The sequence below is a fragment of the Squalius cephalus genome (genome assembly GCF_949319135.1).
Source record: "Squalius cephalus genome assembly, chromosome: 5".
NCBI lineage: Eukaryota > Metazoa > Chordata > Actinopteri > Cypriniformes > Leuciscidae > Squalius > Squalius cephalus.
Genome location: NC_137126.1, coordinates 30,916,881 through 30,988,791, shown reverse-complemented (window position 1 = coordinate 30,988,791; position 71,911 = coordinate 30,916,881). Strand labels below are relative to the sequence as shown.

Genomic DNA, 71,911 nt, shown 5'->3' with positions numbered 1-71,911 from the left:
TAGAAAAGTATCCGTCGGACGATCACTCGAAAATCTGGGCGGAGGCAGTAGGTCATCCGGCAACTTCTCGCCTACTCTTTTATGAATACTGATGTTTCGAACGTACTACTCCTTTCACGTACTGTTTTCTCCTACTATATAGTAGGCTAGGAAGGCTTAATGAACGCAATATAAGCCTACGTACGTCCGAATCTCGCGAGAATTAGTACGTCTCCCAGGTATCTCACCTACTCTTTTATGAATGCTAAGGATTCGTACATACTTTTTCGCTCGCCTACTGCTTTTCCCCTACTATATAGTAGGGAAGAATGCAGTTTCGAACGCAGCCATAGCCTGACTCATTATGTGTGATTACCCATATAGCAATATTGTGTTGGCCCAGAATCCACGTTTTTACAGATGTGGGCCGGATCTGGGCCGACACTATATTGTTGTCTGGGTATGTTCAGCTGTGTGTGATTACCTTGTTTAGCTCTGCCTTTATAAGTCCTGTGTTTCCACTCAATCTTTGCAATGTCTTGTTTGTGTTCCTATAGGTTTCCTTGTGTTATGGTTTTGACACTCTGCCTTGTTTTCCTGGATTTCCCTGTTTGTCTGTGTTTTGGACTCTGTTATCATTAGGATTGTTTTCCCTGTTGTTATTGACCCTTTGACTGTTTTTTCAGATTTCGATTGGATTACCCTCAATAAAGATGCGTTTGGATCTTCACCCGTGTGTCAGAGCAACGCTTTACATGTGTTTATGTGCTTTAGAAAATGCATCCTAACACTGGAGAGAGAACTGAAAGAATCATCTACGGGTTTATACTTACAGTGCAATTACAGTAAACAGTAGTACTTTGTATGAGGGAAATTTCACTTCTTTATAGAACGCTGCTGTAGAACGCTATGGCCTACACCCAAAAACTCATGATTGTCAAATTTAGCTAGGCTATCTATAGCCAATTATAGGCTGAAGGTGCAGAGGATGCTGAATTTCTTTCTTTTTTTCTTTCTTTTTTTACTGTAATTGACAGTAGGTATACTGTATTGTGTTGCATAGCGAGTTCATGCTTCTTGTTCAATTTTATGGCATTTGAACTTTTCTTTTCGAGTGCTTTTCATCAACCGTAAGATCACTTTACAGTACTGCAATTCATTTTTTCCTAAAGCTCATTGTTGTATTTTATGGTTTATGCACTCTTTCATTTGTTGTATACTGTAATAGACATTGAGCTACAAACGTATTCCTAAATCCTAGTAAGAGGTTTTTGTTACAGTGGTTTGAACTGATCTCACTAGTGTTCACTGCAGGAAAGTAGTTTGTGTATTTTTGGGTTTTGTTTGTCATCTGAGGCCAAGCTTGATTCTGACAAAAGAGCTACTGTAAGTTTTGTTTGTTGGCGCCATCTAGTGGAATATTCTTCATCATTATACAAATAATTACAAATAATTGTTCGAAAAAAGGGGTTTTATAGCATGCTATCATGGGAGTCTATTATGATTCCATAAAATTACTTAGTTCCATTTAGTTCCAGGTGCTGCAAAATATCAAAATAACCTTTATTTTTAAAAGTGCACTATTTTCCCCAAGACAAGACTATCATTTTTGGTCGTAATGCTGATGTAACACTAAAATGGCCTTACAAATATTAAATGCTTAATTAAATCACTAATGTGTTTATTTCATTATATGAACAGAGCAATGTAAATAGGCATTTCGGAAAAGTCCCCCCCCCCCCCCCCCCCCCCATAGAAAAGGAGTAACTTTTGCATTTTGATGATGTTCGGCTTATTTAAAAAAAAATCCCCCTTAATACATTTCAAATAAAAATGTACTACAACGTCCAAGCAACAGCTTCATTAAAACCTTTGGTTAATAAAACCTTATTAACAACTGCTGTAAATTGTACAATTACTACAAATGGCTACAATGGCTCTAACAAACTACAAATAGCTCATTTATCCTCTATGCTTCACCAGTTCTAACCTGAATTAATTAAAAACCTTAAATTATTCTCTAGATTTTAATGATTTCACTCTATTGTACTCTGTTGTACAATTTGTACATATCCACTGCTGTACAGCTCAGGTCAATAAGCAATAATACCAGACCAACATTTTGTAATTATACCACTAGCAGCCTGCTAACATCATAAATTTAAAAAACAATATATTCTTTTGGCAGTGCCAATTAGCCTACTTCACAGTTCATGCAGGATAATAATTAGTTTGATTATTATATCCCAATAAGATAGATAAAAAAAAAAAAAAAAAAAAAAAAACTAAACCTACTAAATTAAAGTAGGTTTAGCTATAACAGTATAATTATTAAGAAATTTCAACAAACATAATCAAATGTTATTTGCGCCTCAGAGCAATTAGACTACCAAAAATATTTGTAATACATAACAAACATGCTCAAATATATTATATCTCAATTAATAAGAAAATTCTTCTTATTATCTTATTAAAGTATTTTATTACATAGAAATATTGCACACAAAACAATAAGTGGATATAATGTGTTCATATTGTAAAAAATAATTATTGGTTTAACTTAAAGTAATTTGAAATAATTAAGCAAAATAGAATTTATTTTGAGATTTTAATCAACAGAAACTCAAAATATTATGTTAAGTTGATTTAACAATATATATATATATATATATATATATATATATATATATATATATATATTTTTTTTTTTTTTTTTTTTTTTTTTTTTGTGAAATCATTAAAATAATTTTAGGAGAGTCTTTGCATCCTGGTTCATGCATATTCTTCTTCTTGGACCTTTTCTAGGCTTACACATCATGCATGGTCTCTGCATTTAAAAAAAAAATTAATAGATAATTTTTTAGTAAACAAGGTTAGCAACCCCCAACCCTGATTTGTTAAAACGGTTTCTTATTAAGGTTTTTAACCTAAAAACAACTGTTCTGGGATTATATTTCATGTCTTGCACAATACATAGAAAACAAGGCCTAACTGCACATCATTGCCCTGAGGTGTCACAGAGAAAAAATATTTTTTATAAAACTGTCAGTGTTTCACATTATGTATCACATTAACCATGCACCGTTTCTGGGCATTGCACCGAAAAACAAAAAATAGTCCTGCGTTAATAACCAATATCTGTCCTGGACTGTGCTTAAAATATGTGAGGGCCATCTTCTGTGCTTGTGTCAGCTTCACCCTAACAATAACCAAATCAGCACTGAAACCATTTGAAGTGCATTAACTGCCAGCAGATGAGAATACAAAGAGTGTTTGCATCAAAAGTGAAGATTGCACATAAAATAAAGGCAATAGTTAGATGTCTTATACAAATGCTATATTGACATATGCTCTGAGATTTACAACCAACTGACAAACTCAATTCTCAATTTAGTTTTATAGGAGAGACTGTTATGAGAACTTAATATTATTAATCAATTCTTTATTATTTTCCTATGTTTTATGCTGAATAAAATGATCAATTTATAAAAAAAACCCATAACAATATAATGTAAAGTTTGCATCAATAATGATTAATAATAATGATGATCATACATATATTATTTATCATTACTGTCACTAATGCATTCTTAAATTAATTTAATACATTAATATTTTTTATTTTACTAATACAGTACATGTAAAAAATAAAATAAATAATAGGCTACAAATACATTTTGACAATCACAAGTTTGAGGGTGTAGAACGTGTTCCAGTTGGTAACACTTTATTTTATTGGTCCCTTTTGAAGAGTATTAGTAGACTGGCTGCTTAATATCTGCTAACTCTTTATTGTGATGCTCCCTCAACAGACATTCTAACTATAAATAACTTTGCAACTAAATGTCAGTTTATTCTAACCCTAACCCTATAACAGTCTAGTTAGTAGACATGGTGCAACGTAGTCAACAAAAATGTGTTAAAGGGGCCATCAAAATAAAGTGAAACCCTTCAGTTTACTGTACATAGAATAGTAAAATTTACTGTTTACTGTAATTATACTGTATGTGTAAGTAGTATAAAACCCGTTGATTATTCTTTCAGTTCTCTCTTTTTAGGATTCATCTTCTAAAGCACAATCACCTTTGGCTCTATATTATCCTGAGATTCTCTACTGTGTGTCATCAGTTTTGCTATAATGTTTACTCATGGTTAAATGTGAGTTCACATTGTGATGCTTAAGTTATGTTTGTGCTTTATGAATGAGACCATGGTTATATCTGTGTAAAAGGAGGGTATGTTGTGTAGATTTTTGCAGAAATCAAGAAAATTGGAATGTGTGTGAAAACAGGTGAAATGAATTAAACGTTTTGAGAAATGTGTCTTTGTTTAGAGAACTGAATGAATGGTTTGGGAAACTGTGCCAACTGAATCAGTTATAGTGTGTTAGCAATCGAAAAAAACTGTTAGAAAGCCAGATTACTAAATTACTAACAGGAACTCATAGCGTATTGTTGTATTGCTTAAAGTTCACAATTTATAAAACCTGCTTTGAAGAATACGAAGTCTGCCGTAAAACAGCTTTTGATTACTGACAAAGCAAGAGAAGAAATTGAACCTCAGGCCTGCAGGTTTCATAAAAATGTTTATTTCAAGATGATGTCTCAAACCTTTTTGCCCTTTTACATCATATAAACCACATACATTTTCATGTCAGAATCTGTCCACAAACACACAACTCTGCCATCCATCATAAACTGAACACACAAGCGTTTATCATCAATAGGTGCCTCTCTTTGAGGGCAGTATCTGATCTGTCACCAAAGAATACATTGCCATTATGCCCCAAGGTCCTCTATGTACAGATAGATACGATCCTGTGAAAACCAAAGAGAGATAAAGAGCTGCTGGATAAAAAAATCTTAACTTTTTTCTCAAAGATGTTGACAGGTAATGAAAGAAAGGGAAACGTACAAAGAGATGATGACAAAGTGCTCATATAGTCACAAAAACCACAGATTAAAAATTCTCTGAAACAGAGACATAATAGCTTGCAAATTTAGCACAGCTTATCGCATCTTAAAAGATTGAATGCCTTTTTTTTTTTTTTTTTTTTTTTAAATGATCATACAATATCATACCACCATTTCCCATCCTTGGGGGGGAAAAAGAATATTTCCAGGCAGTCTGAACTTACAGAACTTCTTTACCATGATTTATCTATTTTGGGTTTATGATTTATTTACATTATATAAATGCATGAAAACAATGGCAATTTTAAATGCATCACTGCAGAAGCACTGCAATACTAATGTTGTTTTAGAATAAAAAGGTTTTTATAAAGGTGTTTAAAGCAACCAATATAATGAGAGATCAAATTTGGAGCAAATCCTTGAGCGAAACATCAAGGAAGATTGGACTGAAATGGCCACACAATGTTCTTAAAATGGCATACAATATATGAGACTGTCATTTGGGGTCTAATTCAATAGTCCTCTTGTGTTATTCTCACATTCTTGGCCAATGTCTTCATCACTGTTTGTGACCATCTCCTTTGGGCTGGAATTACTAGGATTGGTTTTACTTGTCTCCTTTTTTTTGTCCAGCTTGGGATTTGTCTTCTCTGAAACAGAAGCATTTAAGACAAATACATTTTTACTTACATGATACCTTAAACACTTTATCCTTAATAATTTGAGTGATTTTGATTCATAGTCGTAAAGAGAGATATTTCAAGCACTTATGTTTTTTTGGGTTGCACTGATTATCATCTGTTTGCACCCGTCAGAATTCAACATATTTTAATAAGCATTTTATCTCAATCTGGACAAGGCAAAGCATGCGTTTTGAATTACCCTCTAGATTAAAATGATGGCCACCAATTGCTTCACTGCTTCCAACAGCATCATTGTCTTCCTCACTGAGTTCCACTATTCGCTGTCTTGCACTTTCAAAAACAGACTTCAAAACAATGGAGTCTTCAAAGATCTAAGATATAGAGACGATATATCTAAGATATTTAACGATCTCGATACAATTCATCCGCTATATTCACTGATAGAAACAGTTTTTTGCCTTGCAAAAATATTCAGACCCATTTATCACACCTGTTAACTGCTAAAGTAATTGTTTTAATGTTTAATGTGAATATTGACAACTAAAAAAGTGTTAAAGAGATAGTTCACCCAAAAATTCTGTCATCATTTACTCCCCCTCAAGTTATTCCAAACCTGTATACATTTCTTTGTTCTGCTGAACACAAAGGAAGATATTTTAAAGAAAGTTTGTAACCAGGCCACTTTGGGGCACCATTGACTTCCATTGACTTCCAAAAAAAAATACTATGGAAGTCAACTGTTCAGTTTCCCACATTCTTTAAAATATCTTCCTTTGTGTTCAACAGAACAAAGAAATGTATACAGGTTTGGAACATAGATAGCTCAAAAGGTCATAGATACAGTAAATAAAACATCTGTGTAAACTTCTGCAACATAAAAAAAATTGAAAATACCAATGTGGTATTTTTAATCAAGTGAGAAAAGTTCAGAGTATAAATACTATTGCAATGCAGAGAAAATGCAAAAGATTTTGAAATGTTTTTAGAAAGTATTTTTAAAGGATGAATGACCCAAGAACATGTTCTTCAGGCACACCTGAGATCCTTCCAGATTAAACGTCTGAGCGTTGTGACACATCTGCATGATATCCTTTTCCAGGTCTGCAATGCACCTGTATTTGTGATTACGCACTCTCTCCTGCATAAACAAAACCAGGATCAATTCAAAGGAATTAGTTTAAGAGAGCAGAAGACAGAAACAAAAGTCATTCATAAATTTCCTCCTTTATCCATTTCAATGCATACACCTACGGAACATTTAAAGTAATGACAATTTTTTTTTTTTTTTTTGATCGAACCTGTAAAAATTCTGCCTCCTGCATATCACTCTAAAACCCAATCAGCAAAAACACACAACCTGTGTGACAAAAGCTAAATCAATGTGTTTCTTGAGCTGAAAGAGGTGTGGAGATGAGAATGGAAAAAAAGTGAAGAATGGTCTGGTGGAAAAGGGAGTGATGGAGGCAGAAGCTGAGATTTGTGTAATTGGTAACGATTCAAGTTCACCCTGATCCTCCTGAAGTCGACTGGCTTGCGGATGAGCTCGTAATACTCTGGCACCTCTTTTCTTGACGGCAGCTGGACAAAACCTTTACTGATCTGTCGGCCCAACCTGTAGAACGGAGGTGTATTCAAGAAAAGGCACAAAAAAAGAGCTGTTACGCATTTTATTGTGCTGTCTGACATGTTGAAGTACACGTGCACTGACCTGACTAAAGGGAAAAAGTATGAACTCAAAACTTTGTTGAAGTCTTTTGTAAATCGTCAAGTTTTAGCGTCACGATTTATTTGTCATGAAATAAAAACAGAACAACCGATTAAGTCTGTGTGTTTAAGTACTGACGTGTCCTTGTAGTTGATGACCATGTCTACGATGGTGTTCATCTGTTTTGTGAGCTTGGGAGGGTTGGGGGGCAGCTTCTCGGCAGGAGGGCGGCCCCGTCGCTTTTTTACTTTCTCCACAACCTCCTGACCAGTCTCAGAGCCCTGGTTGCCTTGTTGATCGCTTTTTCGTTTCTTCAAGTTGCTTTCCTCCTCCATAACCTCAGACACTCCGTTTTGGATAGCCTGAGACTGAGGAAAAGACATGATCCATGGGAACACTGATGAGCACTACTGGGTGTGACAGAAATAGGGATTTGGACATGAACTGGAACTGAAAAGTATCCTCACTATGCACACTCTAAGATAAAAAATAAAATAATACATTTAACTAAGAATTGTCTTGGTTCTCTTCAATAACCTGCTTAATGTTAGCCAGTTAACAAAAAAGAGAAGTGATTTTTTGTTAATTTTTCTTTTAGATAAAGTTAAATTTATAAGTATGAACTAATAACGAATAATTCTCATATAGAGGATTTAATAATCTAAGTGACTGTTAACTTACTGTTCATTGTAAATTCATGTTCTTTCATAATACATTTAATAAAGATGTATAAATTATGTATAAACTAACCAAAATTAATAAATAAAATGGCTGTTCATTCATGGTACCTAATGCATTAATGCAAAGTAAATAGCTACTGAGTTACAGTTTAGGACATGATTTCTAAAATATAGGATATAATGCATGTAAGAGCTATTAGGGACATTATTGTGCGAATTTTTATTAAATGCATGGCGCATGTGAATTTGCAACTCATTACAGTATATTCTTAAGACATATGGAGGGATTAATAATCATGGCAGAAGTTCATTTTGATTCCGTGTTTGGTTAGCTTTGTGCCATCAACATTATGCCATGGATTGCCACAAATAACACAGTTGATTTTCTGGCAATTCATGCACTATGAACATGTAGAAGTTTGCAGGAGTTAGGATATTTGCATTGGTGCATTTTAAACACTCTTAAAAATAGTTTCCAAAGGGGATTTTTTTTTTTTTTTTTTTTTGCAGCGAATAGGCCTACCATAGATTAACTATTTTTGGTTAACCAAAGAAGTTTTCAGAACATGTTAATAATCTAAAGAACCTTTTGTGTAATGGAAAGGTTCAATGTTAAAAGCTTCATCACGGAACCACAGCTGTGAATAAAATAATCTTTATTTTTAAGAGTGAATAATAATCAAACCGAGATAGTTAACATTAAATAACTAAGCAGTTTAATAAACTTTCTGGCCTTTCATCCGACCACTTCCAGGTCCAAATTGACACAGATCATCATTATCTTGGCTGTACGACTCACCAGGCAAGATGCCTTCAATCTTCAGTCCCCTCTAACCTCCATTTAAATTTGATAAAGCATCACTTAGTTAGCAATATATTACGAGTTCTGTACAACACACGGGTTTTGGGGGAGGCAAGAGATGCTGGTACACTGAACTTCACTCCCATTGTGAATGAAATGATTGACGTTTACGACAATGCCCATCTCCGCCTGACATCACTTCACCATACACAGCGTCCACTGAACACACGAGACGAGGCTCCACGCCGCCGCTTATAAACATGCACACGCCTCACGTGTGAGAATAAGCAAAAGCATAATTCACGGTGTGTGTGTGTGTGTGCGTACGCGCGCGCGCGCTGCCGAGTCTGTGTTTTACACAAAGGCAATTAAAGTGCAGTGATATTCCTGCCGTAGCAAGTGCTGGCGCAGAGAGCATATGAGAGGGATGAAAATATGAATTCTGAGTATGACGCTATGCGGGCAGCGCCATCCATTGATGTCTACATCAAACACACACACGCACACAGAACGCTCTCAAATACTTAAAATGTAAAGAAATCAGACAAAACCATACGCAAATGTACTGAAGTGAGAGAACAACCCCTCACAGTACGCGAGCATTTCATGCAAACATCCTCAACACGGGCGTAAGAGAAATGTGAAAGCGCGAGAGCGCAGAGAAACACACGGAAAGCATTTATTCACACGTACCCCAGGGGACCATGTGGAAGGAAGGAGGCCTAATAATCAACAGCATAATAATGGAATGCAGAATGCACACACACACACGCTTGCATGCACAGGCGCACAACTGAACCGCTGCACACAAAACATGCAGGGTGTTTGCAAAAAGCACATTCAGAAAAGTCTATATTTGGTGCAACATGCAAAAAAAAAAAAACCTTGTTACACTACACAAGCCTGTTCCCATAACCTCTAGAAAGAAAAAAAGAGGTGTCAGGACGCACACAACCGATTTGTCTGGGCAATGTTTTCCTTCAGCAGACACAGATCACACCTACACACACACACACATTCCCTCTCTCACTTTCTGTCTGTGTGCCCATGTGCTGAAGCCTGGTGTGATTGTGTGCTCTATGCAGGAGAGAGAGCAAGTGAGAAGGAGAGAGAGAGGGTGAGAGAGTGAGTGAGAGAGAGAAAGCAAGAGGGCGATTTACCTGACTGTGGTCTCCAGGCTGGCTCCAGTCTGGAGGAGAGAGAATTAGCAAACCAGCATTGCAGCGCGCAGCCAGTCTCTTCATCAGCTGATCACTCAAAACGCACAGCCCAAAAGGGGGGCGAAAAGCGCCCAGCTTTTCATACACAAATCAATTGCCGTTAGGATGTTGAGAGAGAGGGAGAGAGAGAGAGAGAGCAGAAAGAAAGAGAGAGAGAGAGAGAGAGAGAGAGAGAGAAAGGAGAACTGCGAGAAGCCTTTCTGTTAGTTTGTCCCCGTGGAAAGGCCTGCAGCTCGTTTTCCTCTCTCTCTCCCCCCCCCCCTCTCTCTCTCCTTTTCTCTCTCACTCACTGCATGTTTTAATATCGACTGTCGCAATCTGGTTTCTTTTCCTTTTTTCCTTTTCCCCTCTCCCTTTCTTTTATGCTCTTGTTCAGTCTTTTTTAAACGCCCCTCTGTTAAAAGAACCGGGCTCCATTTTTATGCTGTATGCAGATGGTTTTTTGCAAGCTTTTCTGACATCTTGTGAGGATTCCAGGGTAGTTAATATTGTGTTGCACACACTCTCAAACACACACACACACACACACACACACACACACACACACACACACACACACACACACACACACACACACACACACACACACACACACACTGGCTAATGGCATGTTTGTATCTGCATCTGGTAGTTTTTAAAACATAAAAGAGCATAGAGATTCTGGTGAAATCATTTGGGGCTATAAATATTACCAGATAGTCTAAAACATAACAGTTTCTGTCTACTTCCCATTGAGAATTGAGACATTTAACTTATAAATTAGCTTCACATTCAGCTCAAAGTCATGCCTTATACTTAATTATTTGTACGTTATATTATTGTAGGGGGTCAGCAGTGTCATATATAGAATTCTATTCTTGGTCAAATATGATCGGTTGATGTCAGACCTGAGAGATGTAATGCTGTGCCTGAATTGGGACGGGTGTGAAAATGTGCTGAAAGGAGATGTTATGCATTATTATTCACTCAAGTCTGTTTATCAATAACTAAATAAATAAGAAGCAGTAGATCATTGAAATAGACAAAACAGACCTTGAGATAAAGCTGATAAATTTGTGTCAGGGTCACAAAAATTGACCACGTGTTTTGCATATTTCTACTAGAAATGAATCTTAACAGTATAGTATAACAAGCAAATCAACTTTTTACAAGTATAGGTTATAATAGTAAGTAATATCCACTCTACATAATGCCATGTGCTATTTTGTAAACTGATTTTAAATTTAATATGAAACCTTTCCTATGAGGTGACATTGCCATCTGCCATCGGAGATCCCTGTATGGAGTCATATTCCTGCTTTTACTATTCTCCATCATTTTCATGAATGAAATGTGCCTCTCAAGTGTCCATTTAAAATAGTTTAATGCAGTTTTAAGATGCAACATTGTTCATGTATATTTGCCATGGCAACAGCTTCATTATAGAAGCCATTGTTTAATTAATCAAATAAGTTTATCAAATGTAATCAAATATCTGACAAGCTTCTGAGAAGTATTTAAATGTTGTTTGACCATGGAAGAGCAGATCATTAGTGTGCTGTGGTATGATTACATGCTGTCATAATTTTACATTTCATATGCATGTTTTGCTATCAGGTCGACAAGGGCATTTCGGTAAAACATCTCAGGCGGTTACTATGGCAACACCACGTTTTACTGGCTGCAGACCGCACTGAGCTGTAATGCTATAGCATTTCATCACAAAACACAGACACACACTTTGTCGTACAGACACACTGAGCTGAACATTCTCAAACACAATGAGCCACTGAGGCTCATTGTGAGCTACATAAAAATGAGCTAAAATCCACTAAAATGAACTAAAATAAGAGATGCAATGAAGTTAATGTAATTACATGCATGCATCTACAGTATATAAGCGACGTATCCTGTGTCTGTACTCCGACACAAAAACATGCATGTAAGACGTCATGTTACACAAAAGACAAAAAAGTCATCTTCTAACCTAACCTCAATTAATGCAGCCTTCTAAATTCATTTCTCACCACAAGATATTGACAGCCATCTATTTTCCCTTTCAGTACAGCTGAACTGATTCTACATAACAAGCATTGAATATCAGCTGTTGTCATTTGTAATGCTCTCCTTATTCTTAAAGAAAAGTGGCCTTCATTTTGTGAAGAATCTCTTTTATCATGGTAACAACTGCAAACATGATTGTCTAACCTCAAAAATGGGAGCAGACTGTCATTATGCAGCAGAATGCATTAATATCACATAGGATTTCATTGGAAAGATTAGTTCACACAAGAATGAATAAAAAAATCTGTCATCAGTTACTCACCTCATGTGGTTTCAAACCTGTAAGACTTTTTTTTTTCTGTGGAACACAAAATAATTCGTTTTGAAAAATGTACTGGAGAATGCAGTTACAATGAATGGGGAATTAACCCTTCAAGCTACTATCTATCTATCTATCTATCTATCTATCTATCTATCTATCTATATAGGTAAAGTTTGGTTCGCGAGTAACCTCTCCAAAGATGTGGTATGCGGGGTTAAAAAGAGTAGATCAGTCTAATGGCATAGGTTCACATTCACATCCAGACCAGTTTCTATAAAAAGCATTCTAAGCAACTGTATCAGTGTCTGGTGTGGGAGCTGCTCCCCTGTGAGCAGACACTAGCAGAGGCTGGTAAAATTAGCTCATCACCGGCTGTGCTAAGAAGGCCAGGTGTGTTTTCAAAAGTCACATGTCCTGTTCTTCGATCTACATTTTTTATTTTCATTTTCATTATAGTCAAGTCACCTTCATTTATAGGCTAGCGCTTTTTACAATTCAGATGCTTCAAAAGCATGCTACAGTGATAATAGGAAATGAATGCAACAATTGTTTTGGCTGTGGACTACAGCAGCAGAAGAAAGTCATTGTCCAGCTTAAGTAAGTTTTTAAACGATTCATTTCCGTTGTAATCATTAGCTATTAACTTAGGGGCCGCTTACGCAACAGCGTTTTCAATTGAAAACAGAACGTTTTGGACGTTTATTTACACGACAACGGCGTTTTGGTGACCTGAAAACTTTGTTTTAAACACGGCAGGCATAACCGTAGCAAAAGTTATGCGTTTTAAAACGAAAACGCACTAGTGTAAACGTAGTTATTTCACAGTCTGCTCGGTAAGTTGGAACTCAATATGCTCTCGAGCCAAAATATGGTTTCAGTGAGTAGCTTACATATGGCTCGACGGTAGGAAAAATAAACCAATTTTTACAACGTTTTTTTTTTTCTGCATTAATCAAAGTGTGTCGATTGGATTAAAAATCAACATATCACATATTTTAAATTGATGCCTGTTTGTCATGTATAATAGCTACACCGACCAATCGTCATCTGACACAAGTTCAAATTTCATTGGACAATGTGAAGTGGAATGGTGATTGGTGACATAAAATGACTTTATTATATTACTATTTTTGATAATTATGCAGCAATAGTAGGCCTATATATATATATATAATAGTATGTACAGTACCGGTCAAAAAATCTGGAGACATTACTATTTAAAAAAAAAAAGTTTTTAAAGAAGTATATGCTCATCAAGTCTGCATTTATTTGATCAAAAATAGCCTACAGAAAAAAAATATTACAATGTAAAATAATGGTTTTCTTTTTTAATATACTTTAATTTATTTCTGTGATGCAAAGCTGAATTTTCATCAGCCATTACTCCAGTTTTCAGTGTCACATGATCCTTCAAAAATCATTCTAATATGCTGATTTATTATCAATGTTGTAAACAGTTATGCTGCTTAATATTTTTTTTTTTTTTGGAACCTGTGATACTTTTTTCAGGATTCATTGTTGAATAAAAAATGTAAAAGAACATAATTTAATTCAAATGGAAATTATTCTTTAAGTCTTTACAATCACTTCTTATCAATTTAGCACATCCTTGCTGAATATAATTAGCCTATTCATTTCTTTCAAAAAAGAAAAGAAAAAGAAAATTACCCCAAACTTTTGAACGGTATATATATTGATACAAAATATTTATATTTTAAATAAATGCTGTTTTTTTTAATTTTTTTAAAAGTTTTTATTCATCAAAGAATCCTGAAAAAATCTATCAAAGATAAAAAGAAAGAAAATCATAATTTTAAATAGTAATATATCACAATATTACAGTTTTTTTTTTCTGTATTTTAATCAAGTAAATGTATGCTTGAGCAAAAGAGACTTCTTTCAAAAGCATTAAAAATAGTAATGTGTCCAAACTTTGACCGGTACCAATACTTACTTTGACCGGTACATATATATATATATATATATATATATATATATATATATATATATATATATATATATATATACACACACCTTTTTTCTCTTTACATTTGAGCCCCTGAGTCCCTGTAGAGCCGCTGCTATAACACGCTACTATGACCCCTTGTTATAACACTCCCCTCTCTCCCCTAATGTTTAATTACCAGCATAGACTGTAACAAATAGGTGTTATGGTATTATTTGGTACATGGTAATATTATGGTACCTGCTGTCGTTCACCGCATATGCAGGTGTTGAACTTGATGAAGACCTTCTTCATCAATGCCAAACAATAGATTGCCGGTTTGTTTTTTTAATAATTGTAGGTAAATCCACTTCATCCAGCGCTCTTATTGTTCTCTGTTATTGTTAAAGTGTCCTGTTAACCGTCTCACGGAGTGAGAAACAATTAACTGAGTCCGTGATTGAGCTGTCCGAATGATTTAGACTGAAGCGCGAAACGATTCAGGTCCTTAACCAGTTTGTCCGATTCATTTGAAAAAAAAAAAAAAAAAAAAAATTCATTCACGAATGATCACTGTTGTTTTTTTGTTTTGTTTTTTTGACCCATAGGTTATTCCAACTGTATTATGAATAATAATAGCAATAATAATATTTTTGGCAAATTTGTTCCTCAGAGATGCAACATTTTTCACCTGCAGTTCAGCTTTTCGTCATTAGATGGCATAACTGTTCAGATCTAAAATACTACAAGATAGGTAAGTAATGCAATTTTTTAAATAAACACAAGGTGGTGATGTAAGCACATATTTATTTACGTATATATGAACATGATATTTACATTTAATTCATTTTTATAAAGAGTTGCTAAAATCTAGATTTTAGATTTTGAAATGCATAGAACAAGTGGAATATATATTACAAGAAATTAAATCAAGCTTTTAAAAGTAAAATCAATTGTATACAGTATCATAAAATGCATACAATTTATATATTACCTAAAATGAAGACATAAAACTGTTCTGACATGCAGTTTCCTAAGTATAACAGTTGAATTTAAAATATAGATTTGTATTAGTAAACTGCATAACATTTTTATATTTGAGAAAGATAACTGCCAACAGTTAGTGCACTTCATATTTAGAGCTACTGCTCTCTTTAATATTACATTTGTTTGAAGAGATAATGTGTAATATTCATCTCAGTCATATGACTGAACAGGTTGTTCAGAGGGGATGTTTGAATAGATGAAGTGCGCATGGGAAAATGTCATATTAATCAGAAAAGCTTATGCGCGAAGCGGGTGGAGTCTTGCTTCGAGGGGATCCCTGTGGATGAGCATGAAAACAGTTGTGCTGCTAATTTGAGTAATTGGTAAAATAAAATGAAATGCTATGAGAGAATACAGGCATAGATATGAAAGAGTCATACCCTAGGTTGGCCCTTTGAGTAGTTGACATGGGCATAGAGGAGCATAGCAATGTCTTTATGTCCGGCCTCCAGAGCTATAGACAGAGCAGTGCTCTCATCCTACCAGCACACAGACACAAAACATACCAAACAAAAACACAGACACAAATGTCATAGACACATTTAAACAAGAACACACATTTAAATCACAAATGGGAAGAATAATACACCATTAAATCTTTTCTGTCAGATAGCCATGTGGTTACTCACATTGTCAGTCAGTGTGGCATCACAGCCTGGCTGGGCCAGTAAGAGTTTGACAATGTCAGCATGGCCGTGTTCACCAGCACACATCAGAGCGGTTGACCCCTCATCATCCTGGATGTTGACCTCTGCCCCCGCAGCCAGAAGAGCCCGGACCATATCTATACGCCCATGACTGACTGCTAGCATGAGAGCGGTCTGACCAGCCTGTGAAGGAAATAGGCCAGTAAACACAAAAGAATACTCTTAGGGAGAAACAGTTTTCTTAGTTTAAATACTCATATGAACTGAGACAGATACCTGGCTGGCCTTGGCATTAACATCGCCTCTGCTGAAGAGTTCTCGCACCACCATCATGTCTTCCACGGCAGCCAGGGAGGCAAGCATTATGGGAGTGTAGCCAGCCTTATTCTGATGATCAATATTACACACTCCTGCATGAGAAGGAATCAAGACCAAATTAATTATCCATCTAGTTTGTCCACAAAACATTAAAGGATCCATAATTTTAACCTTTTTTAACAATCAAGTGTCTCTTTACAGTTTATTTAAACTGTGCTCAAGAAACAGATGCATTTAACACTCTTTCTGTGTCTAGTCTCTGAAATCTTGGATAAACATTTATATTAAACAAACCACAACTATTCAGAGGGTCAGTACAATGTTTAAATGTTTTTTAAAGTCTCTTATTCTCACCAAGACAACATTTATTTGTTCAAACATACAGTATGAACAGTAATATTCTGAAATATTATTACAATTTAAAATAACTGGGTAACACCTTATTTTAAAGTGTCATTGTTACATGTTACATGTAATTACTATAGTAATAACTATTACAAATTGCATGCAAATAACCCTAAACAAAATACATGTAGTTAGTTACATGCACAATATGTAACAATATGTAAGTTTTTAGATTCAAATATCCAAAAATCACTAGAACAGTGTTACATATTTTGTTAACTTGTGTACTTACATTATCCCAAACGTTTCCAACATTTTAAATCCAGAGAAATCAGCTATTTTAACCAGGACACAGACCATGTGTCACCTGTCAATGATGTCATATCCGCACTACCCTTGATTTCCGTAGAAACCATGGAAACACCAAAGACGCTTTATGTTATGCCTTTTATTAGACAGGTGAGCAACTGTTTGGATACATTTATGAACAGAAAACTAATCATTGTTATATAGCTGAACACGGTTAGTCTTATTGTATCAATAGGTTGTTTTCTTGATTTACCACGACTCACAAGTACCATGTTTTTACCTCAGAGACACTATTTTGTCAAGTGGCTAACATAGCATAATCAGAAAGAGCTTTCTACATTCTCTAAAATTAATTGCATGTCATTTAGCAACAGAGGTCATCCAGTTTTTATTAATATGACATTCTAATATCGAACTAGATAACTACAGTGCAACAGGTGAAGAGTCAAGACGACAATTCCCAAGATTCCACGCTCAGTCACGGCGTCATCAAGCTACGCCTTTGTTTTGAATAAGCAACCTCAAGAGGTGAAAATTACATATTGTGCCTTTAATATTACTTGGTACTTAAATGTATAATTACAGTGTAACAAAGACACCTTAAAACAAAGTGTAACCAATAACTGTGTTCTATTTTAATATATGTTAAAAACTAATTTATTCCTGTAATGGAAAGCTGTCTTTACTGTCACTGATTAATTTAATTAATAAAAAAAAAATAAATACTGACCACAAACTTTTTATCGATAGAGTAATGTTTGGTTGTGAAATATTCAATGCAGATCCTGCAAGCATATTAGTAATACAGCTAAATTAAGGTATAGAGAAGTAACAAACAGAAGTTTAATCTGGTGTGCTACTTCACATTGGATTAATCAAGGATTATGTGTTAACCCACCTTATATTTAATGTAACAGCAGCACAGCCATTTGTAAATTGAATGTGTCAGACTTCCGGTGTCATCTACTTCCAGTTATTTGTAGCTGTTCAAAACAGCTTGTTATGCTGCTTGATATTGCAAACTGGTAATTCTTACCATATAATTTGAATGTATTGTCATGGTTATAAACATAGTTTTAGTGCACTTTGTTATTCTTCTAGTTTTTTAACTATAGCGGCTAATGAATCAGAAGTCTCGAACATTCACAGAAAATAGCTTACTTCTGCACTGAAAAATAAGGTGGATAGGTTTCAGGGTACCTGCAGCAAGTAGAATCTTTACTACGCTGAAATTAGAGTGAGACACACTGTAGTGAAGGGCTGTGTTGCCATTTTGGTCAGCCATGTTGGCCACATAGCACAGCACATCTGGCGAGACATGGCGGCAAGCGAAGAGGAAGTCCTCCACCATCTGTGGACATGCCCTCTTCTGACTGGACACACAGAACCACTCCTGCTGCACTGTGCTTAGACAGGAGCGCTTTTGCAAAGACAAACAGATAAAATGCAGAAAAAACAAATCAAAAAGTTGGGTAGAGTATTCGTGTAAACTACATGGACACTTTCTAGACATACTATGCCAAGAACAAAATGACACCAAATAAATGAATGCAGGCGTCACAAGCAGGCTTTTAACACAAACAAAATACAGCAACGCTATAATTTTAAACTTCCCAAATCCCACAGAGTACCGAACAATCTGATCTATATGCCAGTGGGTAATTATGGGAGGAGGAGAAGACTGAGTAAACATAGAAAACATCAACAACTGAGTTTTTTTCCGACTGTGAAATGCAGCGCCACAATACATCATAAACTAAGTTTGGTTTGCCCTTCTTTTGCTTTCCTGTTGTTGAGTTTTATATTTTTGAACCTTGAGAATTCATTCCCACATGTTGTTGTTGTGTGTGACAAATCGACTGGAAAAAATAGAAGCCACTAACAATGTAGGTGAAATGAATAATTACAAAGCAAAAGCCATAGAAACAAGCCTATTAAACAATAGTGATTCAAAGTATTGGAATCCATCTCTGATAATAAAGGACATAAAAAGCACATTCATACAATATGCTGTAAATGTTACAGACACTTCTTAGAAAGCCTCTACTAAATGCAGAGTGTAGAAAAATACACGGAAACGGTAAAAGAACTGACATTAAAAGACAGATCTCAGTTATTGTTCTGTAACTCACCAGTTCTCTGTTGGATATGATCTTGCTACCATTAAGGTGAACCTCCAGAGTTTGGCAGGCAGAAAGCATCTTCTCACTAAATATATACCTATACAGTAGAAAACAAATGTACCATGATAACTTTGGCTGAACAGTTTCATCTTGCACTGAAAAAACAAAACTTGTTATTATGAGCATGAACCTTTCGTTTCTTTTAGGAATCTTCACTTTATCTTTGGTGCTGCCCTCTTTCTCTCTCTTTTCTCTTTTTTTCTTCTCTTCATTTTCAGAATCAGGATTCAAGAGGTCCACAATACCTCTCTGTGTACTGTATATTGACAGACGGAGAGAGAGATGTACAATTAAATGTACAATGCATATAGCAAAGTATATTATTCATAAAGACATGCAATACACAACCAATCTGGTAAAAGAGCTCTAGCTCAACAAAACAATGCGACACTGAGCTGAATTTATTAGTAATTTAAGAAATAATGAAAACTTTTATTTACCCTAGCGATGCAGTCGTAGGGTTCGTACTATCTGTGGTGCTTTTCCTTTTCATGATAGACCTAAGACAGCGGTCATCACTGGGTGAGCCTGAAGGAAATGGATAAAGGATAAAAACTAATTTGCATAGAGTTGATGTTCATGCCCCTTCTTTGGAACTAATATATATTAAGAAAAGAAGCTCTGTGGAAGGGAATCATCATATTTGCGGGTCCTTGACATGAAGAAGCCTGAAAACCCCAGAAAACATTCCCTGGCCCTGGTTTGTAATGACATCACCTAAGCACACATACACTTCTTTATAGACCAAAAACACCTGCTAAAGGCTCTTTTTTGCTTTAATAAGGACTTCTGATAGACAAGCACTCCTGCCTTTCAGAAACCATGCACAGCGCAGGCTTCCAGTGTGGATGTTATTCATGTCTGTGTCTGCCACATACCAAAGGACATTAGAGCATTCCACAAACCAACAGCAGCCCAAATATTCTAAGTGTAGGGCTTATTCAGCCAAAAGACAAACCAGAGAGAGAGAGAGAGAGAGAGAGAGCTATTTTCACCTCCTGTTCAAATTCCACAGCAGAAAGATTGCTCTGAAAAAAGTCTCCTCTTTTCTGCTTATTTTTGTATCTTACATGCAATTCTTTGTCGGGTGGAGTCATTTCGACCAGGATGAAATACTTTTGCTAGCTAACTTGAGTTACCTTTGACACATGTAAATACAAACCATGAAGAGCAGCGGACATCTGCAATTCCATTTGATTCTTCTGTTTAACCATTGCAGGCTCATTTGATGACTGGCTTTGTGCAGTGACTGGAAATTAGAAAGAAAATGAAAGAAAGCAATTAGCTAAAACCGCATAAAGCATCTAAATCTAAATTTGACCAAAAAATGCTTTTAAAAGGTAGATACACAAATATACACATCCTTACCTTTAACTTGTTCATCTAAGTGACCGTGGGACTGGAGAGTGACCCCATGTTTTGACCCAGGGTGGCTGTCGGTTAACAGGTCCTGTTGTTCTTTAAGTAATTTCTGCATGCGATCTATATAATGATCAAGTCCAGGCTCAGTCTGCACAAACATCTGGCCCTCCGTGTCGCGTATCCTCCCGTCCCCCACTTCCACACCGATGCTACGTGTCTTGACCGGATCTGGTAGACGGGATGGACCACATGCAATGTTTCGTGTATGGAGACCAATGAGGATATTCTCATTGATATTTGCCATTCCGATTCCAACATCTCGTGTTATCACATTAGGGACAGCAGGGGTGTTTGTGTCTCTACCTAAGCATGTTGTGGTTCCAACAGAGTGCATCTGAACAGCAGCCATTCGGTCGCAAACCTTCCCATCCCCAACCGCCAGAGATCGAGTGATCGTGTGTGGTGTGTTGGTATGTCTTTCCCTGGTGAGTGTGTGCTTTGTGTTGCTGCTGGCTTCAGAGATACAGGCCTGCAAAGTGCTGGTGCTGCGCGAGACGGTGCAAAAGGCTGTGCTGGTACGCTGTGACAAAGTCTGTGGGATTGCCATTACACTAAAGTCAACACTTCGCACTGGGTCAGTGACAGTTCCTTGGGAAATTAGCGATTTGACAGCTATGACATCCATGTCGACCGTGCAGTCACCACAGCCCACCGTTTTGTGGGAAATGTTCTTCTTCTTCTGAATTGTCTCCAAAGTAATTGTGGCAGTGTCACACATGTACATTGTTGTCCCAACACCTTGATTTCGTGTTGCTGCACGTTTGCTTCCAACACATTGATCTTTTCGCGCCACTCTTTGTCGTACTTCCCACTCTTCCATAGGTGTATCTGGGCCAGATGAAACAACCTTCACCTCCGGTTTGCAGGAGACTCCAACAGCAATGGAAATCTTCTCTAGTCCTCCCCCAACAGCAGAATGCACAAGGTTGGTGTGGTTTCCAACCCCAAGAGTGCGAGTTCGCAACCCGGTCTGGGTTGCGACGCAGTTCACCTGTGGTTGTGCGGAGGAACTCTTGTCAGCATGGTTTCTCGCTTCTGCTTCCCGCAGTTCACTTCTTAGCTTGCCCATTTCTGCCTTGAGCATTGCTTCTTTAAGCTCAGCCTCCAGTATCTGAACCCTGTCACTTAAATGTTGGATGGTTTGCTGTTGCAACTCTGTATCTGCTTCCTCGTTGGATACAACCCCCAGCATAGTCTCAGTGACACTGACAGCCACTGACTGAGTCTCAGGTTTTGCACCAACAGCAACATCCTTACAAAAGTTTAATTTGTGTTGATGAATAACATCAACTTCATCAATGGACCCGTCATCTCCAACTGCAACAGATTTTTGATCTCTCGTCTTGAAGGCAGAGGATTCAAGACGTGCATCTTGGATCTTCCTTTCAAGCAGTTGCATTTCAACACCAAGCTGTTGAAAATCCGTCAGACCAGAAATGGCACCGTGCTCCCAACCCTCTATTGCTGGTTTGCTGCTAAAATCTTTGTCAATGATAGAGCCTGATTTTTGATCTTCATCTTGCCTCTTGACCAAGGCGGTCAGTTGTCTCTTTTCCTCCTGCAAAACAGAAATCTTCACCTGTAGGACAGGAATGGCCTTTACTTGTTCCTCCAGGTCCTTTAACCTTCGCAAAGCAGCTGCCATCTGATCCCTGACCATCTGCAGGTGGAGTGGGCTCACACCGCTCACTGGAGATGCTCGGCCAGAGCTTGAGGGGCTGATTTTAAGGGTGTTCCCCAATAACAAGGAACTTTGTCGGGGCTGGTCTAGGACTGCCATCTTAGCACCTTGATTTAGGGCACTCCAGCTTGTATACGGAGATAGGGTACCACTAGAGCCAAGACCACCAAAACTGGCCAGTCTACGACGTGGCTGTGGTTCTGGAGGTCCTTGCTGCGACGAGCCTTTCTCGTGTTCCAAACGTTTGCATGTTTCCATCAAAGTTTTTTCCACTAGAGGATTTGGTTTGGTTGGGGTAGGACGTTGTGTGGCTGGGGCAGACGACCCATCTACATACCTCTGAGAGGTGACTAGGTCTTGAGAGACCTCAGGTCTTGGACAGGAGGATTTAGGTTTGGAATGGGGAAGTGGGGGTCTTCTTCTGTTGACAGAAGAAGAGGAAGAGGATGAAGACGGAGACGTTTTCTTGGCTTCATCACTGCTCACTGAGGACAAAGACTCTGAAGAATTCCAGTGTGTGGGGTTTAAGATGCGTTGCGACTCAGAGGCAGCGTTTGCCGCTCCGGGTCGCTTGTTAAAATGCAGCCGTCGAATGGTGTCACTTCGCTCAATATCATCCACGTATTTAACAAAGTCTAAGTCGAGCTGGTACCCGTATGGTGTATCGATGCTGAATGGGCTACTCTGAAAAGTGTCAGCAGTGATATCACTCCAGTCTGTTTAAACAAAGAAAACCAAATTATTTTGGTAGAGTAGATTGGAGAGTTCATATTCAAAGTTCATATTTATAAAGTGAATGTCTACTTTTTTGTGAGTAAAACCGTTCAATAATAAGATAAAAATATACTTCCAAGCCAAGAACATGAAAATTTATGACTGTGGACTGTTTATAACTAACATGCCTGAAAACACTATTTAAAATCACAGAATGAAACTGAGACGGAAAGGAAAAAGACGAAAAATATTTCGAAATTCAGAATAAAATAGTACATACATATACTTCATATTCACAGTATTGCAGGCACATTTCAAGTGGTGACATTCTCAGCTTTCAAAATGTATCTGATTTCCATAAAAATATGCATTCCTTACTAAAAAAAAACTCAGCAGCAAATGTCTTTCAAAACAAAATAAGGCTTAACTTTCTTACCTGCAGATTAGAATTTTCACCAAAAAGAAAATGTTGTAGACACAGGAAAAAAAGTTCTAGTAAAGTTTGTTCGCTTTCTCCTCTCTGCCCTTGTCTTACTCATTCTGATCTCCGCTTCCAGGCCTTCAGTCTCTTATTTTGTTTCTCTCCTCCCACTGCTTTTTTATTCCCTTTCTCTTTCATCAACTCAAGCATTCAAAAACTTTTCTATTGAAAAGTAAAAAAAAAAAACCCATGCCTTTACACTGAAAAAACTTCCAAATATAAATAAAGATATCCCCCTGCATTCAGAAACTGGGAGCATGTCAAAACCATTTTATTATTATTTATATGTAATTTAAGAAAACTGCAGAGTTGCTGATTCTTACCTTGTTGATTCAGGTGGAAGTGTGTTTTCTGAGTCATGGCAGCTTTTTATAGACGATAACACCACTAAAATGTCTTTCTCAGCAGTGGAAACACTAGAAAAAGCAAAAACAGACAAGAGCACATTAAACATATCACCTAAGACATGTTTAGCTGAGAAACTGTATTATACTACATCAAGGACACCGCTAATAATCTAAATTGTTATAATAATAACAATAAACTGGTACATTTAGGGTTGTGTTCAAATTGCTAATTTTATTCCATGTATCAATTTAAAATTCATGCCACTTGGATTTAATATATATATATATATATATATATATATATATATATATATATATATATATATATATATATATATTTGTATATATATATATATTGCGTCTGGTTATTTGTGGTTAACAGATAAAAGTAAGGGAAACCTTTCAATCATGAATCTCACATGATTTATCTTTTCATATACTGCCCCCTACTGAAGATAAAGGTAAGCAGTCTCATGTAGATCTGCAATACACCACCTGAAAAAAGTGAGGCTGAAAAGCAAAGGAAAAAAACAAACATAAAGGGATTTGGATCTTTTGAATGAACTGGTTTGAATTAATCAAAAACTTTATATTATTTAAAATATATCATGTTGTGTTACATGGAAAAAAGAAAGTCAAAAGGGTATGGAATGACATGAGGGTGCTGATATATATATTTTTTCCTTTTATAAGACAAACTGTCCCTTTAATGCATAGTTTTTACAGTTTCTGCAGCTGCAAGCAGGAGTTATAGCTTAGTGACACACAACAACAAGCAAAACCATATGTCTGCCACATAATGTCAAAATTCCATCTGATTAAGGAAAGGAAGAGGGGGAGAAACCCTGCAAACCAGGAGAAGCTTACACTGTCACTGCAGACAGATATCTGAAACATGAGACCTGCATTGTGTCAGCTGAATTGCTTGGCAGTGAGAGGACATGGACACATCGACACAACACGCACGAACGGACACACACTGATCCATGAACACACACGTATATCTGATATGAACAAAGGCTTTAGGCCATAAAGTAAAACTGAGAATAACAACCAAGAAAATGATTGATGAATTGATAAATAATTTAGAAATATTTTTTTTTTGTTACAAATGTTTTTTTTTTTTTTTTTTACTGCAGAATAACAAATATGACCTGAAATAACTACTAACTGATTAATAATTTGTGCATCTAATATACATATAATTAGCACAAAATGCCCTTTAATATAGTACAAAATATACTTAGACTATGGAAACAAAAAACAAAAATAAGTTTGATTACTAAATATGATAAATTGTCCATGTTGTTGACTGTTACACACTAACAGAACAACTAACATTTTCTATTTATTCCATATGTTGGATCCTTACTTACAAACAAGGGATGTTTTGTTGGAATTCAATGAAAGAGGATAAACCAATCTTGTTAGGTTTACTGGAAATAGCATTCTCAAGATTTACTTCGTTTTAAGAGGGAAATATATGTGTGCATTAATGGATATAATCTGCTCCTGGTACAGCCCAGTATATCTTCGGCTTACTGGATTACACACTGCCTGGAGACTAGCTGTACCACATCCTCAACAAATAGCACAGGCCATTTAACATTCTTGTAAACATAACTTGAAAAAAGTGTGCAATAACTAATAAAGTGTATTTTGGTAGCACTAATAAATACTCCACCTTAACTTGTTTTTAAAACATTTCTATGAAACATTATTGTTATTTACATAGGCTACATGTCATGTCTGCAGCAAAATATTCTTAGACCGTCCAAAGTGACAACAAATGCAGAGAATGACTTCAATAAGACATCCTATCCACACTGTGCAGGTGAGTCTGTTGTTTACATACCAGAGCGAAGCGCAACTTCAGAGATGAACTGCGTTTCTTCTGCGTTTACATCTGAACATTTTTGTTTATCTTGAAACAGTGCTCCCGTAATGAATGCTTAGCGTAAACAGCCAGTCCTGGAGTAACTTTACCATGCTGTTCTGCATGCGCATGGAGGAGTTGCTGCTTACGCCATGACGCACTACGGCAGGTGTGCAGTATATAAGCTAACGTTACTACTTTTACTGTTTTTTTTTTTCTGCCATATAAAGAAAAACTAAAAGTAGTATGCTACTGAATCAATAAAATATTGAGAACAATTATACTAAACATAGGCTAAAATAACTACATGCATGGTTACGAGCCATTTATTTGATTTAAAGTAGTAGTTTTTAATCAACAAAATTATTTAAATTCAGCCCAATACAGTTGCAGATCCTTTACAAAAATTAAGGAGAAATCAGAAAATGTTCAGTAGGCTATCAGTTTAGGCTGTTAATGACATGTCTTCAAGATTAGAGCGACATCTGTTGGTCATGACAGATCCTATATAAAAAATTACGGAGTTAGAAATCAGAAAAGGAAAAAGTTTAATGTGGTTAAAGCAATCTTATTATGACCAAGGTGAGAAAGCGGGAAAGCTCTTGGCATGGAGAATAAAGAAAACACAGACTGAAAGAGCAATTAATAGCATAGACCTCCTCGGGTAAGGTAACAGTAGACCCATCTGAAATTAACGATAGTTTTAGACAATTTTATGAAAATTTGTATAAATCTGATTGTTGCCATACCTCGGAAGAACAAGACCTATTCTTGGACCAACTTGTTCCAGACACTCACAGAAGACACACAACAAGAGTTGGACAGAAATTTAAGTATTGAAGAGATATCACAGGCCATACAAAGCATCAGTGGTAAAGCTCCTGGGTTAGACGGATTTACGATTGAATTCTACAAAACTTTCAAAGAAAAAATAATAGTTCCACTTTTTAACATGTATGAAGAAGCATTTAAAAATGAGGTTCTCCCACCCACTCTAAGACAGGCTATGATCACTTTGATATTAAAACCAGGTAAACCTCCTGTAGAATGCTCATCATTCAGACCAATAAGTTTGATGGGGGTTGACACTAAAATACTTTGTAAAGTTTTAGCAAAAAGATTAGACCCCTTTATCTCACATCTATAGTTCATAACGATCAAAATGGCTTTGTACCAAAACGTCAAGGGTTTCATAATATAAGAAGAGTTTTGAATATAATTCATGAGAAATTTGATGCTAAAGATACGGCTTTATTATCACTTGATGCCCGTCAGGCCTTTGACAGAATAGAGTGGTCATATCTGTTTAACGTTCTTCCGAGGTATGGATTTGGATTTAACTTTCTCAAATGGGTTAAACTTTTGTATACAAATCCTAAAGCCAGTGTCTTGACAAACAACATAGTCTCTAAACCTTTCACATTGGAACGTTCCACTCGCCAGGGATGCCCGTTATCTCCAATGTTATTTATTTTGGCTATGGAACCCTTGGCAATGACGATAAGAATGCGAACTGATATATTTGGCATCCAGTTAGGAGATCAAGAGCATAGATTGGCCCTATATGCTGATGATCTGATAGTTTTTTTGACAAGGTTGTCCATCAGTGTCCCAAACTTAATGCAACAAATGGAGCTATTTGGTCGATTTTCTGGCTATGAAATAAATGATTCAAAATCCTCTATTCTATTTTTGAATAGGGACGAGAGGCTAAATCCAGTCATACAGACCCCGTTTATCAATGCAAAAGAGGGATTTGTGTATCTTGGTGTTAAAATTACCCCAGACATTAAAACCATTGTACCAATGAATTATGATCCTTTGGTTAGTGAAGTAAAGGAGTCTAAATAAATGGATAGTAATGCCCGTGTCAATGATTGGCAGAATAAACATGATCAAAATGAGCATATTACCAAAATTTTTATATCTGTTTCAGGCACTTCCTTTGCCTCTCTCAAAACAATTTTTTGATGAATTAAACACTGTCCTTAATAGATTCATTTGGAATAATAAAAAACCTAGACTAAGGCTTCGCCTGCATACCTGCCATATGAGAGAGGGGGGTTACAACTCCCTAATTTTAAATTATATTACTGGTCTGCACAGCTGCGCTCAGCCATATTCTACTTTGCAACTGAGACACCCCCAGCATGGATAAAAATTGAACAATTAGAAACAAAACTTAAATTGAATCTGTATTTATATTCCGCATGCCCCAAAAAATTGGGAAAAATGAAAAAAAAAAACCTTTTTAAAAAACACAATTGATATTTGGTATAGGGCCCATCAGTATATTGGAGGTATTCCTCCCATCTCTCCTTTTTCGCCTATTTGGGGCAACACGGGTTTTAAGGCAGGAAGAGCTGATGGGGGTTTCAAAATCTGGGCAGATAAAGGTGTACAGAAGCTGGCAGACCTTTATAAGGATGGCAACCTTCTTACATTTGAGCAGTTATGCCAAACATATAACATTCCAAAGAAACATTTCTATAAACATTTACAAATTAAACATTTCATTATGTCGAAATATAAACAGATTGAATCTGAACCAACACTGTCAAACCTAGAGAATATTATATTGCAAAATCTTGAAAGGAGAGGTCATATTTCTTTATTTTATGCAGCTTTACTAACACATGATGAGGAATCCACCGCTGATAAGCTGGATGCATGGAGATCTGACATCCAAGAGGAGATAAAGGTGGCAGACTGGGAAGCTGCATGTTTAAAAGCGCAAAAGCAGTCAATTAATACCAGGATGAAACTCCTCCAATATAAATGGTTGATGAGAACCTACATAACTCCGGTCAAACTGAACCGTTGGTCACCTAATATCCCAGATAGCTGTATAATGTTTAGATGGAAAGGGTACTCTTTTTCACTGTGTATGGGACTGTCCAAAATTACATCAGTATTGGAAGTCAGTCATGCAGACTTTGTCAAAGATTGCTGGAGTAAACATACCTGCTGAGGCAAAAATATGTGTGTTGGGTATATATCCAGAGAACTGTGTTTTTAGCTCCAGACAAATAAAACTGATTGACTTTGGACTCCTGCAGGCCAGGCGGTTAATATCTCTGTACTGGAAGAAAATGGATGTACCCTCAAATCATATGTGGGCAAAGGAGATGGCATCATGTATTGTACTGGAACGACTCACTTATATTGTTAGAGGAAAGGGAGGAAATTTTGAAGAAATATGGTCACCATTAACTGAGTTTCTGAGACATTATGAAGGAAATTAAGAAAGTAAAGCTGACTGCCGAGTGGTTTTTTTTTTTTTTTTTTTTTTTTGTTCTTTATTATCATTGTCTTTGTTACTCTATTATGTGTGATGTTTTTTTTTTTTTTTTTTTTTTTTTTTAAATTATTTATTTCTATTTACTTTGGGGATTAGGTTGTGAAATATTAAGCTTATGTTAAATGTATCACTTGCTTGTTTTGTTAAAAATTCAATAAATATAATGTTTAGAAATCAGAAAAGGTTCATTATCAGTTAACGCTGATAACATATGTCTTCAAGATTACAGCGACCTCTGCTGGTAGTTTTTTTTTTTTTAAGTATAGACCTGAATGTGCGCATAAGGGAGATGCCTACTTTTTACTCAAGTGAATATTTTTGAAAGTGGGGAGTTTAGAAAGTGAGAAAGTCATGTCTGTATATACTTGTAACTTATGTTCTGCAAAAGTCTACAGAAAAGCTACTGGGCATGGGTATATACCGCACACACACACAAGCACTTTCATGTTTTATGGGGACTTTCCATAGACAAAATGATTTTTATACTGTACAAACTGTATATTCTATCCCCTAACCCTAAACCTGCCTATCACAGAAAACTTTCTGCATCTCATTCATTATATAATGTCCCTCCCTGTATGATTATATATATATATATATAAGTAATTCTAAGTTTTATATATTTTAATTTAATTAATATAATGTATTATTAATGTAATACTACTGTTATTAACTAATGTTGTGAAATATTACCCACATACAGTAATGTACATATTAGAGTGATATAATTAGCTTTTTTTTTTTTAAATACATAGTCACATCATACACCATGTTTTCACAAGACACAGAACAATCCTGTCTTCATGTATTATTTTATTAGGCAGTTGTATTTACAAATCATCTTTTTAATTGTAAATTATCAGTAATTTTCTGTAAATGTACATTGGCAAGCCTCTGTCAGGTGCATCTCTTCACAGATAATCAACATAAATGCAGTTAAGAGAAGTACATCAACAGATTTTCTAAACTTGTTTTCAAAGGCTGAAATTGTTCCCTAATGATAAGGAAGAGTAATCATTTGAATGAGACTACTGCGCGGGGAAATACATTTTGAAAGAAAGAAAAAAGGTAAAGGGGACAGCGCAAAACCAAACAATTTCTCTGGATTTGTCTTAAGCTGGCTTACAAAGCATAGATTGTCAAGTTTTAGCTTTAAAGTCTCATTAATAAAGAATTTGAAATGACAGTTGAAGTGCAGTTTTGAACAAAAAAGACAATCTTTTTTTTTTTTTTTTATATATATATATATAGGAAACTAGACATTAACATGTAACAAATGCTCAAGAATTCCATCAGTCAAATCAGAGATTTACAGGCCTATTTTTCCTTTTTCTTTTTGAGAATATGATGTTGCTGCATTTGTTAGGACCAATCAAGTTATCCTCATCAATCAAGTTATACTTTGTGGTAAGAATGTGCATTAAGACAAGACAAGACAAGACTTGCTTAAATCACATGACTTGTAGCTGTGCCAAACAAATAAAAGTATGAATTTATTGTTTAAAAACTATTAATTATATAATCAATTTGAACAGCTGGAGCTCCAGACAGGCATTTAAAAACCATATTGTTTTCACTGCATTCTGTGGAACATAAAACATTGATCTGAAGGAGGATTTCTCCAGTCAGTAAGCTCCTACATAAAATATATTTTTTATTCATGTTGACGTTGACCTTTCTTTGTGGACTTACGATGGCACTTGAAGCCACATGCATGTGGAGCTTTCCGATTTTCAGATCTTTCAGATTATGAATTCACACTGGCTTTCAAACACAGGAATAAGACAAAACTATGTGGCTCACTCAGCTACAGTTTGTCAATTATTTTTAAAGGATATCTGCATATATGAGTTAATACATAAACTCATTCATTGTGGTGATTAACTACATTGGACACCTCAGCGGCACTTATCTTTGCAGCCTACATTTAAAACAAAACAAAAAAACTAAAGAAAGCTAAAGAAGGGGGGTACAGAAACATTTGATTTAAGGAGTACTTATTGTTGAAGCAACCATTGTTTTGTAAAACAACTAAAATAATAGTAAAAAAAAGAGTTTTTGATAAAGCAGTGTATGGAATAAAACATCTTACAGCGATATAATCAAACATTTCTTTAAAAAAAAAAAAAAAAAAAAATCCAGTCCAATATCACAATTTCAGTACAATCTACAACCCCATTTAAAGCACTGATAAACAAATCTGAACGCATGTTTAAATTCTGTATATACTTAAATTTATGTAAAATGTGAGCGAATAGAAAAAAAAGTCTAAGGTGTGACAAACAAACAAACAAAAATCTATGAAACAGAGGCAAGAACATTGCACTCCCTCAGGATAAATGGGTCTTACATTGGTCTCTTCCTTAGGAAAGGCTGACTTATCAAGTTGTCCCTTTGTGTTAAAGTGCCCACCATGTTAAATTGGCCCGTCCCAGCAGTGGCCCGCTATTTAAGTAGGCTCCTCTTAATCGAGTGCCCTTCCCAGTAGGCTGTGTCAATGGGATAACCAGTCATGACACTGGTCCACAAAAACTTGCAGGTAAAACTGTGCAAAAGCGCTTTGTCTCACTTGTCGGCCCACATGCCCACAAGGGCTCTTTCTCTATAGATCTCTTGGTCCACCAAGAATTGCAACAGCATTGTGTACAGTACAGCTAGCTCAGTGTATAACTCTATGCCTCACTCACTGCAAGGAAATACTTGCTATAAAACCCGAAAAAGAATTGTAAAACCATCTCTAAAAGAGTATAGATACTATAAAGTGGCTTAGCAATCTTTCTGACACCTTGACTGTGGCACAAAAAACAACCTCCATCCTTTTCCCTTTTGCACCTTTTCTCAGTCCCCCTAAACAGGCTGATGCTGGCGACTGTACGGCCACGGACCATTCAGCTTGTTCATGCAAGTGGGATGCATGGAGTCTTGAGTCTGTCTGCATGCTTATTGCTCTAAAGACACTGAGAGAGAAAAAGAGAGACAAAAGAATAGAGATAGGAGGACTGCTGTGGATGAAGACAGACATCTGAGGATGAAGAGGTAGAGAGTATTCTAGAAGAAAGAGAAATCAAGCCAGAGAGTGAGAGGGAAGACGAGAGAGAGAGAGAGAGAGAGAGAGAGAGAGAGAGAGAGAGAGAGAGAGAGAGAGAGAGAGAGAGAGAGAGAAGACGAGAGAGAGAGAGAGAGAAGACGAGAGAGAGAGAGAGAGAGAGAGAGAGAGAGAGAGAGAGAGAGAGGGAAGACGAGAGAGAGAGAGAGAGAGAGAGAGGGAAGACGAGAGAGAGAGAGAGAGAGAGGGAGAGAGAGAAAGGCATCAGAGGAACCACAAGTTATCGTGCTAGCAGCTTGATGAGGTTGGCGCACATCTCAAAGAACTCTATGGTGTGACTTCCCGGCCGGGGGAGGATCTCTCCCCCAGTGGAATCCACTGAGGAGGTAAGAGAAGAAGCCAGAGAGCTTTCCACCCCTTTCCCTCCGGATATCGGAGGTGTGGAGGGTGCGGACGCATCGCCCTTTGTTGCGTCCTCACATTCGTTTTTCTCGTTCTTTAGGGTAGTCCGGTAGTTACCGACTGAGCCAGAGCGGTGAGGCGTGGCAGTCCCTGATTTTACTTCCATCATATCATCTGAAAGTAATAGAAGACATCAGATGGTGAAGTATGCAGAAAACACACCAGAACACGCCACAACAGGGATGAGAATTGTAGGGAATTTTTCCTTTTAATGGTTCTGGTTCCTTTTAGTATAGTTAATAAAACCATATTTAAAAAAACAAAAACAATTCTTAACATTTACAATTAGGGGTTGAATGACTTCAGACTTTTTTAATCTAAATTTATGCGATGAAAGTCAGGTCGATGTCGACTAGTCGCTGATGACGTCATGAATGAACAAATAAGCCTGAACCTCAAGCTGAGACTCGAACGCTGGTTGCCTTGTGCACAGCTAGTATAGCACATCAAATGAGCGCTACTCTCAAGACTATTGTTCCTACATAACAGCTTATTTTTTATCAGTTCTTTTGTCTTTGGGTTATATTTCTCACTTCTGCTCATTCTAAATCAGATACAGAAAAAGTAGCACAGTAAAGATTATTACATGTATATGAATGCATTAGTGAGAGAGCGATTGCATGTGAATTAATTCTTCCTGGCAGCGTCTCTAATAATAGTGAAGTTGTGGTTTTTAGTTACTAAGATTATATGCTAGAACTTTTCAGTTTCTAAGCTATTTTATTGATAAATCACAGAACAGTGTTGACAAAAAATTTCAGATTACACAAATACAAACTGAATGTTTCTGTGTGCATGATCTGCACGTGATGTGTGAGTTACTGTTTGTGTGTGTGTGCGCGAGTAACAATGCAGCATTAGTTTAGAACGGTGATTAACTCACATGTACAATAAGCTGTGCATACATAAAACGTGCATTCACCTGATCAATTTTGAGCATCCAGATGGTATAATCAAACATGTATTGTGGAGGACTCTCGCAGTATGCATTTGTCATGTTGACTGTTGGAAACGGAGCGTAAAAGTGGACTTCAAATATTTATTATCCTGTAGCGCACTCTATAGGCCATGACGACGTCAAGCTTAAAAGAGTCATGGCAGAGCATTAAAGTCAACTAGTCTGTGCAACCCCTATTTACAATAAGAAACTACATAAACTTTGTTTACCTAAGCAGTATGTTGCCAGATCATGAGATTTTAGCAGAATAGACATCAATCAGAAGTAAATTAAATATTTTATTTAAATTTTAATTTAATTTTAAGTTTCTTGCTGATGTAATTAACTACAATAACACAATGGCAATCCAATAATTGCTCCAACATATTAAAGCCACACTAAGTAGAAATTGTGTTTTTGTCAAACAGCGACCCCTAGAGTCGCTGTAGAATACATGCACTGTCGTAAATATATTATAGTATAACGTTTTTACATGATTGCAGCTAAATCACAAGTAAATAGTCTATAGTCTAGGCCTACTGTATAATTGAATTTGTGTTGTTTTTATTGGAATGTAAACATTACAAAATGCCAGATAACATCAATAAAGTTAAATGTACGTCGCATTATTTCATAACATTGGCCGTTATGATGTCATTAGACATGAATATGATTATTGCAATTTATCATAATAGTTTGCAAATTGTGCTCGTTTACACTATTAACAACCTCTACGTTAGGCTTATTTATGTCCTGATTATGTGAGATATTGAAAACTGTTCTCATGATAATCGCAGGAATCAACGTCAACAACGTCGTCTGATATCCCTCAGGACTACGTGATAAATACACCTCACAACACCTGAGTTCAGCTGCCAAACTAGTTCGTGAGGCATAGCTATCTGATTTATCAAAACGATTCCATTTACACCTGGTCACATAAATGTATTTTTGCGAAACGGATTTAAATCCGATCTTCAATTCTCGCGCTATATGCAGAGTTAATGGAGTGCACGTCACCGAAAGCAACAGATATGAGCTGCATTTTATAGATCATCAGCTAAAATGTCAAAATCAAAGACCGCAATAAGAGAGAGCAGTAACAGCCCTGGTAAGATCATTTCGTTTCTTTACTTTTAATGATGAAGATTGTGTGTTAAGCGTCTGTGACTTACTTTCACTTTGATTTGCGATAGTTTGCACGTTGGCTTATGAATAGATGCTCATCTGCGGTGATGCGTGTTCCAGTAGCGTCATCATATCTGGATATAACATATATGCTATAACACGCTCTCACACGTTTTTTTTTTTTTTTAGCATTTTTGGGAGGAGTACAATTTACACGTGGTTTCAACAACCAGATGCATTTACACTTGTCCAGTTTTGTCTGGAATGCGTCTCAGATCTCCTCCTGAAGTGGTTTGAGGGATCGGATTCAAATCCGTCTCGAATGCGCTTCGGAGGGCATTTACACCTGGTCTTTTCACGATCGGATAGCTATCCGATCTGAGAAAACGCATGAAGTGGCCAGGTGTAAACAACCCCCATGACAAAAACATACGCACCAAAGCCGAAAACAAACGCTGGTTGGCCTCTCGCGTCCAAATTTGACGAAGTGGTGGGGGAAGTGACGTATGCCGCAAAGCAGTCGAATTTTGTAGTTCTTTTTGTGCTCTGGTTACTACCCGAACCCCGAAGTTACATAGTGCCAGTAAAAGCGATACAGATCCCGTCAGGCTATGGCAGACGTGTCATTCAACCTATTGTAAGTCGATGTACCATCACAAGTATCTTGGAAATATATTATGAAGGTTGAAAAGTTACATAGTGTCGCTTTAAGTAAAAATATTACATTTAAGATACCACTGACTACAAAACTCATAATGTTGTCTACTTTATGTACTTTAAAATTGTCCATTTTCATTTTTTTTATTGGTTATTGGTAAATTAAAGTAGTTATAAACAAATAATTAAATAAAACTAAACACTTAATAAAATTACACATAAGAGTGACAATTTTACCATCTATGCTCCTGAAGTCTAGTAAATATGTCCTGCTGTCCACCTGGTAGAGCTGGAGGCTCATCTTTGTATGTATGCCAGTGACTGGGTTCTTCCTCCGCACTCGCAAGTAATAAGGATTCACTACCTATCAAACCAAAGAGGAAAAAAAAGAGGAGAGTTAACAAATCTGACTGTAAAAGACATTCATATTTACCAGCATTTAACTTTAAAAAGGACTGTGCCGACAGGCTCATTGCACTGTAACATTTGCACTGTTTTGAGGAGGTCTGAATGGCATACTCCTGAACAGCAGTAAACACTGTTAAACTTGATAAGAGAGGCCGCTAAGAGATAACACAAAGAATGAACACTTATAAACAAAGACGAAGGCCATTTCCATCCAAAACTGACGACTCACTCAGTCAAACATGCTTGAACTTCAGCCAGTTGAATTAAGACACACAAACCATATAACGCCTTCAGCCACAGGTTAACATCAAAGAAGGTCTTTCTACGACGGCGGCAGATACATTATAGATATTCCTTTTATAGGGTTTCCTCTTACTATAAACATAACTGACATAAAAAACAAAACAATCCTCTGTGATTTTGTTTCAACCATAGATGTCAACAGAGACCAGAATTCCATAGTGTACCTTTAATTTACACAATCATTCAAAGTTTGAGGTTATTTTAAAAAATAATAATAATTTATTCAGCAAGGACCCACTAAATCGATCAAATGTGACAGTAAAGACATTTACAATGTTACAAAAGATTTCTATTTTAAATAAAATGCTGTTCTTTCAATCCTGGAAAAAATCCTGGAAAAAAATCCTGGAATCCTGGAAAAAAATTATCAAATGCCATCACAGGAATAAATAAAACTTAAAAAAAATTTTTTACCAAAAACTGTTATTTTAAATTGTAAATTTAACATAACTACAGCCAAGAGACTACTTTCAAAAAAATATATTTTTTTAATCGTACCAACCCAACTTTGGAACAGTAGAGTACCATTAAAAAACAATTCTGTCCTTAATTCTTTAGAGGCTCTGTTTACATTTTAGCTCCAGGCTCTTCTAATAATGACTGTAAGATATGAAGATACCATACTGTATAGTTTGTTTTTAACATTCTATTTGCTTACTCTGTAAGTTTGTGTGTGCGTGTGTGTGCGCGCGTGTGAGAAAGAGAGAAAGCGGTCAAGTCTCTTCTATTTATAGAATTTACCAGAAGCCCCAAAACTCTTTCCCACAAGGAAGAGATGGAATTTACCCTAAGATCATGAACCTCAGGAGGATAAGCAGAAAAAATGCATAGCAAGACATGCATTCGCTCCATTTATCTATTTTTACCACTCCTCCACCACCCTTTATTACTGCAATTTGTATATTCCTGGCCTAAACGGACTAACAGGGTTTTTTTGTCTGGATGCAATTTATTCACATAATCTGTTCCAAAACATGGCAACGCCATATGACTCGCCTTAAAGGAATAGTTATGCTGGACACCACTGACTTTTATTGTATGACTTTTATTTCAGTTGAAAAGTTCTTCAAAATATCTTCTTTTGAGTTCCGTAGAAGTCAGTCAGTCATACAGGTTTAGGATGACATGATGGTAAATTATGACAACTTTCATTTTTGGGTGAACCATTTCTTCAAATGCTGCAGTGATCTGAGAATTTTAAAGTCCAAATCAAACCACATGCACAGATGCTTACCTTCCACTCATAATCCAGCTGCTTCATAGCACGACAGACCTCACTCATGATATCATTCGGTCTGCTCTGGCTACGGATTCCCAGGTGCCACTTTGCCCGCCGAACACCAAGATGCTTTGACTTTTGGGGGTTAAGCTCATCCAGCGTGTGTCGAGGACGCGGTTGAGACTCGGCCACTAGGAATGGCACTCTTTCAGGATGAATCTTAGCAGAGTGATGAGCGGGCAGATCGTCTAGAAAGCTGTCTGGGGGGCTGGAGGCCAAATAGAAGTCTTTGGCCTCACTCATAATGCGGCGGTTGTCTATGATCAAGTGATAGGCCACAGCAAGAGGATCCTGGTGATTGCGACTGCAAAACAGGTGACGATAAAGGCAGGGCATATTAGAAAAACTAACACATATATGAAACAACAACAGAACCCATGTATTTGTACAAGGTTTTGACATGGGGTTTGTTGAAATGCCTTTGCACAGAATCCATCTTTCCTCAGTGATAGTATCTGGTGATGTTGCGGTTGGTGTTCGTTTGGCACTTTCAGGGCCAGGAATTGCATTTATTTTAAGAAATGATTTAGCTGGGGGGGAATGTTCAGGGAGAGAGTATTGTGGTAGCTCCACCCATAGTAGTATCTGTACCCATAAAATATGAGGTTGAAAAGGCAACGAAGAATTCCCTGATTTGTTTCCAGGTTGTGCAGTAATTTGATCAATGGCTAAACAACTATCTGAACATCAAGTTGTAGAGATTCCACTAAATGATACCCTCTTTTCCTTGTCAGTTCAGGCAAACCAGAATCTAACGATGTGTTTGTGTCTGGAAGAATCTAGTGTAAAGCAATGATCGAATCTGTTAAAACACCTGAGGTTAATGTTCACTCCTGAGAATATTAGTTGTGCTGACCTTTCTAATGTTGATGGTTGTTCTCCAACCCCTCTTTTACAGATCTCTCAAGAGGAGTTAATTACAGCACAAGAGACAGACGACACTCTTAAGCCTTTATTTTCTGCAGCAAGGTCTAAGGAGGGATCCGACAATCATTCTGAATCGCATTTCCTTGAAGATGGTCGACTTTGCCAAAAGTAGGAAATTCTTTGATGGAACCTAAAACCCAGATTGTAGTTCCCTTACACTTAGAGAACCTATATTGCAATTGGCTCATCAAGGACTTGCTGGTCATACCGGGGTCTGAAAAATGGATTATGCGAAAGTTTTCAGTTTTTAGAACAAGATTGACTGTGTTGGTCCTTTGCCACGGTCTAGGACTAGTGATCATTATCGTCTTACAATAATGTGCCAGACTACCCGTTATCCTGCAGCTTACCCATTAAGGTCCATCAATACGAATATCTTGAAAGCCCTCACTAACTTGTCTATTTTTGGTATCCCAAAGCAATTCAATCTGATAAGGGTTCGAAGACAAGTATGTCGAGAGTTCTCAAAAGCCCTGCATCAACTTCAAGTTTCCCACAATATTTCTAGTGCTTACCATCCACAGAGTCAGGGGGTAGGCCTGTCACGATAACAAATTTTGCTGGACGATAAATTGTCCAAGAAATTATCGCGATAAACGATAATATTGTCGTTCTGAGACCATTTTCATTTAATATAATTATAATGGCATAATAATGCAGGTACACCTTTTCAACGATCTATAAACTTTTATTTCTAAAGAATATTAAACATTGAAAACGGAAAACATTTTAAATATCCAAAAAAATGAACAAAACAACCAAAAACAATAAAAGCAATGGACTCTTAGTGTCTGTTAACAAAATAAATGTCTGTTAATAAATAAAATGGATGTAAACAAAATTGCACTTCAAAAAATATGAAACATTAGGCTTTAGACATTAGGCATTAATAGTGATACATTCCATAACAGGCAAAACTGCCGGTTAGGACCTTTGTAAACAAATAAAAAAAAGCCTCAACAAGCCATATCACACCATTCTGCACTGTCCTCCTGTTACTTTGTCAAGTGATTGTGTACTGTCGGGAAGACGGAGACGCACTTTATTGCGTGTATGCTACGCACTGAAAATACTTGGTTAGGATTAGGGGTGAGGAGTGCGTGCGTATTACACGCCATAAAGAGCGTATCATATGCACGCAAAAACTATTTTTGGCGTATAAATGGCACGAGAAATAACATTCGTGGTATAGATACGCATTTTCATGTGATCGGGCTCGCTGTCGCAACTCACAACTAGCGTCTTCTCTCTCTCCCGGCAGTAGCCGCAAACAGTCCCGCCGGTGCTTTCCCATACGTGACTGACAAGCGCCGCGCGCCGCCTCCCCACACAAAGACCATGCAACTGACAAGAGACGAAGAGAGTTCACTCCTCCTATACGCTAAAGAACCGAGAGTGGTCATCCAGTCTCTTTGGTAGAGAGAGAGAGAGACGAGGAAAACAAACAAGCATGCAAATGGAATTATCGCGGCCGGAAAAATTATCGAGCTCATTTTTTTTATCGTGCGATTAATTGACTTATCGACTATCGCGACAGGCCTATCAGGGGGCTCTTGAAAGGTTTCATCAAACCTTGAAATCTCTTAAGATCATATTGTGTGAAACTTGATGCTGATTGGGAAGAGTGCCGTGGATGTTATTGGCTATACGAAGTAACCAAAGACAGCATTGGTTTTAATCCAAATGAACTGGTGATTGGGCATACAGTATGATGACCTACTGCTATTTTAGCTGATGAATGGCAGACCTCTAAGCCTCCCGAAAATGTTGTAGACTACGTGAGTGGGTTTCGCTGTAGACTTTATGAGGCACAAGCTGTTGCTCAAAAGAAGTTGTGTAAATCTCAAACTAAAATGCAACAACTTTTTGACAAAGTTTGCTTTTCAAGCTAAGTTTAAAGGACCTTACAGTATAGCTAAGCGCCTTTCAGTTAATAATTATCTGCTGAATATTCTCAGGGGAAAGTAGATGGACGCCTTAACAACTCTGAATATCTTACTGATTTGCCCTGTCATCTTTTTTATTTGGCAGAGAAAGAGAGGAATGACATTTTTTTGATGGATTCTTTGCAGAATCTTTTTGAGGAGAGGTGTTATGGCCCCATTTTCCACATTCTGCCTCCTGGGGACAGTATGGTGTTGAAATGTGATTGGCAGGACCTGTGGAAGACTTCATTGTTAATTGATTGATTTGTGAGTGGAGAGTATAAAAAATTTTGGTGTCCTTCTCAACAGTACTTCCTCTTAAAGAATTGTTCTCCGGAGAAGTCATTTGCGCCAACTTGCTGTTTTTTCTTTTGTTTAATGCTTATCGATGTTTGTCACTCCAATGGATTACTATTTTTCCTGTTATTGTTTAAACCTCTTGACATGGTGTTATTTTTGTAATAAATCATTTCTGCATAAATAAAGAATCTAATTCAAACAGTTTGTTTGTGAATGTGATCCTCTTTATGTGACGGTCAAGAACGAGTTGCCCATTACAGATTAAAATAAATAAATTAGCACAAACCTGTACAAGCAGTTGAGCACCTCCTCCTCAGTGCACTCAAACTTCTCACACACCTCCTTCAGCGCCTCCTCATCAATCATATTACTACTGTAAGCAGCGTCCTCCGGGAACAGATACTTGGGGAGATCTTGCTTAAACCACTCATCATCCCTGAGAATGGAGAGCAATGAAGAGATAAAGAGAGATAATGTTGATTTGAACTTTTACAAATCTTACTCTCCACATCCTAATAGTTATGGAATTACTAAATTAAATAGACAGTGCTTGGCGTAGTTTCTGACCGGATCTCTTTGATGGTGGCTCTCTTCATGGGGTCCACTTGGAGCATGTGTTTCAAAAGGCTAATAACGGAGGGGTTCAGGTACTGAGGCGTGAAGAAGATTCCATCACAGATCTTCTTGAACAGTGTTGGCACGTGGTCGTCGTCAAACGGCAGCGTTCCGCACAACAGGGCATACAAAATCACTCCGCTGCTCCAGATGTCCACCTCAGGGCCTGCGTATAACCTGGATCAGAACAGCAAGATTCGTCAAGAGATATCTGAATGAACTTCACAAAGCCATTTGAAACCGCACAGAGCATCATCTTAGAGGACGAGAGCAGGTTTTTGAGAAGATCATTTAAAAAAAAAAAAAAAATTATAATAACTAAAAATAAATGAAAAATTACAGCCACAGAGGTAAAATGTACCTTCCAGAGATGACTTCCGGAGCAGCATAATTAGGAGAGCCGCAACTCGTCCTCAAGAATTCTCCATCCGACATCATGTTTGACAAGCCTGCATGAGGAAAAGTCGAAGTCTGTATAGCTTGTGATATAAACATTAAAGGGGGGGTGAATTGCTGTTTCATGCATACTGAGTTTTTTACACTGTTAAAGAGTTGGATTCCCATGCTAAACATGGACAAAGTTTCAAAAGTTAAGTTGTACGTTTGAAGGAGTATTTTTGTTCCAAAAATACTCCTTCCGGTTTGTCACAAGTTTCGGAAAGTTTTTTTCGAGTATGGCTCTGTCTTACGTAAGATAGAGCGGAATTTCCTTATATGGGTCCTAAGGGCACTTCTCCGCGGCCGCGCGCGCACTCGCAGACCAGAGAGAGAAGAGAGCGAAAGCAGTACGTTACCTCAAAGCGCTATGCTCGGCTTTTAGGGAAGTCAATGTCACCAAAGAAGTGGGTTTTTGGTTGGCAGGGCAAGACAACCCTGCACAGATTCCCAAAGAACCCAGCGTTAAGGGAATAGTGGATGGAGTTTGTTTTTTCGAAGCATCAACGGAGGTTGTGCACGACTCTTTGTTCCCTGCATTTCGACGATGATTGTTTTATAAACAAAGCCCAGATCGACTTATTTGCAGATCGTCTAATGCTTAAGGATCGAGCAGTCACGGTGAGTAAACTACTTCAAATGTCTCTCTGTGTTGTTGTTAGATCAGTTAGCACAGCTATAGCACACCGCCCACACGGCCCGCCCCCAGCCGCTCGTTTTTTTCCGGAAAGACTCGGTACAGCCAATCTTTCACCTCTAAATATAATAAAACTAAAGACGTTTTGGAGATATGAAGGATGCAATACTACTCTATAGGTACTCAAGATTAACAGGAGATTGAGTGAAAATGAGCATTTCACCCCCCCTTTAAAACAACCACCATGTTTCACAAATATGAAGAGTTCACATACCAAAGTCTGCAATCTTGGCGTTCATGTGCGCATCCAGCAGGACATTCTCAGGCTTGAGGTCTCTGTGCACCACCATATGTCTGTGGCAGTAATCCACCCCTGAGATGATTTGCTGGAACAGCCGCCTGCTTTCCTTCTCATCCAACTGACCAGAGAGACAGGACCATGTATTATTTTAACATCTCCCATGTGGCCTAAACTGAACATTCTGCATTTAATGTTCCCCTGTTGCAACTTACTGTGCCGATTTTATGGACCCTGATATATACAACTGTTCAAATGTTTGGGGTTGGAAAGATTTTTTTAATTTCTTATTAGTCTTATGTTCACCCAGGCTGCATTTATTTGATCAAAAATACAGTAAAAACTATATTATTGTGAAATATTATTACAATTTTTTTTTTTTTTTTTTTTTTGGATTCTTTGATAATTAGAAAAGTGGTTGCCGTGGAAATGAACAACAATGCCATAATGTGCTGAGTGACTTGTGTGGACAAACTAATATTTGAGGAAATCTGTTTATAAAAGATTATTAGGTTTAAACTTTTTGGTCTTATTGATTCAGTTGATTTGAATAAATGTCTATGGCTAACATAGCTTAAGTGAACACTTAAAGGGTTAGTTTACCCAAAAATGTTAATTCTGTCATTGATTACTCACCCTCATGTCATTTCAAACCCATAACACTTTCGTTCATCGTAGGAACACAAATTAAATCTGAGAGCTTTCTGTCTAGACTTCTACGCAAATACCACTTTGATGCTTCAAAAAGTTCATAAAAAGATCGTAAAACTAATCCATATGAATTGAGTGGTTTAGTCCAGATTTTTCTGAAGAGACACAAGTGCTTTATATGATGAACAGATTGAATTTAGGCTTTTATTCACATAAACTTTGATCAACGAACATAAACCGGAGCTTTGCTCAACCGCACCTGCTTGACGTGCGAGAACAAACCTCTTGCTGAAGTTCAAACATGCTGCATAATACGTGAGAATGAACCTCATTGGTTTTTGCTGAAGCTCAGACTGATGTGTGAGTTGATGAATGTTTATATGTGAATAAAAGCCTAAATTCACACTGTTCATCATATAAACCATTGATAATATTATTACAAATATAAATGTCCATTTTGACTCAGGTGTAATTATGTCAGACATCACAGATCATTTTCCAATTGTACTTTTCATAGACCTGGATACTAAGACCAGGCAACAACAAAAGAAGACATTACCTCTTAAAAAAAGCATAAAAGTATTAACAGGAAAATATTTAGATAAATTGCTTGGTAATCTTAGGCATAAAACATGGGATTCTGTATTTAGCTGGAATACTCCGGAAGAAGCCTATAGTGCTTTTATCAATGAATTAACCAACAGTATTAATATCACAATACCGGAAAAAATTGTTAAAGGAGATACAAGCAATCAAAATACTTGGCTTACAAAGGGAATCCTAAAATCAATTAAAAGAAAAAATAAGCTTTACAAATGCTATATTAAAAATCCAACTAATGAAAATAAAGAAAAATATTCTACATTTAGAAATAGACTCACAAAGTTAATACGAATAAGGAAGCGGAATTACTACACTGATCTAATTAAGGCTTCTCGTGGTGATCAACAGCGATGCTGGAGAGTACTAAATACTGTGCTCAGCCGGGATCAAAAAGCAACTGTCCTTCCAGAAATCAATGTCAAACATAATGATAATCACTATCTCAATGATGACGATCTCGCCAAAAGTTTTAACAACTACTTCATTTCTATAGGCAAAACTCTTTCGAAATCCATAAGTCCTCCAGGGGGAGCTTCATATCAACAATATTTAAAAGGGAATTATCTGAATTCTTTTTTTTAACACCTACCGACAAAATGGAAGTTTTGAAAATTATTATGAATATGAAAAGCTCTTATACTGCTGGTGTGGATGATATACAGTATGTAGCAAAATTGTTAAATCTATTGCAATTGAAATTCTAGATCCACTTGTCTCTCTTTATCTCATGGTGTAGTACCAAAAATGACAAAAATTGCAAAAGTTATACCAATTTATAAATCTGGTGATAAAAATAACTTACAAAATTATCGACCTATATCCATTTTACCTACTTTTCCCAAGGTACTTGAGAGGGTTGTGTACAATAGACTTAGCGGTTACCTGGATAAAATGAATATACTCATCCCATCTCAATTTTAGGAAAAAGAGCTCTACTTGTTTGGCCATTCTGGATCTCATTGAAAAAAATCAATGACGTTATAGATAGTGGTGAGATTGGTATTGGTGTATTTTTAGATTTATCAAAAGCCTTCGACACCATTGATTTGGAAATTCTAATTGGGAAGTTGCAACACTATGGTGTCAGAGGGAAGGCACTCAGCTGGTTCAAAAGCTACCTAACTGATAGGGAACAATTTGTCCAAATAAACAATAGTTATTCAGAATGCACAGATATTGTTTGTGGAGTCCCCCAGGGCTCCATATTAGGTCCACTTCTTTTTATTTTGTATGTAAATGACATCATAAGCTCATCAAATATTTTTCATCAGGTTATCTTTGCAGATGACACTAATCTTTTTTTGTCCCATAAAAATCTTGATATTTTACAAAAGCTTGTTAATGAGGAATTAGTTAAAGTAGATAGTTGGTTTAAATACAACAAATTATCTGTAAATGTAGGCTATCTAAAACCAAATTTATTATATTTCGTTCAAATAGAAGCCGGACAAACATTGAAAGGATACAAATCAAAATACATAATAAAGTAATTGAAAGAGTAGAGAACATCAAATTCTTAGGAATTTATTTAGATGAGTCCTTAACAACATCTAGAGTTTTTAACAAAGGAATTGTCAAAATATGTTGGTCTGTTCTATAAATTAAGATATGATCTTCCTTTTGATGCTCTTCTAACACTGTACCGGTCACTTTTTGAATCACATCTAAATTATTGTAATATTATATGGTGAAACACGTATCCAAGCCATCTTGAAAAATTGCAGATTCTACAGAAGAAAGTTATACGTGTTATATCATGGGCAAATTATGATGCTCCCTCTGGTCCGCTTTTTTATAGGTATAAGCTTCTGAAGCTTGCTGAGTGCAACAGTTTTCAAAATGCTTGTATTGTGTAAATGTAGTTTATAAATTGCATCCAAAACTTTGCCATCTCATTCCAGTCACCTTGTCTACTCATGACCATAACACTAGAAAGAGAACTCTATTACGAGGGGAAAAGCGCAAGCTGAAGTGTACTAGCTTTAGTATAGCATGTAAGGGTCCTGGGATCTGGAATGAGATTGACAATTCTATAAAGGAACTACCTTCTCTTGATATATTTAAAAAGCATTTTAAACACAAATTGTTACAACATTATGCATAATAGACCCCATAAGGCTGAAGGTTTCATATGTTATTGACTTATCTGACTTTCTTTTTTGTGATGTTTGAATACCCTTATTATTGGATTTTGTTTGAGGGATGGATGAGATGTGTGATGTATGCTGGCTGGTGGGAGGATATTTTGTGGTGAATGGTGTTGTTGTTGGTGCGGATGGGTATTGGGTGGGTGGATTATTATTTGTTGTTATTAGTGCTGATTATGTGTCTTGAAGGGCCCATTTATAAGCCGGTATGGCTTCTGGTGAGTCCTTTTTTTACAGAATGGTATCTTCTTTAAATCTGTAAATATGAACTTGTTGTGTTCTGTGAATAAACAAACAAAGTGATTGTGTCTCTTCAGAAAATTTGGACTAAACTGCTCAATTCATATGGATTAGTTTTACAATCTCTTTATGAAGTGTCAGTTGCGTAGCTGTCTTTGGAGGGACAGAAAGCTCTCAGATTTCATCAGAAAGATCACATTTGTGTTCTGAAGATGAACGGAAGTCTTATGGGTTTGGAACGACATGATGGCGAGTAATTAATGACAGAATTTTCCTTTTTGTGGTGATCTAAGTATGTATTTGACCTGTTTTAGCTGCATTCATATATTACCTAATTCAAATAGTGGGATAAAGACTGCCTCCGGGGTCAAGGGGGGGTTACACTAGTCGGTTGCAAAATTTCCATTTCACCATTGATGGAGTTAGTCATTGCCCACATCCCTAGATTGTACTTCCTCTTTCAGCAGAACTATGATGCTTTAGCAATTATAGTGGCATTTAATCTCTCACTTCCTGCTGGACTCTCTGCTTTGCAAAACTGAAATGCTTGAATTATAAGATGATATCATTTCAAAAAAGTAAATGTTTTTTTTTTCACTGTATTGCATTTTTTACTACACTTAGGTGGCATCACTGATGGAGGTTCTCCAGTGACAGCACAAAAGACTCAACTACTATACAACAATTAAATGAATAGTTGATTGTTTTTATCATCAATATAAGCAATTCATTTTCTTAATCATAACCTACAAATTAAAAAGCTGTACCTTTCCATTTTTACAGATGTAGTCGAAGAGTTCTCCTCCTGAAACATATTCCATTACCATGAAGATGTCTGTTGGTGTGCTGATGACTTGGTAACTGCCAAACAAAAAACAACAACAACAACAACAAAAAAAAAAGCAGAAATTTGTAAAGAATACATGTGTTTGCTTCTGCAGTCACAGCAAAATGCATCTGAATGATGAAAACATCTGAAATGTAAATGTAAAGCTTTTAAGATCTACAACACTCTAAACAACAAAACATATTCCCTTTCTTGTACTGGTTAAGTAATGAATTCAGGCATATTTTAACAGTTAGGTTTTTAGTTTTAATGCTAGTTAGTAATGCTAGATTGTACACTTATACTATTTTTTTATGTGTGTATATTTACTGAATAATAAAATAAAATAAAATAAATAATAAACTATTCACTATTCATTTTTATGGAAAATGTCAATGAATCCCTATAAATGGTTTTGGAGCAAGTCTGGATAGCTTCGACATTTCCTTGTATTATCTGGCCAGAATAAAGGTATGTGTCTTTATTATTGACACTGACCTCAAAATAAAACATCAACAGACAAACAGCTCACATGTAAATACACAGACACAGACCAAAATCAAGGAGACAGACAGAAAATAATTGTTCAGAACTTGAAAGACAAAGATTTACTGATTCTCTATAATGGGAGGAAATGAAAATCCTCCCTTCTCTTTTCCATCTACTTTAATTATGTGACTACATTGTCTCATTCCATGCCACAAAAGAAAAAGGAAGAAAAATAGAAGCATGGTCACCAGAGAAGCAAAACCAGTCCACAGATGCTGGGTCTCATTCACACGCACATCAAGTTTGTTCCTCTTTTACTTATGACTCTGGGATAGATATACATAAAAAATAAAATAAACTCAAAATGATTATCTGTAGGTCAAATAGATGCGCATTCTAGCCCCTAAATAAAGTACTGCATTATCTGTGAATTAGAATTCAGAGGCAATGAATCTGCCAGGGCAAAAGAAATGCGTTTGGTGATTTTTCATTGCATGGGAAACGAGAGAAAGGGAATGAAGTTCCCAAACCTGTCCTGGAGTACCTTTGTCTCCCTAATCAAACACACCTGATTTAACCCATTTGATAATGAGCTGATGAGATGAATCAGGTGTTTGATTAGGGAGACAAAGAAAACGTGCAGTGTTGGGGGTACTCTAGGTCTAGGACAGGTTTGGGAACCACTGCTCTAAATCAAGGGAAGAGATGCACAGACACTAACTTTATCTGCCGATACGATTGAGAAAAAAAACTGCTCTAAATCAAGGGAAGAGATGCACAGACACTAACTTTATCTGCCGATACGATTGAGAAAAAAATTGCTTCTCTGGTGACCATGAATCAGGTGTTTGATTAGGGAGACAAAGAAAACGTGCAGTGTTGGGGGTACTCTAGGTCTAGGACAGGTTTGGGAACCACTGCTCTAAATCAAGTGAAGAGATGCACAGACACTAACTTTATCTGCCGATACGATTGAGAAAAAAAAAAACTCTGCCAAATAATGCTGTTAACTTTACAGGGAACCCTCTCATTTGGTACATTGCTATAATATTAGAGGTTAGAATTAGCCCAAACTATTATATTAAACTGGTATTTATTTTCATATATAATAATTACACTCAAATAAAAACAGTTGCACATAAGGTAGTTTTTATAAACACTTAAATTTACAATTCATTACGAAATTCAAACAATAAACACCATTTTGGAGCTTGTAAATGTGACGTGACAGATCTCTGACAGATCTCAGTTCAAGCGGCACGTGAACCGATCATCTGTTACTCTTTACTACTAGTTAACAGTAAAAAAACACGAATGATCAATAGGTAATTTGAAAGATACAGTTCAACTTACCGAAATTTAATAAAATCGAACGATCAGTGTTTTTCAACCGCGGAAAGAGGTCCATAAAACAGCTGGAGAACAACGTGTCACGTAACATTACATTTACTTCAGGAAAGCCATTTAATTACCATAGCATGTTAGTTGGACTTAAAAAATTGCTATAAAAAGGAGTATTTTGCTAAATATTATAACTATAGGCTATTATATATTTATTATATTTGTATCTATATAATTAAAGTATTATAACTTTGTTATTATAAAAATGCATTATTTAATTTGAGATGTTATTTTTAACCTTTAATAATAATACCAGCTGACAGGGCTCTGTATGTTTACAGCATTAGGTGAGATATTTTGTTTTGGAGAAAAATTAACATAACATTAACGCATCTACTGTACCTAATATTTATCCAAAGGAATCGATATTGAATCAAGATCAGAATCAAATCACAAGAATTGAATTGAAATTGTGAAATTTGTGTCAAGCAATAATAAAAACAGTAGCATACCAGTCATTGTACCATGTAAACATTGTTGTCACTTAATAAACTTAATAAAATTCAGTTTAGTTACCAAATGTTTGACAATCACAATACACTTATTGTGATGCAAGTTTTTTTTTTTTTTTTCACATCCCCCCCCAATCCCAATCCACCCATTTTATATTATGTTACGTTACATTTTCACTGTTTACAAAGGCAGGGCCTGCCATCTTGTCTTTTTGGCTTGTTGTTTCTGATTGCACTTTAACCCCAAGGAGGAAATCCAGGTCAAATCCCAGAAGGGAAATCAAAACAAAATAAAGTTAAAACTTGTTTTGAACAATGTTTTTTTAGGCCATATCGCCCAGCCCTACTTTTTGATGTTTATGCATGTTGCTATATCCTATATTAAGTGGAAAAAAAAGACTTGCTCCACACAGCCATCTGAACTGAGGCAATACAGCAATCTGTCACGTCACATTTAAGAGCGTCAAAACCCCATTTATTTTTTGAATTTTGTGATAAAATGGACAGAATTTGAAAGCTAAGACTGTTTCTTATCAGAAGTAACAGAGCACAACGCTTTTTGCGGATGAATTATAACCGCAACAAATTATGTTTGGTGTAGGGAAATACCATGGACCTGACAACCCTGGCTTAAACCAAGGGTGATTCATAGAGACAAATAGATCCTGCTTTAACGTTGATATTTTCTAACTGTTTATGCGTTATTAACAGCCTTAGACAGGCTAGAATTCAATGCAAGACATTTCTTCACACACAGTATGAGTTGCAGTCTGAAACGTTTTTTCCGCCCCCTTTTGATTGACAGGATATACGCAGCTTTGATCATCGACTGTTTTTAAAAAAAATCGACCAATGCCCGATAGTGAAAATAATTGCTTTCATTGGCCGATACATCGGTGCATCTCTGATCAAGGGTACACGTTCTTAACAAATAGGTCATGGATGTTACTCACAGTTTGATTATATGCGGGTGGCGGAAGAGTTTGAGGTTCTGGATCTCACGTCGAATCTTCCCCACCACATCCAGACTGCGAATCTTCTGCCGGTTTAGAATCTTTACCGCCACCTGGTGCTTGGTCAACTCATGCTGGCCAACTGCACAGACAGATAGAAGGTCAATGAAAAATATACAATAAAATTCACAATGTATTTATGAAAAAGACACACGAATTCAATGTAGAAGCAACTGTCCTATCAATCTTTAAAGAAGATCTTCTAGATTAGAATAACCCATTTACTCTAACTCAAAATCAATGCCGGTGGGTTGCATGTCTCTTCTGAGAAGGAAAAATATTTTTTTGTAAATAATAAAATGCAACCAACCATGTAATCATGCATAGTTACCAGAGGTGGACGGAGTAGACAGCTTCATTACTTGAGTAAAAGTACAGATACCCCTTGCTAAATTTTACTCAAGTACAAGTAAAAGTACTACAGTCAGATGTCTACTTAAGTAAAAGTACTAAAGTACTTATTTTTAAAAGTACTTGAGTATCAAGAGTACAAGAGTACATTTTCTAAATATTGCATTACTACTGCCACTGTGCTTACATTGGTAAACACAGCAAACACTTGAAGCGAAAACTATCATTAACTTGTTCAGAAAATTGAAATAGTCTGGCGAGGTGGGGCCACGGGTTCGGGATGCGATATTTTTTTCTCAGGATGGTAGGGGAAGACTCATGAATATTCATTAGGGAAGTCATCCCTGATTGGTCTGACCTACCCCTGCCCCTAAACCTACCCGTCACTGGGGGTCTTATGACCTCCCTAACCCCGCTCCTAAACCTACCCGTCACTGGGGTTAAGACCAATCAGGGATGACTTCACTAAAGAATATTCATGAGTCTTCCCCTACCATCCTGGGGAAAAAAAAACTCCCGGGATGGACCTGCTGCGTCTTCATCCATGGTTTCGTCTCTTATCTAAATCTGACCATGGAGTTGACTTTGGCGGGAAGCTGAAGGTGATTGCTGATAGGCTGTCCCAATCAGTGGCGCCTGCACAATCCAATCACATTTGAGAGGGAAACAACAAATTGAGGGTTTCCGAGATGTTTCTTTTTTCCTTTTTTTTTTTTTTTTTTAGAAGAAGTAGTAATGGGTACTCACAGTTATGGATAGAAATGTAGTGGAGTAAAGAGTACAATATTTGCCTCTCAAATGTACTTGAGTAAAGTCATGAGTACTCCCCAAAAATGATACTCGAGTAAAGTACAGATCCCTCAAAATTGTACTTAAGTACTGTACTCAAGTAAATGTACTCCGTTACTGTCCGGCTCTGATAGTTACAATATCAAAAAAGAGAGCAAAATGCATTTCCTGTATATTTTTTGCTGTTGCTGTCCAAATTGTACAAACTCATTTGTCAATTGGTAATATGGCTAATACTATCCCAATACTAATTCACCCAGTGTTTGTGCCATGCTGGTAAATCACTAGTTTGCTGTTGTAAGCATTTACATAGTAGGTCCATTTTAGGTCAGCCTAATCAGTTTTCAGATTGTTAAGCCAATGCTGTTTATGCTAATAAAAAAAAAATAAAAAAAATGTTTTTTTATATATTATACAACTTTGGTACTGCCCTGGGTTGAGGATAAATGACACTAAATACTGTCAAACTGCTGAAAAGCAGAATGTGTGATGTAAAGGAGTCAACAACTTTGAAGCGTGCATTAACATTACAGTGCCAGTAATGCGTAAAGTGCACCGCATATTTATTAAATGTTTCCATGAACTGTTTTTATATGGACAAATTCCTTGCAAACCAGCTTCTTATAAGGCTGGATTTTGCTGCTTTTGTAAGTTCTGAAAGCTGTACATTGAAGTTTGAACTGTTCCCAGAAGCTGTATATGGTTTCAGTCAACTTGCAACATTTAAAACAGCCTGCCTGCTTTAACTAGACTTCTCTAGTTATGCATTAACACAACACCCAGTCATGCAGAGGGAACTGTGTGTGAGTGTCCTAGACCCCGTAGACCTAACAGAGCACTATTAGCCTAAATTGTCTTTATGAAGGCTATTTTGTAATAGGGTTAGTAGTTTCCATGTTTTGTCAGCAATGTACATGTATCAACTTCTCTGTTTCCCAAAGACCCTTATTTATGAAATATTCGCTCTAAACAACATACTTCCTTTCTTGAAAGGTTGGCATCATGTATTGCCCCATAATACAGGAAGATTCATTGACGATTCAATAATTACATTGCTCTGAGGGGCACAACAAGCTGGAAGCCATGATTTACTATTTTCTCACTGTTGTTCAGCAGGCATTTCATTATTGCATCATACTTTGTGGGGGGAAAAAACATGATTGAGAAAGAATGGTTTTTTTTTTTATAAATGCCATCAAGCTGGGTGCTTCTGGGCAAGGTTAGTCATAAGTAGGGTTACAAATATTTAAATTAATCTGTTGATTCTGTCTTCAATTAAACAGATTAAAAACAATTTTTTTTAGAAAGTTTCTTCATCCTGCCTGCTGTTGTCCTTCAAACAGTGTGCAAACTAAAGAATTTATGTAGGCTGTTATACATGTGCAAATAATGGTTTAAAATATACACATTACATTCTAAAACTTGAGCACCATAATAGAGTAAAACAAAATAAAAGATGCATATTACCCATAGACATGCGTTATTCACTACTATAAAGTCACGTGACTGGCGGATGAGTTCCCTGCGCAGGTGTGATTAAACCATAATAAATTTCGTTATCTATTATTATCGATTAGTTGTTGCAGCCCTATATATAAGATAAACCTAGCCTGACTAATACTAATGTCATTAACCTGGCATGACTATACAGTAGGCTACATTCTGGATTAATTAAGTTACAAAAACACGATCATTTTAATTCATCTTTCTCACAGCAAGCAAAAGGAGTTTTGGCAAATAATTAATTTCTCTCGTCATGTTGACAGACTTTCTGAAAGCTGCATCTGCGGTTGACGTTTGGCCTGCACGAGCGCATCCATCAGTCCCCACCAACTGCAACTTCAGAACACCAATAATCACTCCATAAACCGTGAAGCTAACCATGTTAGCTGCGACCAATCCATATACAAACCACACAAACACAAACGCATGCGTGCGACTATTCAGAAAACAACGGAAGCATCGATCGGCTGACACTATCAACAGCGACAAACGCAGAGAGCTCCGTTGTTTAATGTTTGTTTCATGACTAACGTTACACTGTTATTAGCCAACAAGTGCTGCTGCTGCTTTAGCCGCATTTAAAGACTCGATCATCTCGTTTAGCTTTACCGTCTTTACTACAGCAATAACCCAAAACATCTGGGGCAGTTTTACCTTTGACTTTTCCAAACGTTCCCACTCCTAGCGTGTCTCCAAGAATATAATGTCCAATTTTCACCCTGCCTTCATGTTTCTGTTTGTCCGTCGCCATCTTCGCTCTGTCTGAGGCCCTACCTGAGAGAGGCGGCAGCGGGACGGGGACGGGAGGGAGCGGCGTCTCTACTGACAACTACCGGTACAGCAGAGCGCGCCAAAATACCCAGCTCCAAACACTTGGATTAATGTTGAAGTCATTATTACAAAATGTTAACTAATTATAATTATTAAAATTAACGATTTAAATATTATTATTATTATTGATATTATTATAGCTGGAATAAGTGATTAACTGGCAATTGTTTTACTGAGGTATTGGATTCCAAAGATGTAACTTAGGTTCTTTTGAGATAATCACAAACAATAAATAAATAAACCCATCATAAAATGTCCTGGGAAGAAAAAAGAAATTTGGGTAAAAAAAACAACAACAAAAAACACAACTTTACTCAAACGTTTTATTTGGTTCCCAAAATAACCCAAATCAGACATTAATTCAGACATTCATTCTTTGGAGGAGTTAAAGACGATTAAATCTTGTGTCGTTGCCACGTCTGGGAAAAGATAATGATGAAGGTAATCACAAAGATGACACCAATAATGATGGCAGCAACATTTAGGCGTCGAGCTCTCCTGCCATAAGACCGTGCCGATGCGTAGTCTCCAAGCAATCTGCTGTCCCTGGCCTGACACACATAAAACGTATATTACCTTAAGGTATTTGAAAAGCAGCAGGAAAATTATATAATGAAATAGGCCTGTATGTTTTACTTACCTTTATTGAGTTGTAAACTGCTCCAAACCCAAGGCAGCATGGGTTACAGTAGTGAAGATTGAATGTGGAAAAAACTATATCATCATTGAGTTTTTGCTCAGGCATGGACAGTATCACTGGCTGAGCAGTGTAGACTTTATTGTCCTGCATCGGGATCCCGCCAGCTGCTGGGTAGTTCTGCATCGCCATGTCAATTCAAGAACAAGAAGTTGCTCACAGTGAGGTCTGTAAGTGTTCAGCTCTCTTTTATAAAGAGCTCCAACCAGTGGTGGATACAGAACGTCATTAGGGTGCCTGGTGAATATACGGAGAGGGGCCTCGGGTTTTTAAGCTTATATACACGCCTGATACATATGTCAACTATAGCAGATCGGTACTTCGGTAGTGAATTTAAATAGGCCTATACCTTGTACTCATGTCAGTCAGCCCTCCCGCCTAGGCAAAATATCGTTCCAGCAACGTAACTTTGTGATTCCTGTATTCGTCGTGGCGACGTTATAGTGTCGCTGGAACGTGGCAGGTATACTTCCTAACGACCAAAATACACGACCACATTTTATTTTTAATATACTTCTCACCTTTAGTGCTGGGAATTAAGATGTGCTTGATCCATAACCTTGAAATTCACATAGAACTGATAAACTCCTTATAAATTCTAATAGGGAATTGTGTATTGTTTTCTGTTAATACATGTAATGGAAACCAATACAAACGCCTATTAAATTATAAATAGAAAATGGCCCATAACCACACTGCATTTATTTATTAATCAGCATTTATTCAGTGTTACTTTGTACAAACTAAGCCAATACATTTTGAACATTAACGGTTTTTTAACCATGTAAAGTGTTAACAAGTTATGAGTACAGAAATGTAACATCAATTAATTAATCAAACACATAATCAATGAATAATGTAACCAACTATTAAAATGTTTTATTCTTTTTATTGAAAAAAAGTGTTATTGATACTCTTTGAATTGTTTCCTCTAGTGTCCTATGAGGCAGTCCTGGCACCTGCTACAAATGTCTGGTGGTGATGATGTGCTTCATTCAATGTTTCTGGAACGTTAGCCAAGATTCTAAAAAATGGAACTTTACCACGACGTCCTCACAACCTTGTCATAAATATAAACGTTATATATTTATTTTTACGAACACCCAACCTCCTTAATAATAATAATAACAACAACAACAACAACAACAACAACAATAATAATATTTATATACAACGTGTATATATATTTAACGTTATATATAGCATTATGCTATATACAACGTTAAATATATATACACGTTGTATATAAATATTATTATTGTTGTTGTTGTTGTTGTTGTTGTTGTTGTTGTTGTTGTTATTATTAAGGAGGTTGGGTGTTCGTAAAAATAACAATAAAAATAATCTTAAATTATAGAAGTGCCACTTCACGTGGAGGAGTGGCATTTTATTTTTACACATCTGAGCGGGTTGAAGAACTAGAAAATAAGTTTTAAATTAATGAGATTTTTATTTATGTAATGTGTTAATTCTAGATGTTTATTTATGTAAATGCTGCGTGACTGACGTGTTTTATGAGCGTGCGGGTTGAACATTCGAGTAGGTTTCAAACCCTGGAGCAGCGCAGAGTTGCCATGGAGACGGCACAGCAACTTAGCTGATAAGCAGCAAAGCTCCCTCTCTGGTGTTGTTTTCACTGCTTTCAGGTGAGTTTAGTCTCTAAAATCACACACATAATATGCACAACTGTTCCTGACACTTTTCTTACGTGTTATTGACACACATCTGTTGAATATTTAGGCTACTTTATAGAAATGGTTTAGTGTCAGTTAGCATCTCAACCGTTTTCAGAAGAGGTAGGCTAACCTAAGCTCTTGTTTATAAAAGTTTGGGCTTATAATCACATCTTTGTGTAGATGAGAGGTTATGATAGTTTTGTAAAGGTTTTGCTGGCAGTTGAATGGGTTAGTTAACAGACTGATTTTTAACATAAATGTATGTGCTTCTCACGTACGATCACACCGGTGTGATTAGTCTAGGCTGGTCCCTGGACCATGATCACACCGGTGTGATTAGAACGGTCAGTGCATCACGTGATCAACTGCTAAATTCAAATGTGCTTTCCCGTTGGCTGGCACTGAGCCAGAGACAGGCTCATTCAGAGCTGTCATATATCCTCCTGGGACCCAGAAAAAAAAAGTTTTTTGAATTTAGTTTTTTTCCATGTCATCACACTGTTTAGATCACAATAAACAAATGGTAAAAAAACATTGTTGCAAAATAATATTTTATTCATAAGTTATGCTATGTCCTCTGTAGTGGACGCCAGGACTAAGTTGTTTAAAAAATAAAATGACATGAAATTATATGTATAGGCAAAAACAATGGGATTTTTTTTTCAATCACCAATAAAGTTGGGGGTTTCAGGACTTTTTCAACCAAAATTTGTATGAAGATTATTCTCAACTATGTTATGAAAGAAATAACGGAATGAATTGATACACCATTTTACATTATGCAATATGTGGGTAAAATGTCCATAAATTAATATTCCCATTCAATGCAATGTATATATAAACTGTATCTAATTTGCACCTTAATGTGTTCTTGGAGCAACATTTAATGAAAAAAGAAGTGTAATAATTGGAGTAATAATTGGCAACATTTTAATAATAATATCTAATATTTCATAGGAATATTGATGTATAATTTATTTCCATATTCACTTGTTGTGTCTCACAAAATGCCTGATAAACATGATTTAAGTCCTGGTGTCCTCTACAGTGGACACGTTTGAAATCAATGCCCTGTTCTGGAACTGAAAATATTTTTTTTATTTGAAACCCCTTAACATTTTCCTGAGATGTTGTTTTATGAAATACAATTTGAAAAGTAGTCCAATTTAAATTATAATTACAATATATTATCATATTTCCATAAGAATGCTACATTTGATCACTAAATTAATGTCAGACATTTTTAAAGACCAAGGAGAAGTTGTTTTCATGGTGAAACCTCCAAACATTTGGTGTCTCTGAAAAGTCCTGAATGTGCTCTTTACAGGACACCCAGGTTGTGTCATGTGACATGTATGACGTCAGAGAAATTCACTAAAATATAATGTCCACTACAGTGGACAAAAGTCTATTCTTGGGTCCCAGGAGGATATCACAACTTTTCAGTGTTTTCAACCACATAATGTTTATTTTAGGCTTCAGACATATAAATTTACATAAGTACTAAAAAAACAATACATTTAGAGTTTGTAAAATACACACTGATGTCTATGGAAGAGGCAATAATATTCCTTTCCATTATAATTACGTTTTATTCATATCAGATACACATTGTGTAAGTAACTTTAAAGTTAACTCTATTCTTCTCCCAGTTCACCAGCCACTTACTTTTATGTATTTCGGGAGAAGTGTGTGAATTCACGTGTTGTAAATCCGACAGATCCGATTCTCTGAACTGCGCTGGAACTGCGTCTGCGGCACAAACTAACATGGCGGCGCCCATCGCGCATACAGCTCAACTAACGCGATCGTTATAAAGGTGTTTAAACAACAAAACACTTCCACTTGCATATATTTGACAATCGGAATATCAGATATTTCATTCCATAGCTAACAAATTTGTGAATATTTTGAATTAAAAAGGAAAACTGACATAAAAGCAGATCATCATTCATTCAGCTCTGTTGTTGCTGCGGTGTGTCACGTGACAAGCAATGACGCGTCACCATGGAAACCATGAAGTGACACGTTCTAAATAACGGTCGCCTTGAAAAACTCACGCTGGGGGGTCAGCAAGAATATTTTAAATTTACGTGTGAAAGGGTTAATCGATGACGTCACTTACACTGAGCTAAAATGGTCTGAAACTAGTTCAAATGCGTTTTGATCTTTCACAGTAAAGAAATATTGATAAATGTTCAGTTATTTTAGCAGGACAAAATAACCCCTCTACAACAGAGGGGAAGCTCAACGATTTCAACAATTCTTAAGGAAGTTGCTGACGTAAGCAATAAGGTACGAGAGGCTGTGCTGTATCGTGAATAAGTAACTTAACGGCTGAAGGGCGTTGTTAGGCACGACGCGAAGCGGATCGTATAATAACCTTTAATAATAACCTTTATATAATAACCTTTATATAATAACGGATAATAACCTTTTATAAAACGGTTGCCACACAATACAACTATTAAAGCCGAAAAATATTTATCTATGCAACTTTAATGAAGTAAAACCACTAAAAGCATTCCTTCCGCTGGAAAAAATAGTCCCTGACCGTAAACAGCAACAGAAGTTACATAAATTATTTCGCCAATAGATGGCGGCAAAGACTGTCTTATGAATGAGTCAGTCGGTAGAGAAGACTTTTATATTGAAAAGACTCAAACTTGTTTTCACGGAGAAGGAAGACGCAACTGACAGATGACAAACGTTAACGTTATAGCATAGACTGTAAGCGTTATAGCAGAGAATCCGTAGACGGGCTCTGGTTATAGGCACGGGAAAACCCCTTAACGGTTAACTGTTAAAAGGACAAGATATCGCAGCGGACATTCAAACGGATTATTTTATTATGAATATAGGACTGACCTGAAGGAAAATGCAATGTCTAACTTACTGTGAATGCAGGTAACTTTACACTCGCTTTCTCGATCTCTCACAATACTCCACTATAGTTTCAATGAACAATATCAATGAGATCACACATGTGTTTAAGTTGCTAAGAGTGTTTGCTAGGGGTGTTGTAGTGATACATAGAACCATTGGGTGAAGCGGTCATAGCCGTGTTTTATCGTGAATAAAGCACAGCTATTGACCAATCAGAATCAAGGATTGGAACTAACCGTTTTATAAAGAGAAGTAGGAAAACAGGTGAACTGAGGAAGCTTATTAAATAACTTCATATCCATTTCCCCCACCATATTTTTACCTATATTACTGACTCATTTATTTGATTAAAATTACAGTAAAAACAATAATATTGTGTCAATATTATTTTCTATGTGAATATATAGGAAAGTGTAATTTATTCCTGTGATCAAAGCTGAATTTTCAGCATCATTACTCCAGTCTTCTTCAGTGTCACATGATCCTTCAGAAATCATTAATATGATGATTTGATGCTCAAGAAATTTTTCTGATTATCTAATATGTTGAAAACAGTTATGATGCTTCATGGTTTTGTGTACACTACAATTCAAATGTTAGGGATCATTAAGATTTTGGAAGACATTAATAGCAAGAATGGAATAAATTGATCAAAAGTGACAGTAAATACTTTTATAATGTTATAAGATTTAACTTTCAAACTTTTCTTTGAACTTTATATTGATCAAAGAATCCTGAAAAAGGCATCATGGTTTACACAAAAATCTTAAGCAGCTCAACTGTTTTCAACACTGATAATAATCATAAATGTTTCTTGAGCATCAAATCATCAATTTCTGTACTCATAACTTGTTAACACTTTACATGGTTAAAAAATTGTTAATGTTCAAAATGTATTGGCTTAGTTTGTACAAAGTAACACTGAATAAATGCTGATTAATAAATAAATGCAGTGTGGTTATGGGCCATTTTCTATTTAATAGGCGTTTGTATTGGTTTCCATTACATGTATTAACAGAAAACAATACACAGTTCCCTATTAGAATTTATAAGGTTTTACAGCAGATAATGAAATGTTTGAGTTTATGGTTATGGATCAAGCACATCTTAATTCCCAGGACTAAAGGTGAGAAGTATATTAAAAATAAAATTTGGTCGTGTATTTTGGTCGTTAGGAAGTACCCGCCACTGCCACGTTCCAGCGACACTAACGTCGCCACGACGAATACAGGAATCACAAAGTTACGTCACTGGAACGTCATGTGGTACGTCGCTACGACGAATATCGCCCGGTTAGCGATGTTTTTTTTTCCCAGGATGGTAGGGGAAGACTCATGAATATTCATTTAGGGAAGTCATCCCTGATTGGTCTTAACCCCAGTGACGGGTAGGTTTAGGGCGGGGTTAGGGGTAGGTCATCAGACCCCCAGTGGCGGGTAGCTTTAGGGGTGGGGTTAGGGGTAGGTCATCAGACCAATCAGGGATGACTTCCTCAATGAATATTCATGAGTCTTCCCCTACCATCCTGGGAAAAAAAATATCGCGACCCGCGAAGAAAACATTTCACAGGAGAACGAGCTGATTCTGTATTTAAAAAGGAATCATGACAGAAGAAAACATGTATGCTATGGAAATATACTCAGCTGTATTTGATACAGACACTGAGCCAGAAGTGCATTCACAAAACGTAAATTATTATTATTAAAATTAAAAATTTTAATTGTTTTTATTAATCTGACTGGGTGGGCCATCGGTCAATCTGGGTGGGCACGTACCCATAAATCCGCGCCTGGCTCCAACTTTGTGTTTTGCAGTGTTAAGGAACATTGGATGGAGATAAAGTGAAGTTTCCCCAAAAACATTGTCTCAGAGCTGATCTTTTTGTGCGTGTGTGTGTGTGTGTGTGTGATGCTTTCATTTTGGGCTGAACTATCTTTGAAAAACTAGGCTACTTACTCTTTTTGACACAGACACACACCAACAAAGATGTTTATACACAAATACTTTTTATGTGTGTAATGTATAAACATTGTTGGCACAGAATTTTTTTTTTTTTCAGGTACTCTCAGACATAGGCCTACATAGGAAAACTGTATATGTGTTATTATTCTGTCTTAAATCATTTTTTAATTCTATTCCATTCTGTCCATTTATTAATACAGCAACATTATAAAACTAATTTTGTAACATAAAAAAAATACAAAATGTATTTATTGTTGTCAATATTCAAGAAATCACCTTTTCTTTCCATTGAGGTTAGAGTGAGTTGGGCTACTTGAGTTTTTGGAACATTGCACATTTTAATTTAATTTTGCAGCATTCTTGTGAATAAAACTGACTTATAATAAAGACTCTTTACAGTATAACAGAGTTTTCTGTGTAATATCCATTCTCCATTCATCAAAATGCTTGTCCTGAGTAGGGTCACAGGGATGATGGAGTCTATTCCAGCATCGGAAACAGACATTCACACACCTAAAGTCACGTTTTAGTGTCACCAATTCACACCGAAAAACCCACGGTGCTTCCTACTGTGCAATAGCCTAACAGAATTCTTCTTTACACGTTATGCTGTGTCTGCGTTTTTTTACACGTTATTTTATTATTCTGCACTCAAAAAAAAAAAAAAAAATTCTTAGACTCAACTTAATTCAACAATGGTCAGTGGTTCCACACAATGGAAACATGTTATCTCTACTCAAATACTCAATGTAAAATGAACTTAAACTCAACTAAACTTAGACATGTCCAAACTTGATTGAATCAAATTATTTTAAGGGAAAATGTTTAGTGTAAATTCCATTGTTTGCTGAAAATATGTGTCAGTAAAGTATCTACATGCAAAATATCTACACAATCAGTAATTTTTCTTTACATATATGTTTTAGGAGTTGATGTTAAGAGTTGACAAACAAGATCATTTTAATGTCAGTAGTACTTATGTGGAATAAAAATAAAATTATTTTTTTAATAAAAAAATGATGTCATCTAATTTATATTTAGTACACATGAATGAATTACAATAGTGTTAACCTGGGTTTTTAACAGTAATTGCACTGTATTACATAATTACAGTACCATGTAGTTATACCTTTGAAATGTCTCACAGTGTATCCAGCCCCATGCAATGTATGATGGGAAGTAGAAATCCTGTTGCTAGTTTCTAATGCTACTTTAACACAACAAAAATCATTAATGTAATCTAAACACAAATCAATAGAATTAAATTGGTTGAACAAGATAAAATTAAGTTGTGATAACATCCTGAAAGAATTTAAAGAATTTTTAACTTGTTTTGTCTTAAAACATTTTTTTAGTGTGTTTAGCTGCTGTGTCAATGTTGTGGGTGTGATCAATGCGGCACATATTCATTTTGTAATTGTAATTGGTAAAAAAAAAAGTATTTGTAGAGCACAATTTGTCAGGTTCCATGTGAGCACATTATTTGAAGTATTTTTTTGACCTCCATGCAAAGTAAACCCATGCATGAGTATAGCAATATGCCTCTCCAGAATTCACATTCTAAAGGGTAAGAGTAAGTGTTCATGTATAGTAAAATGTAAGGTAAATGTTTTTTTTTTTTTTTTTAGAAAAAGCAATTGTACTTCTCAAATACAATCTTCACTACAAGTATCACTTCTCAAATACAATCTTATGTTTCCTCTGGTAATGTTTCTATTTGGCAATACTGATGGGATTATGCAACCAGTTAGTGCGCAAAAAATGTACCACAGAGGGGTATGTTTTAATTTGTTTTTATTAAGATTCAACACTAAGTGCGCACATCTTTCAGGCAAAAAGCTCAATGAGGGCGCTCAACCACGAAAAAATGTAAAAAAGGAAGGAAAAGTTGCCACACCACCACTCCAAAAGTAAAAATAAATACACCACAGGTGACATTTTGAGTCAGATGGCTCTTCATCAAATTTGTTTTATTACAATTACGCTGCAATCAATATAGTGTGTTCTTTATTTAAAACAAACCAGTGTGTGACAATGACACTTTATTGCATCCTCCTGCAGCAATGAACATATTTATGTAAATGGTGACAGTGCCTAGATCATCTATAAAAAATAGTTTTACATGCAAATGCATGAGGTAGTTTGGAATATTTTATAAGAAAATTGGCTGAACATGATACTTACATTGAGTAGGCTATGTTGATAAACAGTTTAACATTAGGAGAAATCTATTAATGTGTCATTTGTAATATGGAGTGGAGCCAGACAGTAATAACGGGCAGTTTAAAATATAATCCAAATGGCAGCAAACATATTCCAACATGATGACAAACAACAGCAAATGAGAACATGAGACTCAAAGGACAACAATGCTTAACGAACTAAAAAGATTCCACCCACTATTATGTTTTTGAGCCCAAAATTAATATATGATATTGAATATTATCTTGGCAGCAATGATTCTCAATTGCACATTCAAGGACATTCATTAGTTCACTCCGACATGCCAAGAAAAAGCACAAAAGTTGTGAGAAATCAAGAATAAAAAAAAAAAAACAACATAAAATACAATACTTAGAATTCCCAAAAAAGTATTTTCTTCACTAAATATCTAAAGACTGGAACTCCAGCTCTCAGTCAGAATGACAAGTTGACAGATGTGAACGTGATAAGTTCTTGTTGTGATGAACACCAAGGATATATTTCACCTTAAAGGTCCCGTATTATGCCCCTTTTCACAAGATGTAAAATAAGTCTCTGATGTCCCCAGAGTGTGTATGTGAAGTTTCAGCTCAAAATACCCAACAGATCATTTTTTACAGCATGTTTAAATTGTCATTTTTTGGGGCACAGAAAAACGCGCTGTTTTATTGTGTGCCCTTTAAATGCAAATGAGGTGCTGCTGGACGACACAGGGGGCGGAGCTTCATGAGCTCGCGCTCAGTCTCTCAGGACAATTTCAGCTCACGGAATGATGATAATATCAGAAACTCTCAGTAACGGCGTTCATTTCGAGTCGGACAATAATGCCTACAGAGTCAGAGTGCTGTATAGAGATGAAACAGGTATAGTTTAGTAGTTTAATTACGGTTATTATAACGTATTTGTCATCTGCTTGTAGGCTATGTATCCATTATTTATTAATAGCCTACAAGTCTGCTGTCTGAATGATGATCAAACATATACTGATGAGTTTAATAAAGTTTATTGTACATCACACAAAAGATGAAGCGTCAGTTTTACTTCAGAAAATCACCATAAGAGCTGAGTAAACAGTAAGTTATAAGAAGTGCGCAAGTAGCCAGTAGAGTTGAGGGAGCATTCCTGTGGGCGGAGGTTAGTCAAAAAACGGTTCTAGTGACGTCATTAAAGAAGGATGTAGTCCAAACGAGCCGTTCACTGTAGTCGACTTCTGTTAAATAAAATATCTCGCTTGGCATTGAACTTTGAGCTTTATAATTTTACAGATATTATTTATGCTCTAACAGCAACATTACACTAACTAAAGTTTGAAACATGGGATCACGAAGAACGGGACCTTTAAGAGTAGAAAGTACATGGATTATATTTCATGTCGTGATTTACTAGGTCTTAATTTACAACAACTATTGTGCTTTTTTTCTGGGTGAGTCAGAGTGAACTGCGGCCCTATCAGAGTCTCATGAATGTGCACCGTGCACAGAAGAAGAAAGGCCAAGGTCAGGATTTTCGGTAAATAATACATTAAATTCCGGTTTGTTTTTTACTAAACCCTATCATATACCCCAGAATATTTGAAACACATGAAACATCGGACCATACTATGATTCTTTTTTTAAAAGCTTGATTCGGGTCACAATATTCGCTGCCATTATATGTACGAGTGCGATCAGGACTTTTTTTTGTTATTTCTTCTTTTGTGGTCCGATAAAGAAAGAATGGCATACGGCATTAGAACAACACCAGGGCGAGTAAATGATGACTTCATTTTCATTTTAGGGGTGAACTATCCCTAACCCTAATAACAAATGCTTTTTAAATAACTATTCATATCCCAAACTGCTACCAGTCTCATTTTAGCTTTGCTATGTCTTTACAAAAAAAAATCGAGCGATCACTTGCTTTTCACACTGTTTGAAGGCCTATACTGTCAGGATTTTGAATTTTCATTTGCTTTCACTCCACTGCCTCAGGATGTCCTCTGCTGCTTGCAGAGTAGAGTCCTCCTAGAAAATATGAATGAAATAATATAAACAATTTTTAACAAGGTGAACTACAGATCACAATGGCATTCACTTTTCCTGCAATAATGTATGATTCACCTATTTAAAGCAACCTATATTGGATCTAAAATTATAAGGGCTGTCAAAATTAACAGTTAACTTTGTTAAGGTTTAACAGAGTTGATTAAAAAAAAGAAAACTAAAAAGAATAGTCATGGTGATAAATAAACTTGATAACAGTCTCTAAAGCATAAAATTGACATCCCATAAAACATTGACATCCCAAATAATTAAGCAATTTTATTTCCAAAATGCCTATTTCAAATTATTTCATGTTTCATTTCTGTCTTAAAAATACCTTTACGAAGCAGAATCTGATGTATTTCTGGAATTCTTCTCTGTGTTCCGGGCTGTAGAATGCAGACACAGGGATAGTTGCCAGTCCCTATTCAGAAGTGAAGAACTTGCTTTAATAATTTAAAAACATATTTTGCTATATAGATTATTAAAGATTTTATAACAGTAAATACTCATGCTTGTACCTTCTCTTTGATGAGCCATTTCACAAATCTGTAGTCATAGAGTTCGTCTTTAGTACTAGGGTCAGTAAGGTTGATATCTTAAAGAAAAACATTTAAAATCAAAAATCAATATTAAGATCACTTTATTTTTGAATAGTCATGTCAAAACATGAATTGCTTTCACAGAGTGTAGCCTTGTTGTACTTAGATTTCTTATAATATGAGGATTCCTCTAATCATGGAAAACCTGGAAATATCTAGACATTTTAAACGTACAGACCTGGGAATGTATAAAATCTTAAAAAAGAAAAGAAAAAAAAAACTATAAAATTATAGAAATATTCTATAATGTATATTTATTTTTAATTATGTATATTGTATATTTTATTTTATTATATTTTATATACATTTATATTTGTATATTTTATTATTACTGGAAAAGACAATAAAATGAAAGAACACTGCAATTAAATTAACAAGCTCAAAAAGAGAATTTTCAGAACAAAATAAACATGAAATCTACTCATCTCAGGCAGATGGATCGGGAATTCACAGATGTGAAAATTTTATTTCTAGAATACATAATTAAGTGTGCTTGCTGAAAGCAGCACACTTATTGTTCTTCTTAAGTTTTCTTATTCTTATTAAGTGTGCTTGCTGAAAGTGATTTCACAAATTTGGTCCGAACTTCACGAAACTGGACGTACATGATCCTTGGACCAAGCCTCACAAAAGTTACTGGAAGGATTTTTGATTTTCGGAAGCGTTTGCCCGTCACAGCCAAACGAAATCGGCGGCGTAGTCGCCAAAACAGGAAGTAGTTCATATTTCAGGAACGCTGACACGTATCGAAACCAAACTTTGTACATGAACTCGGGACTCCAATGTGAGGATGCCCAAGATTTGAAATTTTTATTTTTATTTTTATTTCAGGCTAATTGACAAACCCATTTACCTATGTCTATGCAAAAGAGTTTCACCTCACACTTTTAATGTTAATGCATTTAGACAGTAGGTGGCACTGTTGTATTACATTTCACAGAGCTTTTGATGCATCGGTCTAATTTAATCATCTTCATTTATTAATATCTACAGATTTGTATGCATGAATTGTGCATTTCCAGTTCTCAAAACAGTTAATAACAAAAAACAAAAAAAACACTTTTTACAAAACACATCATGATCTTCTTCGCTAATCGAACAAACAATTAATTGTCTGTGGCTGTGTTTGTGCGCGCGGGAAATATGCTGCGCATAACAATAGAAAACAAGGAGAAACACGCAGTCACATGCTCAAACAATCAACAACGTCGCTCTAGAGGTGCGTTCCATTTGACCGTAAGTGGACTGCGAAGTGGACTTCACAGGGTATTCCAATCCGAAGGGAGCAAACATGTTTAGTTCGAAAGGCACTGCGCACGACATAGGGAATAAGGGAACATCGATACATCACTTTACAGGAAGTGGAGAGCGATGATCACCCAACTGTCATTTCGTGCACCACGTCATCACCAGTCAGAACGGTCATAACTAACGATGGAGGAGTTTACGTATGTGTGTAAGTATTCATACATTTTCGCCATTGTTATACAAATGACAGTATTTTTAACGGTTATTGTTGTGAATATTACATATACTATTTTTGATGATTATAATTTACCTCAGTGAATGCAGGCAGCTTAGGTAGTTTGTGAAGTAAAGTGATTTTACTTTAGGTAGTTGTAAAATAGTGCAATATAATTGTAAATATATAATTCGTTGCTGCCGCGCTCTATCACTTGCACACCATAAAGAGCAAATTGTTTTTTAATGTTTCAATTTTGTGATTAAAATGACATAATTTGGAAGCGGATAATTTCTTCACAAACAGCTCATTATGACTCAATGTTAGAATGCTGCTACACTCGATAGTGTGAATAAGATCAGCGCAACGCAGACCACTGCATTGACAGCGTGAAACATATGATCTGTCTACGGCCAGGGCTCAGCGGAAGACAGAAAATGCCGGTCCAGCGCTGATTGAGGAATTAAATTAGAAAATAAAAGACAGTTTGACATCTTTTTTCTCGCATCTGTGAATTTATTTTTTAACTATTTGCTCTGAGATGAAGCGAATATATTTGTGCGGGAATTTCTCGCACTATAAAAGCTAACCTTGCGGGAATGGTTTAAATTATGTGCAATCCCCACATTCCCGCGCCGAAATTCAAGCCCTGAAATGGCAGCGGGATGTGTAAATCTAGCATATGGCGCATATGTCATAATAAGTTAGGCAAGGCCAAACAGCGTTATCCATGTTGTTGCGATTGCATCGCTAGAGTAAACTAATAGTGAAACTGATAGCGTTTTTCATTTAATTACTATATGAGGACTGACGGTAGGCTATAAAAATCTGCGTTTCTGTGTAGGTGATGACAACCATCTTGACAGCAGCAATCAAAGCATCGCTAATTACGGTAGACCTTAATTTGAGATAGTAAATTTGTTCCTAATCAAAGGGAACACTCAACCACAGAACAGCTGGGTGAGTTTTGTATTGGCTTATTGGATACAGTAAATGAAGACTGTCAACTTCTTTTCAATACTATTTCATCACCTAAAACACTCCCACTCTCTGCTGTATAACCAAATATTTCAAAACCAACAACCAAGCCACATAAACAATGCCATTGGCACTAGTCTACATTGCAGACATGTCTCTTAATGCACATAACTTTTCACCTTTTTGCACAATCTTGAAAAAAGTACTATTGTTGAAATTCTCAGATCAAGCAAACTTCAACGCACTCTTATCCACTACCTGCTAACGTTAGTGAACCGCACCCGAGCAAGCACACTTTGCAGTTCCTCCGGAAATGCATTTTTCTAGTTAAATCTGAGTTCCTGTTTTAATACTTTGTTCTGCACTTTTTCTGTTACTTACTAAGTTTTGAGATATCTGCAATCATGAAGTATCCTCCCTGGGGCAGAATAGGTTTTAGGCCAACGCTCTTCAGACAATCTGCCAGTCTCAGTCGCTTTTCATGAAGATGGAGGGGTAACTGGAGGAAATAGCTGTCCTCGGTTCCAAATAAATCATATTCCCTCTGAAAACCTACTGCTACGGCTTCCTTAAGAAACAATAATTGACATTGTCAGTCCACTGAAAAAAAAATGACACAAACTTTATATTTAAAACACAGGAGCATTGTTTTACCTGGGCAGCTGTAGCACAGTGGTACACTGAGTTCTGATGGACGGTTTTTAAGTGCTTTAGGATATGCCCTGATCCCATTGCCCAACCCACCTACATTAAAATAAAGTAATGTGATGACCAAAAATAGAGATAATCTAAAATAATCTACTGCTGAGGCACTTCCAGCCAGCCAAAGACAGAGTGACAAATATAGACAATTGATATTGCAAAAAACAAACCCTGTTGAATTTGACCAGCTCACCTTCCACCCTGTGGCACTGAAAGTCTTGCCAGCACTCCCAATGGTGACAGTGCGTTCCCACATACCTGGCAGACTGGCTGTCAAAAAAAAGTTATTTTTCTTTAAAAGTCCACAAAACTGTGATATATTGCATTATTCGCACAGTTCTGCTCTTACCGATCTTCACATGTTTCGTTCCATCATATGTGAGCCACTCGTACACCTCGTCGCTGATGCAAATTACATCATGTTTAATACATAAGTCAGCAATCACCTGAAGTTCCTCCTGCTGATAGACCTGCAAGAAACCAGTTAGGGTTAGGTTGAGCATATAGGCATAAGTATCTGTGGCTAACCTTAAAAACCTTTCAGCTCAGTTTCAGCTTCAGCTCTGAATGATCGGAATTTAAATTTGTATATAAATTACACTACCATTTTGAGGTCAGTTTTAAAAAAAATACTGCAGCATACAGTAAAGGCATTTCTATTTCAAATAAATGATGTTCTTCTGCACTTTCTATTCATCAAAAAATCATGAATTTTTATTTTATTTTGTAGTATCTATCAAAATATTAAGTCAACAGTCAATATCTCAGTCAACACACCACACACACAACCAACCTAAACCTGGGTTACCTGCTTAACCCTCCGATTTCTTGACACATTTCGTGAAATTCGCTTGTTAAAAAATATATCGGATAAAGCATAAGGATGGGTAAAATTGTCTTCTGTTTGTTGGTGACTCACCTTGCCAAGAGGGTTATTAGGAGTGTTAATGACAATGGCTTTGGTACGAGAACTAAATTTACTCGCCAACTCTTCAGGAGACAACACCCAGTCAGCACTGGATAAAGCAGGACCACAGCCTTCCCTCTGTCAATACACATCAAGTATTATTCAAAAGAAACATTTTAATCTCAGATCAAGTTGACAGATCTTGTCACATGATGTAAGAACATACTGGTTTAAGGGGCACATATATAGCTGTTCCTCCCGCCATCTTTACCATTGGCTGATAACAGTCAAAGAATGGCTCCACAATTATCACCTGCTCATGAAAAGGAAAAAGGGGGCATTCTGATATCACATATGAACATAAGGAAACAGACATTAAGTGACTTTTTAATTCTCTACTAACAATGTATCGCAGTATAAAATATAATTTTATGAACATGAACATTGCCTTGACAATGATAACTTTACCTCATCACCCTCATCAATAAGAGCCTGGAAAGTGCAGAAAAGTGCTTGATATGCTCCAACAGAAACCAAGATATCCTCCATTGGGTCTATTTCCCGGCCAACAATCCTACTGAAGAACTTGGCCAGGATCTTCACAAGATTTGGGTGGCCCTGTATGACACCATGTTGTTAGATTCTTTAACAAAGCTTTACTAATATACTTATATTAGGCAACAGTTGTACATTAAGTAAACAAGCAAATCGTTCCTTCTAATATCTTACAAAAGCACGTGTGTACTGGTGCATGGGGAAACCTCCATTCAGTGCTTTGTAGAAGGCTTCCTGAATGAAGCTAGGAGGGGGGAAATCAGGGAACCCTTGACCCAGGTTCACAGCCTTATAATCGGCAGCCAGTTGAGTGAATTCCACCCTACACAAAAGGAATACCATGGATTTTTAAACATAAAAATGAATTTACTTTACTTCAATATGTGGGATGCAGAACGGTAAGGTAGATCTATCATTACCGTAACCAGATAATTACACGGCTCCCTTTAATACTATAGCGCCATCTTGCGACTCAAAACTGTTATTGCGACAACCAAATATAAAAATGGAGGACAGTACTTTGAATATTTATTGTAAGCATAAAACCTTTAAATATATATAATATAATAAACACTATAAGTGTAACTACATTTTAAATATATATAATATAAGAATATTTTGCAGTGTTCGTTGTTGCTTGACCAATTTTTTTTCTACGTAAGATAATATAATAACTTAATATTTATGTCCATGTATTTCCTTTTTTAGTAAAGACGGAGTAGTAAGCCGAATGTACAGCACTATGGATACAGTCTTATACTTTCACTTGCTTTATAGGCTACGAAACTACTTACCATATATTTTTGTCAATTCCTTCAATCCTTCTCGCGTGCAATTTACGAGACATTTTGCCCTGCGTGATAAAGCAGAAAAGAATGTAATAAGACAAAACGATTTCACAATACACCTCATGACCACCAACATGATCAGGAATACCGATCGAGCGTAAAACGTCTCCTACCTTATCATGAAAACCTGCGACTGCTAATCTGTTTGACAGCAGAGGTCCAGTTACCGCCGTTCTTCTCCACATGCAGTTTTCTAATAACTTTACTGCAGGTTTTCTAAAGCCGTAAATCAGTAACACACAAGAATCAGGCCACATCTCTAGCAACTGAACTGTCAACCTGAAAAGGACGTGCAGTCAATGATTCAGCGACATGGCATGACAGCATGTCGTCTATGGGATTTAGAGATTCATCAAGAGACAAACGAAACAACGATAATGTGGTAAATATCGATTTAACTCTGTATTCTAAAAACTAATGCACAAAACTTTGTTTCGCACCAAACCTTGTTTACTTCCCCCAGCTATTAAAGACGTCACACATTTACTTATTTGAGCCAATAAAGCTTCGAAAAGAGCTCCTCCTCCAGGCAGCAGACTTATCTTAAAGGGAGATATAGGGGAAGTAGATAGGACATCTTCAAAATATCGTCTTTTGTGTTGAGCAGAAGAAATAAATTCGTACAGGTTTGGAACAACTTGAAGATGAGTAAATGATAACAGAATTTTCACCGCTGTAAGCGGGGCCAGTGACTGCTAGCACTAACGCTGTCAACATACACATTGTAATTTATCATGATCATTCTTAATGTACGTTTAAACACACAAAATGAGAACAAAAGAGGCAAATACAAAGAAGCATTTTTCTTTTCTCTTGCTTGTTTCCCAATCTAGCATTCTAATAACCCTTGCAAAGCACACCATAGTGTTGGCTCTGTGACAATTTGCTTATGTACA

The 71,911-nt window shown here is 36.4% G+C and overlaps 5 protein-coding genes across 11 annotated transcripts in view; all 5 read right to left on the bottom strand.

Moving 5' to 3' along the window:
* Window positions 1-4,549: 4,549 nt before the first annotated feature.
* On the bottom strand, window positions 4,550-10,213 carry LOC307158421 (putative global transcription activator SNF2L2). 3 transcript variants are annotated; one of them, XM_079870979.1, is made up of 6 exons: window positions 9,884-10,213; window positions 7,380-7,609; window positions 7,043-7,148; window positions 6,573-6,674; window positions 5,775-5,907; window positions 4,550-5,542 (listed from the first exon to the last, which is right to left on the bottom strand). In XM_079870979.1, exons 1-6 carry the CDS (start codon window positions 9,965-9,967, stop codon window positions 5,400-5,402), a joined length of 798 nt encoding a protein of 265 aa, XP_079727105.1. In that variant the 5' UTR covers window positions 9,968-10,213; the 3' UTR covers window positions 4,550-5,399. The 3 variants fall into 3 exon arrangements, with proteins under 3 accessions (XP_079727105.1, XP_079727107.1, XP_079727106.1); XM_079870981.1 differs by lacking the exon at window positions 9,884-10,213 and adding an exon at window positions 8,721-9,751; XM_079870980.1 differs by lacking the exon at window positions 9,884-10,213 and adding an exon at window positions 9,417-9,484.
* Window positions 10,214-14,981: 4,768 nt separating this feature from the next.
* Window positions 14,982-25,683, bottom strand: kank1b (KN motif and ankyrin repeat domains 1b). 3 transcript variants are annotated; one of them, XM_079872973.1, is made up of 12 exons: window positions 25,543-25,683; window positions 23,664-23,756; window positions 20,411-22,861; window positions 20,205-20,291; window positions 19,483-19,570; window positions 19,173-19,298; window positions 18,992-19,079; window positions 18,060-18,279; window positions 16,164-16,297; window positions 15,870-16,070; window positions 15,621-15,719; window positions 14,982-15,517 (listed from the first exon to the last, which is right to left on the bottom strand). In XM_079872973.1, exons 2-12 carry the CDS (start codon window positions 23,698-23,700, stop codon window positions 15,464-15,466), a joined length of 3,585 nt encoding a protein of 1,194 aa, XP_079729099.1. In that variant the 5' UTR covers window positions 23,701-23,756; window positions 25,543-25,683; the 3' UTR covers window positions 14,982-15,463. The 3 variants fall into 3 exon arrangements, with proteins under 3 accessions (XP_079729099.1, XP_079729101.1, XP_079729100.1); XM_079872975.1 differs by lacking the exon at window positions 25,543-25,683 and having other exon boundaries at window positions 20,411-22,566; window positions 23,664-23,737; XM_079872974.1 differs by lacking the exons at window positions 23,664-23,756; window positions 25,543-25,683 and adding an exon at window positions 23,296-23,413.
* A 3,977-nt stretch (window positions 25,684-29,660) lies between these two features.
* On the bottom strand, window positions 29,661-53,515 carry prkaa1 (protein kinase, AMP-activated, alpha 1 catalytic subunit). Its single transcript, XM_079872976.1, has 10 exons — window positions 53,341-53,515; window positions 49,984-50,125; window positions 46,630-46,723; window positions 42,198-42,342; window positions 41,213-41,300; window positions 40,804-41,028; window positions 40,523-40,672; window positions 37,040-37,388; window positions 35,332-35,458; window positions 29,661-32,486 (listed from the first exon to the last, which is right to left on the bottom strand). The coding sequence occupies exons 1-10, from the start codon at window positions 53,435-53,437 to the stop codon at window positions 32,191-32,193; spliced, it is 1,713 nt and encodes a 570-aa protein (XP_079729102.1). The 5' UTR covers window positions 53,438-53,515; the 3' UTR covers window positions 29,661-32,190.
* Window positions 53,516-62,537: 9,022 nt separating this feature from the next.
* kyat1 (kynurenine aminotransferase 1) lies at window positions 62,538-71,530 on the bottom strand. Of its 3 annotated transcripts, none has more exons than XM_079870366.1 (14): window positions 71,461-71,530; window positions 71,129-71,231; window positions 70,962-71,020; window positions 70,342-70,489; window positions 70,081-70,230; window positions 69,839-69,925; window positions 69,625-69,750; window positions 69,055-69,175; window positions 68,899-68,975; window positions 68,658-68,747; window positions 68,385-68,571; window positions 65,483-65,559; window positions 65,299-65,385; window positions 62,538-64,943 (listed from the first exon to the last, which is right to left on the bottom strand). In XM_079870366.1, exons 2-14 carry the CDS (start codon window positions 71,198-71,200, stop codon window positions 64,884-64,886), a joined length of 1,341 nt encoding a protein of 446 aa, XP_079726492.1. In that variant the 5' UTR covers window positions 71,201-71,231; window positions 71,461-71,530; the 3' UTR covers window positions 62,538-64,883. The 3 variants fall into 3 exon arrangements, with proteins under 3 accessions (XP_079726492.1, XP_079726493.1, XP_079726491.1); XM_079870367.1 differs by having other exon boundaries at window positions 71,456-71,482; XM_079870365.1 differs by having other exon boundaries at window positions 71,129-71,529.
* Window positions 71,531-71,726: 196 nt separating this feature from the next.
* surf6 (surfeit 6) overlaps window positions 71,727-71,911 on the bottom strand; it is a 2,435-nt gene continuing 2,250 nt past the window's right edge. Inside the window, exon 5 of the mRNA XM_079870368.1 lies at window positions 71,727-71,911. This exon is cut by the window's right edge and continues 976 nt beyond it. The gene's annotated coding sequence lies outside the window, so the exon portion shown is untranslated.

Coding starts and splice junctions, on each gene's coding strand:
- prkaa1 (XM_079872976.1), bottom strand. CDS start 53,437: ATGGCGACGGACAAACAGAAACATGAAGGCAGGGTGAAAATTGGACAT. Junction 41,301..42,197: donor CGCCAAGATTGCAGACTTTG/GTATGTGAACTC, acceptor TTCCTCATGCAG/GCTTGTCAAACATGATGTCG. Junction 35,459..37,039: donor AGCTGGATTATGAGTGGAAG/GTAAGCATCTGT, acceptor TTGGTTTGATAG/GTAGTGAATCCTTATTACTT.
- kank1b (XM_079872973.1), bottom strand. CDS start 23,700: ATGACTCAGAAAACACACTTCCACCTGAATCAACAAG. Junction 19,571..20,204: donor GATGTCCGCTGCTCTTCATG/GTTTGTATTTAC, acceptor CATTTCCTTCAG/GCTCACCCAGTGATGACCGC. Junction 18,280..18,991: donor TCATATCCAACAGAGAACTG/GTGAGTTACAGA, acceptor TCTTTGCAAAAG/CGCTCCTGTCTAAGCACAGT.
- LOC307158421 (XM_079870979.1), bottom strand. CDS start 9,967: ATGAAGAGACTGGCTGCGCGCTGCAATGCTGGTTTGCTAATTCTCTCT. Junction 7,610..9,883: donor AGCCTGGAGACCACAGTCAG/GTAAATCGCCCT, acceptor TCTTTTCCTCAG/TCTCAGGCTATCCAAAACGG. Junction 5,908..6,572: donor TTAATCTGGAAGGATCTCAG/GTGTGCCTGAAG, acceptor TCTATATCTTAG/ATCTTTGAAGACTCCATTGT.
- kyat1 (XM_079870365.1), bottom strand. CDS start 71,272: ATGTGGCCTGATTCTTGTGTGTTACTGATTTACGGCTTTAGAAAACCT. Junction 70,231..70,341: donor ACCAGTACACACGTGCTTTT/GTAAGATATTAG, acceptor GGTGTCATACAG/GGCCACCCAAATCTTGTGAA. Junction 68,572..68,657: donor ACTGTGCTACAGCTGCCCAG/GTAAAACAATGC, acceptor TTGTTTCTTAAG/GAAGCCGTAGCAGTAGGTTT.